This window comes from Scyliorhinus torazame, chromosome 21, assembly GCF_047496885.1.
Source record: "Scyliorhinus torazame isolate Kashiwa2021f chromosome 21, sScyTor2.1, whole genome shotgun sequence".
Classification (NCBI taxonomy): Eukaryota; Metazoa; Chordata; class Chondrichthyes; order Carcharhiniformes; family Scyliorhinidae; genus Scyliorhinus; species Scyliorhinus torazame.
The window spans coordinates 7,554,338-7,612,876 of NC_092727.1; the positions used below are offsets into that span (position 1 = coordinate 7,554,338).

Below are 58,539 nucleotides of genomic sequence, written 5' to 3' on the forward strand. Positions count from 1 at the left end.
TAATGTAGGACAGGAGGAGCCTATTCAGCCCCTCAAACATGTTCTTTTTAAAAAATTTGTTCCTGGGATATGGGCATCGCTGGCTAGGTCAGCATTTATTGCTCATCCCTATTTACCCCTGAGACGGTGCTGGTGAGCTGCCCTCTGCATTCCGAGTCAGGGTGGTCAGTGACCTGGAGCAGAACCTGCAGCTGGTGGTGTTCCCAGGTATCTGCTGCCTTTGTCCTTCTGGGTGGTCGACGTCGCGTGTTTGGAAGGTGCTGCCTAAGGAGCCTTGGTGAGTTCCTGCAGTGCAGCTTTTAGATTGTACACACGGCTGACCCCATGTGCCAATTGTGGAGGGAGTATTTGTTTAAAATAGTGGGTGTGATGCCAATCAAGCAGGGCTGCTTTGTCCTGGATGGTGTTGAGCTTCTTGACTATTGTTGGAGCTGCACTCATCCAGGCAAATGGAGAGAATTCCATCACACTCCTGACTTGTAGATGCTGGACAAGGCTTTGGGGCGTCAGGAGGCGAGTTGCTCGTGGAGAATTTCCAACCTCTGACCTATTCTTGTAGCCACAGTATTTAGATGGCTGGACCAGCCCAGTTTCTGGTCAATAGTAATACTGGAGGATTCAGGGCGGCATGTCGCGCAGTGGATAGCACTGGGACTGCGGCGCTGAGGTCCCGGGTTCAAATCCCGGCCCTGGGTCACTGTCCGTGTGGAGTTTGCACATTCTCCCCGTGTCTGCGTGGGTTTCACCCCCACAATCCAAAGATGTGCAGGGTAGGTGGATTGGCCACGCTAAATTGCCCCTTAATTGGAAACAAAATGAATCGGGTACTCTAAATTTATTTTAAAATGATATTGGAGGATTCAGCAATGGTAATGCCACTGAACGTCAAGGGGCGATTCCCTCTCTGTTGGGGATGGTCATTGCCTGTTACCGATGTAACGTGAATGTTATTATTACCAGTCCAAGGTCTTGCTGCATTTAGACCAGGGACTGCTTCAGTATCTGAGGAGCGGTGAATGGGGTTGAACATTGTGCAGTCATCATCGCATATCCCATTTCTGACCTTACGATGGAGTGAAAGTCATTGCACGGCGGCACAGTGGTTAGCACTGTGGCCTCACATCACTAGGGACCCGGGTTCAATTCTAGCCTTGGGTGACCGTCTGTGTGGAGTTTGCACTTTGCGTGGCTTTCCTCTGGATGCTCCGGTTTCCTCCCACAGTCGAAAGATGTGCGGTTGAGGTGGATTAGCCATGCTAAATTGCCCCTTAGTGTCCAAAGATGTGCAGGTTAGTTGGGGCTACAGAGATAGGGTGGATTGCTGGGCATTAATGGGATGCTCTTTTAGAGTGTTGGTGCAGATGGGCTGAATGGTCTCCTTCTACACTAGGAATTCTGTGGCTGTATGGATGAAGGAGCTGAAAACGGTTAGGCCTAGGACACCACCATGAGGAGCTCCTGCAGTGATGCCTTTCCATTGGACTATGGCAGACGTGCATCGTAACTCCCCCGGGGAACCATGGTTCTGTCACCTTTAATGCTCAACAAAAATCCATCAACCTCAGTTTGTAAATTTGCAACTCGCCCCCAGCCTGAGCAACGTTTTGGGGGAAGAGGGTTCCAGATTTCCATGACCCTTTGTGTGAAGATGTGCTTCCCAACATCATTCCTGAACGGCTGTAATTTTCAGGATCTACCCCTTTGTTCTGGACTCCCCAAAGGGGATTGTTTCTCTCTGTTCCATCAAATCCTTTCATCATCTGAAACATCTCTATTAGATCACTCTTAATTCTTCCAAACCCGCGGGAATTGAACTCTTGTCTGTGCAACCTGCCCGCTCGGTCAGGAGGTTGTCCCCCTGTGTCGATTGCAACAAGACCCCTAGAATACCCTGTTATTGTCAACGCAGTTTCACACCGTATCCTGTTTTTTTTTTCCCCCCCTTTTGGGAACAGAGGGAGAAATGGTGGGCGCGATGCCAATCACAGATTCTGGTTCAGTGCTTGAGGCCCTACCCACGGCGCCACACAGCCTCCTGCCGAAATCCCCAGGATTCAGGTTCACAATGCACTTCCATGGCCACACACAATGCAATGTGCATCACCAACTGGGTGTCACAGTTGGGGTGAGTACAGCAGACTTGGAGCCAGAGTCACATCCAATGCAGAGGGGTGTTGTCCAGTCTATTTGCGTGAAGCTCAGCGTGGGGATCACCTTAATGTGGGATGGGGAGCCCTCTGGTGGCAGCACATAGTAAGGACTTGAAAGAGGAAAACAACGGTTCACTGCCCATCAAGTTCATCCTCAATTGATCAAAACTACCCCCACCCTTTCCACCCTCTCACCATATCCGGAGTAAATGGCGACCTTTGTGGCAGTGACCTTGGTAAACTATCCCTCTCTTTATCCACATGTCTGTAGTCTTTGGCCACAAAATCTTCTCCAAAGCCTCTCTCTGGCCAGCTGGGTGGGATATCCTCACCGTATCCCAGAATCTCCGGCATTGGCTTCTCTTCCTGCTCCCATACTCTCACTTCACCACAAACCTTGGCTACTTTAAAAAAAATTGTTATTGGAATGTGGGTATCACTGGCTAGACTATTCCTAATTGTCCTTGGGGAAAGTGGTGGTGAGCTGCCTTCTAGAACCGCTGCTGACCTTGAGGTGTAGGTACACCCACTGTGCTGTTAGGGAGGGAGTTGCAGGATGTCGCCCCAGCGACAGTGAAGGAACGGCCGATATATTTCCAAGTCAGGGTGGTGAGTGACTTGGAGGGGAACCTCTAGGTGGTGGGGTTCCCAGGGATCTCTCGTCCTTCTAGATGGTAGTGGTTGTGGGCTCAGAAGGTGTGGAGTTACTGCAGCGCATCTTGCAGATGGTAAACACGGCTGCCGCTGTGTATTAGTGGCAGAGTTTAATTTTTGGGACGGGGTGCCAAAATGAAGTGGTCCTGGATGGTGTCAAGCTTCTTGGGTGTTCATGGAGCCGCACTCGAGTGGAGATATCCATCACATTCTTGACTTGTGCCTTGTAGATGGTAGACAGGCTTTGGGGAATCAGGAGGTGAGTTACTTGCAGCTTCTTAACTGCTCTTGTAACCATAATATTTATATGGCTGAGTCCAGTTTAATTTCTGACCCATGGTAACCTCCAGGATATGAAATGAAAATGAAAATCGCTTATTGTCACAAGTAGGCTTCAAATGAAGTTACTGTGAAAAAAGACTGTGAAAATTGATTTTTTAATTAAAAATTTTCCCCTCAAATTTAAAGTGCCCAATTCTTATTTTTTCCAATTAAGAGGCAATTTAGCGTGGCCAATCCACCTACCCTGCACATCTTTGGGTTGTGGGGGTGAGACCCACGCAGACACGGGGAGAATGTGCAAACTCCACACGGACAGTGACCTGGGGCCGGGATCGAACCCGAGTCCTCGGCGGCATGCGGCAGCAGTGCTAACCACTGCGCCACGGGGTTGATAGTAGAGGATTCAGCAATGGTAATCATATTCTACACAGCAAGATCCCGCAAACAGCAATGTGATAATGGCCAAATAATCTGTTTGAGTGATAATGATTGAGGTATAAATATTGGCGAGGGGAACTCCGCTGCTCTCATCTCAAATCGTGTCCTGGGACCCTTTTAGATCTATCTGCGAGGCCAATGGGACAGCGGTTTAACATTTTCACCAAAAGTTGGCATCTCTGACAGTGTAGCGCTCCCTCTCTCCTACCCCGGGAGTGTCAGCCTGGAGTTGGTGGCTGGATCAGTTCTTCGGGGTGGGACTTGATGTTTGAGATGTGAGTGCTACCCCCTGAGGCACAGCAGACACAATGTCAGAGTCCTGACACTATTGCCACACATGGGGCTGATGGACACGTGTGATGTGCCAGCAACACGCACAGTGCATGAGCCGGCCTTGTGGAGGGAAAAGTCCATCCGTTTCCGACCAGGCTACAGAACCGTTTCCAGCTGCTCACCCGCCTGCAGTCTGAAAATCAAAGTTAACTGAATTTTGGGACCTGGAATGTGTGAACCCTCATGGATAACGAGCAAAACAGTTACCCCGAGCGGAGAACTGCCCTGGTTACTCGTGAACTCAGGCACGTCAACATCTGCCCTGCCAGAGACCCGAAGAGCGGGTGAAGGACAGCTGAGGGAAGAAGGCAGTGGTTACACCATCTTCTGGAGAGCAATGTTGTGTTCTGCTGCTTCCTGTAACATGCGCTGCTTCCTTGATGTAGGCTTTGACAAAGGAAGCTTCAGACTATGAAATGAGTTCAACGTGTTTATTGAACAGTTCTTAAATGAGTTTGACTCTCTGCTAATCTAACTGTAGTAACTCAGTCTATCTTTACCAGCCTGCTCTAAGCCACGTGCTGGGTGTGATGCTGTTGATCGACCCTGATGTACTCTCTAGATGTCTGTCTGTGGAAAGAGGCAGAGCATGTGTGCCCTGTCCTTTTCTATGGGTTGTGAAGTGCCCCCTTGTGGTAATGCCACCTCTGGGTGTCCTGATTATCCATTGGTTGTGTACTTTTGTAATGACCCATTGGCTGTATGTCTGCATGTCATGACATCTCTGGTGCTCCCTCTAGTGGTTACTTGTGTATATACAGTGATGCATATCACCACAAGCAAGACCCGAAAATCAGCCCAGGATACATGGAATTGGACTCACCATCAAAAACAAATTCATCAACCAACTCTCAGCGCTCCCGGAACACCTTGTGACCTTCTGTCTACAACTTGCCAAGAAACATCAGGCAATGGTCGTGTGTGCCCACGCCCCAACCCTTGATTCCAATGATGAGCCCAAAGAAGGCTTCTTCTCCACCCTGGACACCATAGTCCAACATTCCTAAGGGAAATAACATTTTCCTCTTTGGGGACTTCAATGCCAGGAACTCCCAACTCTGGAAAGGAACCATGGGAAAGGAATGAGTTGGAAATGGCAACTCCAGCGGGAGTTCTCCTGCTCACTAAATGCACAGAACACCAGCTTGTCATCACTAACACACTGTTCTGCCATAAAGACAAGTTCAAGACTTCCTGGAGACGTCCACAATCAAAGCACTGGCACATGATCGACTACGTAATTGTCCGACCCCGAGATCAAAAGGATGCCCTCATCACCAAAGCGATGACTAGTGCAGATGATCACTGGAGGAGAAGAATGAGGGAGAAGTCCCCAGGCTGGCACTGAAAATAATTGATCATAGTTTCAGTGGGGGTACAGGGGGTGAGTGGGTGGAGGGGGTTGGGGGGGGGGGGGGGGGGTGGTGAAGTCTGGTGTGGACTCTAGCCACACACATAAGAACATAGGGCTTAGGAGCAGGTGGAGGCCATTCAGCCCATCAAGCTTGTTTTGTCATTCAATGAGAGATCATGGCTGATCTGGTCTCAGCTACACTTTGACATCTGTGCCCCAGAACCCTTGACTCTCTTGTCCATCAAAAATCTGTCTATCGTTGCTTGACCGGCCTCCATTGTTCTCGCGGGAAGAGAATTCCACAGATTAATGATCCTCAGTGAGAAAAACAAATCTCCTCATCTCTGTCATAAACTGTCTCCCAAAAGTGGAAACCCCCTCTGGCAAACACCCTTAGTATCTGATATGTTTCAATAAGATCACCTCTCATTATTCTAAACTCCAGTGGCTGTAGGCCAACATGTTCAACATTTCCTCACAAGATAAGGCCCTCATCCCTTGCAACACCCTGATTTGTAAATATATTGTCGTTCCGTCACGGCCTCCAGATCAAAATCCTGGAACTGCCCTCCCTAACAGCACGGTGGGTGTACCTATGCCACACGGACGGCGGAGGCAGCTCGCCACCACCTTCTCAACGGCAATTAGGAATGGGAAATAAATGCTGGTCTTGCCGGCGATAATCACGTTCCTGCAATGAATAACCTGAAAGCCCAATTAATTTAGCTCTCTGTAACCGGGACTGTGCCATTCCTCAGCTGTCCAGCAGATGGCGCTCAGGCCATTCCTGGGACCTCTGGGTGGGCCAAAGGGTTCCTGAGCAGAGGTATTCTCTGTGGTTGATGATTCACCCACCAATGGCATTTCACTCCTGCCAATGTTTCCGTGTTTCCGTCACTGGGTGTGGGCGTGGGGGGGAACCTGGGGAAAGGCGACGAGGGAGACTGCAGAAGCTTCGAGCAGCAGCTGTTCAGTGGAAGATCAGCATTATCGATCTGTCTGTGCAGAGAGAGGTTAGTGCTTATAGTTTGGGGGGGATTGTCTGATGTGCACCGAGAGCTAAATTGGGAGTCAGGAGGTTTACACAGAGAGCTGGCAAGATCTGGAAGGCGCTGCCTGAAAGGGCGTTGGAAGCAGATTCAACAGCAACTCTCAGAAGGAAATTAGATAAAAGGTTGAAGGGGAAAATGTTGCAGTTTTATGGGGGAAAGATCTGTACTGAGATGGTTAGCCTCTTTCTAAAGGGCTGGCAGAGGCCTGATGAGTTAATGGCTCCTCCCATTGATGTGCAATTCTATGAATTCCATTTGGAGTGTATTGTAAGGGCCACGAAGAATCCAGCCCGAGTTTTAAGGATACAAAGTAATAACATTTATTTACTATAACATATATACATAACAGTAGCAGTAACTTCCCTTGCTACATACTCCTTCCTCCTGGTTCCTGAGCTGGCCAGCTTATTTATACTAGGAGTTTACTAGTGGTTTCTCCGCCCCCCTCATTGGGGAAGCTCATACTCCCACAGGATTGTGGGATAGTCATTAGTCCCCAGCCAATGGTAAGTAGGCAGGTTATAACATCCCTCCCCCCCCAAAGTCCAAGGAATCCACCGAAGACCCTGGCGAAGGAGGGCGTCGGACTCGTTTGGCCGCAGGCCGGACGCCATTTGCACGCGGCGCTGGATCAGGCGGCGTGCAACGAGATGGAGACCGGCGCTTCCGTGATGAACGGTGCGGTTGTACATCCACGGCCTGTGGACCCGAGGATTCCCCCTCTGATGCATCCTGTGTCTCCATCTCGGAGTCAGAGTCTGCTGCCTCCGTCATGTCAGCGTCTCTATCTCCATTCGGTCCCGTAACGACCTGTGCAGGCTTCGAGTGAGGCACCAGTGGAAGATTGTGAGGACTACCTTCCCTTGTCTCTGGTCTCTGCGGCTGGAGAAATGAGCTCCGGGGGCGGGGAATCTTTTGAGGGGATGATCTTCTGGATCGAACGTGGTCTACATGTTTTCACTGGAGACGACCCTGGGCTTGCACTTGGTAAGATATAGGGCCCGTTTGGTGAAAGATTACACCAGGAACCCATTGGGCGCCACCAGCAAAATTCCGAACGAATACTGGGTCACCGGGCGCAAACTGCCGAATCGGACGATGCCGAGAAAATCCCTGTCCCTGCCGTTCTTGTGTGCGGCGTACTTTTGCGCCAATGTCCGGGAAAACCATACTAAGGCGGGTGCGAAGTCTCCGGCCCATTAGGAGTTCTGCGGGAGCTATCCCAGTCACTGCATGGGGGGTGGTCCTGTACGTAAACAAAAAGCGAGCCAGTCTCGTGTCCATTGATCCGGAAGACTGCTTCTTTAGGCCTCTTTTGAATGTCTGCACTGCGCGCTCTGCCAACCCATTTGAAGCCGGGTGGTAAGGGGCAGTGCGGATATGGCGGATGCCGTTCATCTTTGTGAACCTAGCAAACTCCTCACTCGTGAATGGAGTGCCATTATCCATGACCAGCACCTCGGGGAGGCCATGCGTACTAAACGATAAACGCATCTTTTCAATTGTTGCGCAGGACGTTGTCCCCTGCATCTTATGCACCTATAGCCATTTGGACTGGGCGTCAATTAGTAGAAGGAACATGGATCCTTGAAAAGGGCCTGCGAAATCTGCATGCAAGCGTGCCCAAGGCCGCCCTGGCCATTCCCAGTGATGTAGGGGCGCGGCCGGCGGAAGCTTCTGATGCTCCTGGCAAATGGAGCAGTTTTGGGCCACCTTCTCAATGTCGGTGTCGAGGCCTGGCCACCAGACATAACTCCGGGCCAACATTTTCATTTTGGTCACGCCTGGATGCCCATTGTGCAAGTCTGATAGTATCAGCTCCTGGCCTTTTTCCGGGACAATCACACGTGTCCCCCACAAGAGGATGCCGTCTTCCACGCTGAATTCTGACAGCTTGGAGGAAAATGCCCGCAACTCGCCTGGGAACTGTCTATGCTGCCCACCATACAGGACTATGTGCCGAACCTTTGACAGGACTGGCTCCGTCTGGGTCCACTCACGGATCTGTGATGCCGTGACAGGCAAGGTGTCCATAAAATTTAGGGTTGCAACCGCCTCACCGGTCGTGGGGGTCGACATGGGGCCGGTCGATAAAGGCAATCGGCTCAGTGCGTTGGCATTTGCTATCTGCGTACCTGGTTTGTGCTCCAGAGAATACTCGTATGCAGCAAGCAACAAAGCCCAGCGCTGGATCCGTGCAGAAGCAATGGGCGGTATTGGCTTATCCTCTCTGAAAAGTCCCAGCAGGGGCTTATGATCAGTCACGATAGTGAAATGGCGGCCATACACGTACTGGTGGAAACGTTTCACCGCAAAAACCACTGCCAGGCCCTCCTTCTCGAGCTGCTCGTACTTTTTCTCCGCTGCAGTCAATGTGCGGGAGGCGAAAGCTATCGGTCGCTCGGTCCCGTTCTCCATCTTGTGGGACAGGACGGCCCCAATACCATACGGGGATGCATCACATGTGACGAGCAAAGGCTTTTCAGGATCATAGTGGGTTAGTAACCCAGACGACGACAATTGTTGCTTTACCCGCCGGAAAGCGGTTTCTTGCGGCTGACCCCAAACCCAGGTGTGATTTTTCTTTAGCAGCAGGTGCAACGGGGCCAGCGTAGTTGCCAGATTGGGGAGGAACTTCCCGTAATAGTTTACGAGACCGAGAAAAGAACGAAGATGCGAAGTGTCAGTTGGGGCGGGGGCATGTTGAATTGCACGCACCTTCTCTGCGACGGGGTGCAGACCCTCGCGGTCCACCCGATAACTTAGGTAGACTACTTCCTTTGCCTGAAATACGCACGTTGTGCGACATAAACGGACTCCAGCCTCCGAAAGGCGTCTAAGGACAGCCTCCAGATTTTCCAAATGTTCCTGCTCCGACGTCCCTGTAATCAAAACGTCATCTAGGTAGACAGCCACACGTGGTAAACCTCTCCAAATGCCCTCCATAACACGTTGAAAAATTGCGCAGGCAGAGGATACTGTGTATATTCATACAGGCCCCGGTGTGTATTAATCGTTACATATGGTCGGGAGGCAGGGTTCAGCTCCAACTGCAGGTAGGCGTGACTCATATCTAATTTTGTGAACGAGAGTCCACCTGCAAGTTTCGCGTAGAGATCCTCTATGCGAGGCATTGGATATCGGTCGAGTCGGGAAACCGTATTCACTGTAAGTTTATAGTCGCCACACAAGCGAACTGTGGCATCTGGCTTCATTACAGGTACAATTTGTGCTGCCCAGTCAGCAAAACGGACGGGCCTGATAATACCCAAAGTCTCCAAACGAGTGAGCTCCCCTTCTACCTTCTCGAGCAAGGCGTAAGGCACTGGGCTCGCCCGGAAATAGCGCGGCGTGGCTCCTGGTTCAACTTGGATACGGGCTACGGCCCCTTTTATTTTCCCCAAACCAGGCTGGAATACATCTGGGTATCGTCCTAGCACCTCAGTCAACCCTTCAGAAACTGTTTGGAGGATGTGCTGCCATTGCAACCGCAAATGGCGCAACCAGTCCCGACCCAACAGGCTGGGCCCAAGGCCGCGCACCACGATAAGTGGGAAACGCCCCTCCTGGCGTCCATAGACAACAGGGGTCATTGTAGTTCCTGCAATGACCAGTGGTTCCCCCGTGTAGGTGGCCAACCTGGCCTGTGACTCGGTTAATGTAAGGGTCTGTATACCCTGCTTGATGCGGTCGAATGTCCTCTGGGCGATCACGGAGACCGCTGCGCCAGTGTCCAACTCCATCTCAAGCGGGTGGCCATTGACCCGTACTGTCACCTTAATGGGGGCCACACGGGGAGCTGCCACACAATGCAGCTGCAGGCAGTCGTCCTCCGTCTCCACGTCCTCAGGAGCAGTCGCCGCAGGTTCATCCACATGGAAGGTACAGCCTCTGGGCTGGTCCCAGTTATGGCCCCTGGGCTGGTCCCAGTTTCGGTCGGAACGTCGGCACCTCTGCGCCCCCAGGACCGCCGTCCGCGACGAGGTCGGCGCCTACAAGTCTGACACGGACATGGCTCCTCATCCATTGGCTCTGGAGAAGGCTCCCTTCAGGGAGGAATGTCCGATGGCCACTGGCGTCGGTTCGGACGTTGCCTCGCCCAAGGTACCGCAGGAGTGCGGGGGGACGTTTTCGGACGGAAGGGGTTGCGCCCCAAGGCATGCACTTCCATTCCCTGTAGCTCCTGTACTCCTTGCTCTGCGCTCTCTCGGGACAATACTATTTGAATGGCCTGTTGAAAAGTCAATGTTGGCTCCGCTAACAACTTTCTCTGGGTGGCCGCATTGTTAATACCGCAAACCAAACGGTCGCGTAACATTTCTGACAAGGTCTCACCATAGTCACAGTACTCCACAATCCTGCGTAGCCTGGATAGAAAATCGGCAAGGGATTCTCCTGGGGTCCTCTCAGCGGTATTAAACCGGTAACGTTGGACTATCGTGGACGGGGTTGGGTTAAAATGTTGCCCCACTATATTCACAAGTTCATCAAACGTTTTGGTGTCCGGCGCAGCTGGGTACGTAAGGCTCCTAATCACCCCAAACGTATGCGGGCCGCAGGCGGTGAGCAATATGACCACCTGGCGCTCGTTTTCAGTGATATTGTTTGCCCGGAAATAGGAACGCATCCGTTGTGTGTACTGGTTCCAGCTTTCCAGCACAGCATCAAAAACATCCAAACGTCCGTACAGAGGCATGGTATAATAGAAAACAACTTCCAACCTGTATCCAACAAAAATCCAGGGAGGTGGCTTCAGCAGTGTAGACGGCTATTCACTTTAACCTTCGTCGCCAGTTTTGTAAGGGCCACGAAGAATCCAGCACGAGTTTTAAGGATACAAAGTAATAACATTTATTTACTATAACATATATACATAACAGTAGCAGTAACTTCCCTTGCTACATACTCCTTCCTCCTGGTTCCTGAACTGGCCAGCTTATTTATACTAGGAGTTTACTAGTGGTTTCTCCGCCCCCCTCATTGGGGAAGCTCATACTCCCACAGGATTGTGGGATAGTCATTAGTCCCCAGCCAATGGTAAGTAGGCAGGTTATAACAGGATGTATCGCCCATCTTTTTTTAGAAATATTTTTATTGAAAACGTTTTCATTTGAACAAAATAGGACAACAATATAATACAAAACAGGTGCTTCAAGTTACAATGTAAAATTAACACAATCAACAATCAAGAACATATCCAAACCTACCCCTCCCCCACTTTAAACTAAAAAAAAAAACCCTGAACAACTGATGGTGACTAACTCCTGACAAACAGAACTGAATGGCTGCCTTCTACTGACCCCCTAACGGTGTACTTGACCGCGGAGTAGGAGATCTCCACCCAAACAGAACTCGCCTCCAGGCTTTTAACGAGGCAAAGGTGAGGACATCGCCTTCACCCCCGTCTGTAGCACCAGTGAGTCCGAGACCCCCAAAATGGCCATCGGCGGACAAGGCTCCAGCTCGACATAAAGAATCTCTGACATGGTGTTAAAGAAAGAGACCCAAAAGCTGAACAACTTGGGACATAGAACATAGAGCATTACAGCACAGTACAGGCCCTTCGGCCCTCGATGTTGCGCCGACCTGAACATGTGAGTATGATTAGCTGGCCCACGAGAACACCGCTCGCACCTGTTGTCCACCCCCCGGAAAAGAAACACTCATCCTTTCCTTGGTCAGGTGAGCCCTGTGCACCACCTTGACGTGGATCAAACTACGTCGAACACAGGAGGATGTGGAGTTGACCCTATGAAGAGCCTCGCTCCACACCTCCTCACCCAGAATAGGACCCAGTTCACCCTCCCACTTTATCTTCACCTCATCCAATGGAGCCGACTCCGCTGTTACGATCTGACCAGAAACCTCAAAATACTCCCCCCACCAGACCCGGCCAAAGATAAAATCATCTTCAACAGGGAGGACGGCGGTGCCAGGAGAAAAGAGGAAATAGTCTTACATTAAAAAATCACGGATCTGGAAGAATCTGAACAAATTGGTCGCAGGGAGAAGACATTTTTCCAACAGCTCCTCAAAACTGCTCAACCTTCCCTTCACCAACAAGCCGCCAAATCTTTCCAGAGCCTTCCCCTCCCATGTCTTAAACGTCAAGTCCAAGGTCACCGGCACAAAGAGATGATTACTGCAGATCGGGGACAACATCGACATGGAGCTACATTTAAAATGTTGCCTGAACACTTCCTGATTCTCAGGGTGGACACCGCCACCGGATTCGGAGAAACTCTCGGAGGAGAGAACGGAGGCGAGGCAGATACTAAAGCGCCCAAACTAGAGCCCCGACAAGAACTCGTCTCCGTTTGTCCCCAAATGGACCTGGGGTCACTCAGCCACCCCAGCACTTTCTCAATATTGGCTGCCCAAGAATAAAATAACAAATTGGGTAAAGTTAAACCAGCTGACTGTCTATTCCTCTGGAAGAAGGAATGCACACAGATTATCCCCTTCCACTTACTGGAGGATCTGAACGCTATGGCTAGTGCTTCAATTGCTAAAGCAAATAGAAGTGGGGCCAGTCAAGGACAGTAGTGGGAAGTTGTGCGTGGAGTCCGAGGAGATAGGAGAGGTGCTAAATGAATATTTTTTGTCAGTATTCACACAGGAAAAAGACAATATTGTCGAGGAGAACACTGAGATACAGGTTACTAGACTAGAAGGGCTTGAGGTTCATAAGGAGGGGGTGTTAACAATTCTGGAAAGGGTGAAAATAGATAAGTCCCCTGGGCCGGATGGGATTTATCCTAGGATTCTCTGGTAAGCTAGGGAGGAGATTGCTGAGCCTTTGGCTTTGATCTTTAAGTCATCTTTGCCTACAGGAATAGTGCCAGAAGACTGGAGGATAGCAAATGTTGTCCCCTTGTTCATGAAGGAGAGTAGAGACAACCCTGGTAACTGTAGACCAGTGAGCCTTACTTCTGTTGTGGGCAAAATCTTGGAAAGGTTTATAAGAGATAGGATGTATAATCATCTGGAAAGGAATAATTTGATTAGAGATAGTCAACACGGTTTTGTGAAGGGTAGGTCGTGCCTCACAAACCTTATTGAGTTCTTTGAGAAGGTGACCAAACAGGTGGATGAGGGTAAAGCAGTTGATGTGGTGTATATGGATTTCAGTAAAGCATTTGATAAGGTTCCCCACGGTAGGCTACTGCGGAAAATACAGAGGCATGGGATTCAGGGTGATTTAGCTGTTTGGATCAGAAATTGGCTAGCTGGAAGAAGACAAAGGGTGGTGGTTGATGGGAAATGTTCAGACTGAAGTCCAGTTACTGGTGGTGTACCACAAGGATCTGTTTTGGGGCCACTGCTGTTTGTCATTTTTATAAATGACCTGGAGGAGGGCGTAGAAGGATGGGTGAGTAAATTTGCAGATGACACTAAAGTCGGTGGAGTTGTGGACAGTGCGGAAGGATGTTACAAGTTACAGAGGGACATAGATAAGCTGCAGCGCTGGGCTGAGAGGTGGCAAATGGAGTTTTATGCAGAAAAGTGTGAGGTGATTCATTTTGGAAGGAATAACAGGAAGACAGAGTACTGGGCTAATGGTAAGATTCTTGGCAGTGTGGATGAGCAGAGAGATCTCGGTGTCCATGTACATAGATCCCTGAAAGTTGCCACCCAGGTTGAGAGGGCTGTTAAGAAGGCGTACGGTGTGTCAGCTTTTATTGGTAGAGGGACTGAGTTTCGGAGCCATGAGGTCATGTTGCAGCTGTACAAAACTCTGGTGCGGCCGCATTTGGAGTATTGCGTGCAATTCTGGTCGCCGCATTATAGGAAGGATGTGGAAGCATTGGAAAGGGTGCAGAGGAGATTTACCAGAATGTTGCCTGGTATGGAGGGAAGATCTTATGAGGAAAGGCTGAGGGACTTGAGGCTGTTTTCATTAGAGAGAAGAAGGTTAAGAGGTGACTTAATTGAGGCATACAAGATGATCAGAGGATTGGGTAGGGTGGACAGTGAGAGCCTTTTTCCTCGGATGGTGATGTCTAGCATGAGGGGACATAGCTTTAAATTGAGGGGAGATAGATATAGGACAGATGTCAGAGGTAGGTTCTTTACTCACCATAAGGGCGTGGAATGCCCTGCCTGCAACAGTAGTGGACTCGCCAACACTAAGGGCATTCAAATGGTCATTGGATAGACATTTGGACGATAAGGGAATAGTGTAGATGGGCTTTAGGATGGTTTCACAGGTCGGCGCAACATCGAGGGCCGAAGGGCCTGTACTGCGCTGTAATGTTCTAATGGATATTCCTGCCTCGTACCCCAATTCAGTGGGAAATATCCCAACCTCAATGCATTAGTGCAGGCAATAGCAGCAGTGACCTACACAGTAACTGAATCCAACATATGAAAATGAAATGAAAATGAAAATCGCTTATTGTCACAAGTAGGCTTCAAATGAAGTTACTGTGAAAAGCCCCTAGTCACCACATTCCGGCGCCTGTTCGGGGAGGCTGGTACGTGAATTGAACCGTGCGGCAGGCCTGCCTTGGTCTGCTTTCAAAGCCAGCGATTCAAAAGTGATAAAGACAGTGAAAGAGCGCGAGGAGAGCGGCGGAGACGCAGGATAAAAGAGCGCGAGGAGAGCGGCGGGGACACAGTGAAAGAGAGCGAGAAGAGTGGCGGAGACACAGGATAAAAGAGCGCGAGGAGAGCGGCGGAGATACAGGATAAAAGAGCGCGAGGAGAGCGGTGGGGACACAGTGAAAGAGTGCGAGGAGAGCAGCGGGGACACAGGATAAAAGAGCGCGAGGAGAGCGGCGGAGACTCAGTGAAAGAGCGCGAGGAGAGCGGCGGAGATACAGGATAAAAGAGCACCAGGAGAGCGGCAGAGACAAAGTGAAAGAGTGTGAGGACAGCGGCGGGGACACAGAGAAACGCGAGGAGAGCGGCGGGGACACAGTGAAAGAGCACGAGGAGAGCGGTGGGGACACAGTGAAAGAGCGCGAGGAGAGCGGTGGGGACACAAGAAAAAGGGCGCGAGGAGAGCGGCGGGGACACAGTGAAAGAGCATGACGAGAGCGGCGGGGACACAGTGAAAGAGCGCGAGGAGAGTGGCGGAGACACAGTGAAAGAGTGTGAGGAGAGCAGCAGGGACACAGTGAAAGAGCGCGAGGAGAGCGGTGGGGACACAGTGAAAGAGCGCGAGGAGAGCGGCGGGGACACAGTGAAAGAGCGTGAGGAGAGCGGCAGAGATACAGATTAAAAGAGCGCGAGGAGAGCGGCGGGGACAAAGTGAAAGAGCGCGAGGAGAGCGGTGGGGACACAGTGAAAGAGTGCGAGGAGAGCGGTGGAGACACAGTGAAAAAGTGCGAGGAGAGCGGCGGGGTCACAGTGAAAGAGCGCGAGGAGAGTGGCGGGGACACAGTGAAAGAGCGCGAGGAGAGCGGTGGAGACACAGGATAAAAGAGCGCGAGGTGAGTGGCGGGGACACGGTGAAAGAGCGCGAGGAGAGCGGCGGAGACACAGTGAAAGAGCGCGAGGAGAGCGGCGATGACACAGTGAAAGAGCGCGAGGAGAGCGGCGGGGACACAGTGAAAGAACGTGAGGAGAGCGACAGAGACACAGGATAAAAGAGTGCGAGGAGAGCGGTGGGGACACAGTGAAAGAGCGCGAGGAGAGCGCTGGGGACACAGTGAAAGAGCGCGAGGAGAGCGGCGGAGAGACAGTGAAAGAGCGCGAGGAGAGCGGCGGAGACACAGGATAAAGGAGCGCGAGAAGAGCGGAGGGGTCACAGGATAAAGGAGCGCGAGGAGAGCGGTGGGGACACAGTGAAAGAGTGCGAGAAGAGCGGCGGTGACACAGTGAAAGCGTGCTATGAGAGCGGCGGGGACACAGTGAAAGAGCGCGAGGAGAGCGGCGGAGAGACAGGATAAAAGAGCGCGAGGAGAGCGGCGGGGGCACAGTGAAAGAGCGCGAGGAGAGCGGCGGGGACACAGTGAAAGAGCACGAGGAGAGCGGTGGGGACACAGTGAAAGAGCGCGAGGAGAGCAGTGGGGACACAGTGAAAGAGCGCGAGGAGAGCGGCGGAGAGACAGGATAAAAGAGCGCGAGGAGAGCGGCGGGGACACAGTGAAAGAGCGCGAGGAGAGCGGCGGGGACACAGTGAAAGAGCGCGAGGAGAGCGGCGGGGACACAGTGAAAGAGCGCGAGGAGAGCGGCGGGGACACAGTGAAAGAGCGCGAGGAGAGCGGCGGGGACACAGTGAAAGAGCGCGAGGAGAGCAGTGGGGACACAGTGAAAGAGCGCGAGGAGAGCGGCGGAGAGACAGGATAAAAGAGCGCGAGGAGAGCGGCGGGGACACAGTGAAAGAGCGCGAGAAGAGTGGCGGAGACACAGGATAAAAGAGCACGAGGAGAGCGGCGGAGATACAGGATAAAAGAGCGCGAGGAGAGCGGTGGGGACACAGTGAAAGAGTGCGAGGAGAGCGGCGGAGACACAGGATAAAAGAGCGCGAGGAGAGCGGCGGAGACTCAGTGAAAGAGCGCGAGGAGAGCGGCGGAGATACAGGATAAAAGAGCACCAGGAGAGCGGAGAGACAAAGTGAAAGAGTGTGAGGACAGCGGCGGGGACACAGAGAAACGCGAGGAGAGCGGCGGGGACACAGTGAAAGAGCACGAGGAGAGCGGTGGGGACACAGTGAAAGAGCGCGAGGAGAGCGGTGGGGACACAAGAAAAAGGGCGCGAGGAGAGCGGCGGGGACACAGTGAAAGAGCATGACGAGAGCGGCGGGGACACAGTGAAAGAGCGCGAGGAGAGTGGCGGAGACACAGTGAAAGAGTGTGAGGAGAGCAGCAGGGACACAGTGAAAGAGCGCGAGGAGAGCGGTGGGGACACAGTGAAAGAGCGCGAGGAGAGCGGCGGGGACACAGTGAAAGAGCGTGAGGAGAGCGGCAGAGATACAGATTAAAAGAGCGCGAGGAGAGCGGCGGGGACAAAGTGAAAGAGCGCGAGGAGAGCGGTGGGGACACAGTGAAAGAGTGCGAGGAGAGCGGTGGAGACACAGTGAAAAAGTGCGAGGAGAGCGGCGGGGTCACAGTGAAAGAGCGCGAGGAGAGTGGCGGGGACACAGTGAAAGAGCGCGAGGAGAGCGGTGGAGACACAGGATAAAAGAGCGCGAGGTGAGTGGCGGGGACACGGTGAAAGAGCGCGAGGAGAGCGGCGGAGACACAGTGAAAGAGCGCGAGGAGAGCGGCGATGACACAGTGAAAGAGCGCGAGGAGAGCGGCGGGGACACAGTGAAAGAACGTGAGGAGAGCGACAGAGACACAGGATAAAAGAGTGCGAGGAGAGCGGTGGGGACACAGTGAAAGAGCGCGAGGAGAGCGCTGGGGACACAGTGAAAGAGCGCGAGGAGAGCGGCGGAGAGACAGTGAAAGAGCGCGAGGAGAGCGGCGGAGACACAGGATAAAGGAGCGCGAGAAGAGCGGAGGGGTCACAGGATAAAGGAGCGCGAGGAGAGCGGTGGGGACACAGTGAAAGAGTGCGAGAAGAGCGGCGGTGACACAGTGAAAGCGTGCTATGAGAGCGGCGGGGACACAGTGAAAGAGCGCGAGGAGAGCGGCGGAGAGACAGGATAAAAGAGCGCGAGGAGAGCGGCGGGGGCACAGTGAAAGAGCGCGAGGAGAGCGGCGGGGACACAGTGAAAGAGCACGAGGAGAGCGGTGGGGACACAGTGAAAGAGCGCGAGGAGAGCAGTGGGGACACAGTGAAAGAGCGCGAGGAGAGCGGCGGAGAGACAGGATAAAAGAGCGCGAGGAGAGCGGCGGGGACACAGTGAAAGAGCGCGAGGAGAGCGGCGGGGACACAGTGAAAGAGCGCGAGGAGAGCGGCGGGGACACAGTGAAAGAGCGCGAGGAGAGCGGCGGGGACACAGTGAAAGAGCGCGAGGAGAGCGGCGGGGACACAGTGAAAGAGCGCGAGGAGAGCAGTGGGGACACAGTGAAAGAGCGCGAGGAGAGCGGCGGAGAGACAGGATAAAAGAGCGCGAGGAGAGCGGCGGGGACACAGTGAAAGAGCGCGAGGAGAGCGGTGGGGACACAGTGAAAGAGCGCGTGGAGAGCGGTGGGGACACAGTGAAAGAGCGCGAGGAGAGCGGCGGAGACACAGTGAAAGAGCGCGTGGAGAGCGGTGGGGACACAGTGAAAGAGCGTGAGGAGAGCGGCGGAGACACAGGATAAAAGAGCGCGAGGAGAGCGGCAGAGACACAGGATAAAAGAGCGCGAGGAGAGCGGCAGAGACACAGGATAAAGGAGCGCGAGGAGAGCGGCGGGGTCACAGGATAAAGGAGCGCGAGGAGAGCGGTGGGGACACAGTGAAAGAGCGCGAGGAGAGCGACGGAGATACAGGATGAAAGAGCGCGAGGAGAGCGGCGGAGACTCAGTGAAAGAGCGCGAGGAGAGCGGCGGAGACACAGTGAAAGAGCGCGACGAGAGCGGCGGAGATACAGGATAAAAGAGCGTGTGGAGAGCGGCGAGGACACAGTGAAAGATCACAAGGAGAGGAGCGGGGACACAGGATAAAAGAACGCGAGGAGAGCAGCGGGGACACAGGATAAAAGAGCGCGAGGAGAGCAGCGGGGACACAGGATAAAAGAGCGTGAGCAGAGCGGCGGGGACACAGGATAAAAGAGCGCAAGGAGAGCGGCGGGGACACAGCTGCTGGAGAAGGGGCCTTCAGATTTTCGGCGGGAGCAGTGGCCAGGCGTCTGTCGGGAAGGTAAGTTTATCTCTTTAAAAACTTTAAAAACTGACCTTGAAGAGTGACATTACAGCATAGCGGTGACCTGATTGGTTGGTAAGGAAAGTGCTCCAATTAGCAGTAGCTGGGAGAAATTTAACTGTTCGTGTGTTGGAAAGTATTGTGTGGTAAGTAAAATCTTTATTCCTTTCACTTATTCATTATTTGATATTATATTTGTAATTAGTTAAGGTAAAGTGTAAAAATGGCAGGAGATCCCAGACCCGTGTTATGCTCCTCTTGCTCAAAGTGGGAATTCAGGGACGCGGCCGGTGCCCCTGACTCCTTCATGTGCGGGAAGTGTGTCCAGCTAAAGCTCCTGTTAGAACGCTTGACGGCTCTGGAGCTGCGGATGGACTCACTTTGGAGCATCCGCGATGCTGAGGAGGTCATGGATAGCACGTTTAATGAGTTGGTCACACCGCAGATTAGGATTGGTGAGAGAGACAGGGAATGTGTGACCAAAAGGCAGAGAAAGAGCAGGAAGGCAGTGCAGGTGTCCCCTGCGGTCATCTCCCTCCAAAACAGGTACACCGTTTTGGATTTTGTTGGGGGAGATGACTCACCAGGGGAAGGCAGTAGTAGCCAGGCTCATGGCACCTTGGCTGGCTGTGCTGCACAGAAGGGCAGGAAAAAGACTGGCAGGGCTATTGTCATAGGGGATTCAATCATAAGGGGAGTAGACGGGCGTTTCTGTGGTAGAAAACGAGGCTTCCGAATGGTATGTTGCCTCCCGGGTGCAAGGGTCAGGGATGTCTCAGATCGGCTGCAGAACATACTGAAGGGGGAGGGTGAACAGCCAGTTGTCGTGGTGCATATAGGCACCAATGATATAGGTACAAAACGGGATGAGGTCCTACAATCAGAATTTAGGGAGTTAGGAGATAAGTTTAAAAAGTAGGACCTCAAAGGTAGTAATCTCAGGATTGCTACCAGTGCCACGAGACAGTCAGAGTAGAAATTCAAGAATAGTCAGAATGAATACGTGGCTTGAGAGATGGTGCAGGAGGGAGGGGTTCAGATTTTTGGGACATTGGACCCGGTTCTGGGGGCGGTGGGACCATTACAAATCGGATGGTCTGCACCTGGGCAGGACTGGAACCAATGTCCTAGGGGGTGCTTTTGCGAACACTGTTGGGGAGGTTTTAAACTAATGTGGCAGGGGGATGGGAACCAGATTAGGAAGTTAGAGGTCAGTAAAGAGGCAGCAACTAAAGCCAGTAAGGTACTAGATAATAAACTCAATGTGACTAAGGGGAAGAGTAGACAGGGAAGAGATGATGAACGCAATGGGACAGGTGGTCTGAGGCGCATTTGTTTCAATGCGAGAAGTGTAGCAGGTAAGGCAGATGAACTTAGGGCTTGGATTAGTACCCGGGAATATGATGTTATTGGTATTACTGAGACTTAGTTGAGGGAAGGGCAAGACTGGCAACTAAATATCCCAGGGTATAGATGCTTCAGGAGGGATAGAGAGGGAGGTAAAAGGGGTGGAGGAGTTGGATTACTGGTCAGAGATGATATCACAGCTGTGATTAAGGAGGGCACGATGGAGGATTCGAGCACTGAGGCAAAATGGGTAGAGCTAAGAAATAGGAAGGGTGTAGTAACATTGTTGGGACTTTACTACAGGCCTCCCAAAAGCGAGTGTGAAGTAGAGGTACAAATATGTAGACAGATTATAGAAAAATGTAGGAGCAATAGGGTGGTCGTGATGGGAGATTTTAACTTTCCCAACATTGAATGGGACTCATGTAGTGTTGGAGGCGTAGATGGAGCAGAATTTGTAAGAAGCATCCAGGAGAGTTTTTTAGAGCAGTATGTAAATAGTCCAACTCGGGAAGGGGCCATACTGGACCTGGTATTGGGGAATAATCCCGGCCAGGTGGTTAAAGTTTCAGTAGGTGATTACTTTGGGAATGGCGATCACAATTCCGTAAGTTTTAGAATACTCATGGATCTAATTCAAGAGCGGACTATACAGTCAATGGAAGAGTCCTGGGGAAAATTGATGTACAGAGAGATCTGGGAGTTCAGGTCCATTGTACCCTGAAGGTGGCAATGCAGGTCGATAGAGTGGTCAAGAAGGCATACAGCATGCTTGCCTTCATTGGACGGGGTATTGAGTATAAGAGTCGGCAGGTCATGTTACAGTTGTATAGGACGTTGGTTAGGCCACATTTGGAATACTGCGTGCAGTTCTGGTCGCCACATTACCAGAAGGATGTGGATGCTTTAGAGAGGGTGCAGAGGAGGTTCACCAGGATGGTGCCTGGTATGGAGGGTGCTAGCTATGAAGAAAGGTTGAGTAGATTAGGATTGTTTTCGTTGGAAAGACGGAAGTTGAGGGGGGACCTGATTGAGGTCTACAAAATAATGAGAGGTATGGACAGGGTAGATAGCAACAAGGTTTTTCCAAGTGTGGGGGTGTCAATTACAAGGGGTCACAATTTCAAGGTGAGAGGGGGAAAGTTTAAGGGAGATGTGCGTGGAAAGTTTTTTACACAAAGGGTGGTGGGTGCCTGGAACCCTTTGCCAGCGGAGGTAGTAGAGGCGGGCACGATAGCATCATTTAAGATGCACCTAGACAGATATATGAACGGGCGGGGAACAGAGGGAAGTAGATCCTTGGGAAATAGAAGACAGGTTTAGATAAAGGATCTGGATCGGCGCAGGCTGGGAGGGCCGAAGGGCCTGTTCCTGTGCTGTAATTTTCTTTGTTCTTTGTTCTCTTTGTTCTTTGAAATGGGTCAAAATGATGCACATTCCGTATGGTCCTTGTCCTTCTTCAGGATCAGGGAAATGCCTGTGGGGTTGTGGGGGTGTTCCTCTGTGGCCGTGGGGTGATTGGGGGAACTTATTTTAAATTAAGATCGGTGCAGCCTTTAAAGATAGTGACCTAATTTCTGTAGCGCTGGCCTAGTCGGCTCTATCAGGCCCCGCGTTGCCAGAGCGATGGCATAAACCACGCCCATGGATTCTCTGTGCGCCGCCTGCCAGCAGGTCAGGTCTGAAAATTCAGCTGTGTATCTGGAGAGAAACACACCAGCGTCCAATCAGAGCACAACGCAATCTTGGCAAAAATCTGCCCATTGAGACATTGGGCCGGATTCTCTGAGCGCGTGGTTCTCAGTGGAGCGCCAATTGCTGGAGGTAGGATCTTACCCCCACCCCGCAGACGCACACACACCCCACACACATGAACCCCCTACACATACACCCCCCACACACCCACCCACACACACACCCCTGACTCACCTACTCCCGGCAGACACCCCTCCCCCCCCACCACACACACACACACAAAATGCCCAGGTTTGTGTGTGTGAGGTTTGTGTGTGTGTGTGTGGGGGGGGGGGGGGTTGGAGGTGTGTGTGGGGTGGAGGTGTGTGGGTGGAGGTGTGTGTGTGGGTGGGGGGTGGTATGTGGATGGAGGTGTGTGGGTGGAGGTGTGTGTGTGTGGGTGGGGGGGAGGTGGGGGTTGGGGGGGTGGGGTGGAGGTGTGTGGGTGGAGGGGTGTGTGTGTGGGTGGGGGGGGTGGAGGTGTTTGGGTGGAGGTGTGCGGGTGGGGGGGGGTGGAGGTGTGTGTGTGTGGGTGGGGTGGAGGTGTTTGGGTGGAGGTGTGTGTGTGTGGGTGGGGGTGTGTGTGGGGTGGAGGTGTGGGGTGGAGGTGGGGGTTTGTGTGGGGTGGAGGTGTGTGGGTGGGGGTGTGTGTCTGGGTGGGGGGTATGTGGGTGGGTGTGTGTGGGGTGGAGGTGTGTGTGTGGGTGTGTGTGTGTGTGTGTGTGTGTGTGTTGGGTGGAGGTGTGTGTGTGGGTGGAGGTGTGTGTGTGGGTGGAGGTGTGTGTGGGTGGGGGGTGTGTGGGGTGTGGGTGGGGGGGGTGGAGGTGTGGGGTGGAGGTGGGGGTTTGTGTGGGGTGGAGGTGTGTGGGTGGGGGGGTGTGTGTGGGTGGGGGGTATGTGGGTGTGTGTGTGTGGGTGGAGGTGTGTGTGTGGGTGGAGGTGTGTGGGTGGGGTGGGTGGGTGGGTGGGGTGTATGTGTGTGTGTGGGGGTGGAGGTGTGTGTGTGGGTGGGGGTGTGTGTGGGTGGGGTGGGTGGGTGGGGTGTATGTGTGTGTGTGGGGGTGGAGGTGTGTGTATGGGTGGGGGTGTGTGTGGGTGGGGGTGTGGGGTGTGCGTGTGGGGGGTTGGAGGTGTGTGTGTGGGTGGAGGTGTGGTGTGGAGGTGGGGGTTTGTGTGGGGTGGAGGTGTGTGGGTGGGGGTGTGTGTGTGGGTGGGGGGTATGTGTGTGTGTGTGTGTGTGTGGGTGGAGGTGTGTGTGTGGGTGGAGGTGTGTGTGGGTGGGGTGGGGTGGATGTGTGTGTGTGGGGGTGGAGGTGTGTGTGTGGGTGGAGGTGTGTGTGGGTGGGGGTGTGTGTGGGTGGGGGGGGTGGGGTGTGGGGGGGGGGTTGGAGGTGTGTGTGTGGGTGGAGGCGTGGGGTGGTGGTGGGGGTTTGTGTGGGGTGGAGGTGTGTGGATGGGGGAGTGTGTGTGTGTGGGGGGTGGAGGTGTGTGTGTGGGTGGAGGTGTGTGTGGGTGGGGGGGGGTGTGGGTGTGGGTGGGGTGGGGTGGAGGTGTGTGCATGGTGGGGACAGTGTAAGGGAGTGGACGAGAAAACAGGCCATTAAGAGTTGTAACTTCGGTGAAGCTTTTTCCCCCAATTTCACTGTGGCTGGGCCAAATTCCTGGAATTCCCTCCCTAACAGCACGGTAGGTGTACCTACACATGCGGCTCAAGCAGGCAGCTCACCACCAACATCTTAGAGGCAGTGAGTGATGGGAAATTAGTGTCGGCACTGCCTGAGAATTCATACAAAAATCGTAATCTATGTGGGAAAAAATGACAACAGAAAGGTCATAGAAGGAAATGAATCATTATCCAGTTGTGGGCGGATTATAAAAGCTAGACTGTGGCTTGATTCAGACAGTGCTGCATTTATCTACACAGTGCAGTGTGCGAGAATATTCACCAGATTGAGGTAGGTGACTTCTCCTGAAGAAGTAGTCTGAAGATTCATTTCCAGATCGATAGGATTGAAGGTGATACAATATGTTAAACATGTGCAGAGCCTTGGTCAGAACGTGTTTGGAATATCTTTCCATATTGCAAAAAGAATACAGTGAGTTCTACATCTGGAGTACTGTGTTCGTTATTGGTCTCCTTATTTCAGGGTGGATGTAAATGTGTTTGAAGCAGTTCAGTGAAGGTTTACCAGACTAATATCAGTAAAGGGTGGGTTGTCTTATGAGGGAATGTTGCACAGGCTTGTATCGGCTGAAGTTTAGAAGAGTTCTCGTTAAAATTTAGAGTACCCAATTCTTTTTTTTCCCAATGAAGGGGCAACTTAGCGTGGCCAATCCACCTACCCTGCACATCTTTTTGGGTTGTGGGGGTGAGACACGGGGATAATGTGCAAACTCCACACGGACAGTGACCCGGGGCTGGGATCAAACCTGGGACCTCGGCGCCCGGAGGCAGCAGTGCTAACCACTGTGCCACCGTGCCGCCCTGGAGTTTTGAAGAGTTAAGAGGAAATTTGATCGAAACATTTATGAACCTTGGGTGGGGGGTGTGGATGTGGACAGGATGTTGCATCTTGTGGACGGATCTAGAATGAGATGGTCCACTAAAAACTGAGACTTAGACACTTAAGACAGAGGTGAGAAGAAGTGGGCTGGATTCTCTCACACCGGGGCCGGGTCGGAGAATCCCTGCAGAGTGGAGAATCGGCGGCATTGGTGCTGGCGTGGTTAGCGCCGGTCAGGGGCCGCTGTATGCGCCGCCCCCCCCCCCCCCGCCCCCCCGCCAATTCTCGGCCCGAATTGGGCCGAGCGGCCGTCGTAAAAAACCCAAGTCCCACCGCCGGCGTTCACACCTGCTCTCAGCCGGTTGGACCTCGGCGCCGAAGGTTCCGGGGCCGGTCTGTGGGGGGAGGGGGGGTCTACCGCAGGGGGAGGCCTCCGCTGTGGCCTGGCCCGCGATCGGGGCCCACCGATCGGCGGGCCGGCCTCTCGGGCTGGCGACCTCCTTTCTTCCGCGCCGGCCCCTGTAGCCCTGCGCCATGTTGCGTCGGGGCCGGCGTTGCGAGGGCCATATTGCGCGGAGATGGGAGTCACTGCGCATGCGCGCCTTGGCGCCGGTGCCACAGTGCCCTTGGCGCCGGTGCCACAGTGCATGCGGACCCCGCGGCACCCAGTTTATGCCGGGATCAGCAGCTGGAGCGGCGTGGGTCGCTCCAGTGCCGTGCTGGCCCCCTGTAGGGGTCAGAATTGCTGATCCTGAGGCCGTGTTGGCGCCGTTGAGAAACACGACGGGGTTTCCGGCGGCATCAACACTTAGCCTCAGGATCACAGAATCCCGCCCAGTGTTTTCTGTCGGAGGGTGGCGAGTCTCTGGAACCCGCTTCCTGAAAAGGCGATGGAAGCAGATTCTGAACATTTTTAAGGCAGAAGTGGATGAGCCAGGGAGGGGCGAAAGGTTATCGATGTAGGCATGAATGTGGGGTTGAGGTTGTAATCAGATCAGCCATGACCTTATGACCTTATTGAATGGTGGGGCAGGCTAGAGGGGCCTTGCGGCCTGCTCCTAATTCAGTAATACGGTGGCATTGGAGAGGGTGCAGAAAATTAGATTCTCGGCCACAGAGGGGCCGAACAGGCTGGAGGCTGTTTGCCCTGGAGAGGGGACGGGGGACCTGATGGAGACCTTTAAAAGTCTGAAAGGGTTTGATAGAGTCAACACAGAAAGTACGTTTCAACCTTGTATGTACAGTAGCTACTCATAAATTCGATCAGGAATTCAAGAGAAACCTCTTAAGCCAAAGAGTGGTGAGAATGTGGAACTCGCTCCCACAGGAAGTGGCTGAATTCAGCATTGGCGAGACATTTCAGGGGAATCTGCGTTGATGCTTGAGAGGTTGATGAGTATGCTGATTATGTGAGATTGAGAGGGAGGAAGCTCAGGCAGAAAATATACATTTGCATAGATCAGTTGAGCCAAATTGCTTGTTTCTGTAAAATTTGACATAGTTATTCATAAATCATTCAAAGGTTAGACACAACACTTAGCACCTTACAGAGAGAACGGACGATAGTGAAAGTGCCCAACCACTAAGAATGGAAAGGTCTCTCTGATAGACTCAAACATTCCGAACACTGACTTCCTGCTTTTCTGACAGATTTGCTCCCGTGAGCGGCTTTGTGAATCAGAATCGCATTTTACACCACTGGTTTCAGCTCAAAGGGAATGTCAGGCAGAGTGTACGGTTTTATTCTTGTTCAACAATCGCCACTGCTGGGGTTTTAACTACTTCCCAACCACCCCCCCCCCAACTCCCCTCCAGCCCCCACCCCCACCCACCCACCCGACACCCTTTTTTCTGTGTTTGAATTTACACAGATTTTATGCGACAATTGAACTCGCACTGTAGCTCCGCGTAGCTTCGGTGTGCAATTGTTGTGGTTAAAGCGTCAAGGAAGACGATGATGGAGAGAGGGTAGCTGGAGAGGCCGGGAAGGAATTCCGGGAAGGAACAACAATGCAAGAAAGTCCGCTGTTGCTGAGTTTCACAGCACAACAATAAAAACATTGAATCAGCCTGAATAAGACGTGCTGGGTTTGGACTGTGTGCGTTGTATCTGCTCAGGCGACTGGCTGGGAACTGCTTTGTCACGTTCAGATCTCGAGATGTCCTATTAGATAGAATCATTTGTATATGTTTAGGTTTCAAGGTTTTTACACCTGTTCCAACTCTGAACAACATCCTCACTGTCGTATTTTAAAAAAAATAGATTTCGAGTCCCCAAATCTTTATTCCAATTCAGGGGCAATTTAGCGTGGCTGATTTACCCACTTGCACATCTTTTTGGGTTGTGGGGGGTGAGACCCACTCCACACCGACAGTGACCCAGGGCCGGGACTGAACCCGCCGTGAGGCAGCAGTGCTAACCATTGCGCCACCGTGCCGCCATATCCTCACTGTAGTATTAGAGACCTCTGCTCTGGAACTTGCCGTGTCTCTAGCCAAGCTCTTCCAGTACAGATACAACACTGGCATCTACCCAGCAATGTGGAAAATTACCCTTGTGTGTGCTGTCGACAAAAAGCAGGACGAATCCAACCCAGCCAACTACCAAACAATCACTCTATTCTTGATGGAAAGTGTCTTTGAAAAAGCTATCAAACAACACTTACTCTTTGGGGGTAAAGGTAGCTCCGAGTCCAGATGTGGCGATATTTGGAGTGTCCGAGGATCTGGGAGTCCAGGTGGGGAGAGATGCAGACGTCTTGGCCTCCCTGGTAGCCCGGAGACGGATTCTGTTGTGTTGGCAGGTCCTGGATTTGCCGAGGGCAGGAGTATGGGCGAGCGACTTGCCAGATCTCCTGCACGTGGGAACAATTAAGTCCGCCATTCGGTGCGGGGGCGGGGGGTTGTGTTATTTGACCAAGGGGTGAAAAGTTGGAAAAGGGAGGCGGGTGCTGAGGTGGCAAAGGGTTGAGTGGGGGGGGTGTTATGTGGGGAGTGCAGCGTGGGAAGAGTTTGTTACCTGTTGCCGCGGTTGGCCGTTGTATTTTTATGACTGTGTACACAGTACTCAGTGTGGGTTCTGCCAGGAAACCTGGCTTCTGACCTCACTACAATCATGGACATGAGAGGTAAACCTGAGAGGTGAGGTGAGATCAGGTGGCATCAAGGAGCGTGGGTAAAAATGGAGTCGATGAGAATCGGGGGAAAATCCTCGTCTGGTTGGAGTCATACCTGGCACAAAGGAAAATATTTGTGGTTGTTGGCGGTGAAACGTCTCAGATCCAGGACATCACTGCAGGAGTTCCTCAGGGTAGTGTCCTCGGCCCCAATCATCTTCAGCTGCTTCATCAATGACCTCCCTTCCATCATAAGGTCAGAAATGGGATGTTCACTGATGACTGCACAATGGTCAGCATCATTCGCAACTCCACAGATACTGAAACAGTCCGTGTCCAAATGCAGCAAGACCCGGACAATATCCAGGCTCGGGGCTGACAAGTGACAAATAACATTCGCACCACACAAGTGCCCGGCAATGACCATCTCCAACAAGACAAAATCAAACCATCACCCCATGACATTCAATGGCATTACCATCGCCGAATCCCCCACTATCAACATCCTGGAGGTTACCATTGACTAGAAGCTGAACTGGACCCAGCCACGTTAATACTGTGGCTACCAGAGCAGGTCAGAGGCTGGGAATCCTGCAGCGAGTAACTCACCTCCTGACTTCCCAAAGCCTGTCCACCATCTACAAGGCACAAGTCAGGAGTGTGATGGAATATTCTCCACTTGCCTGGATGAGCGCAGCTCCAACAACACTGAAGAAGCTCGACACCATCCAAGACAAAGCAGCCCCCTTGATTGGCACCCTATCCACCAACACTCCCACCACAGTGTCAGCCGTGAGTACCATCTACAAGATGCACTGCAGGAACTCACCAAGGCTCCTTAGAGAGCTGAGGGAGTGCTGTACCGTTGAAAGTGCATTCTTGGATGTCCTCACGGATTATGTGAAATATCTCATGGCATTTTTGAAGATGAGGATCCCCGTGACTGCCTGGGTCTCACCCCCACAACGCAAAGATGTGCAGGGTAGGTGGACTGGGCACACTAAATTGTCCCTTAATTGGAAAAAAAGAATTGGGTACTCTAAATTATTTTTTAAATGTTTGAAGAAGAGAAGGGAACTTATTCCTAGAATTCTGGTCAATCTTTTCCCCTCAATCAACATCTAAAACAATTCATCTGGTCAAAACACACATTGGCTGGAAAGAGTTTTGTGAAAGTTGCGCGATACAAGCCTTTATTTTTTCTTTTATCAGCACACATGAAAAACAACTTCTAAAACCCAGAGCCCATTACATCTGTGGATCCAAGCTCACTATTTACTGAAGTAGAGAGATACCTAAAAGAAGACAGAGGAGAGTAAGGTCCAAACAAGCACAGAATCCGGCACAACACCTTCAACAAGCAAACTAAACACTTGGATTTACAAAAGATCTCATCACATCATTAAAATGGGTAAAACAAATTTCTGTAATTACTTTTTATTGTGCAGGGACTGTTATTATGTATATATATATATAAGGGTGGCATGGTAGCACAGTGGTTAGCACAGTTGCTTCATAGCTCCAGGGTCCCAGGTTCGATTCCCGGCTCGAGTCACTGTCCGTGCGGAGTCTGCACATCCTCCCCGTGTCTGCGTGGGTTTCCTCCGGGTGCTCCGGTTTCCTCCCACAGTCCAAAGATGTGCAGGTTAGGTGGATTGGCCACGATAAATTGCCCTTAGTGTTCAAAAAAGGTTGGGTTGGGTTGGTGGGGTGGGGTTACAGGGTTATGGAAATAGGGTGGAGGCGTGGGCTTAAGTGGGGCAATATATATCATTGAACCTTATCGCAGGGAGTCAGCAGGTGATTCCTGAAATGGTCATTCCTGGACAGAGTCATGGAGTCATTTACAACGCAGGAAGAGGCCATTCGGTCCATTGAGTCTGTACCAGCTAACCGTAGAGCAAACCACTCAGTCTCCTCGATCAAATCTCACCTCAATCTCCTTCGCTCCAAGGAGAACAGCCCCAGCTTCTCCAACCCTCACCTTGGAACTAAAGACCCCCCATTAAGTACATTTAGCCTCTTTCAATCCCTTCAGGTAAAATGCATTACCTCAAACTTTACTCTTGAAAGTTCCACCAGCCACTTGCCTGCCCTTTCTGCTGACCTGTCTATGCACTGTCACTAGCAATTTGTATCATCCTCACTTTTGCCACTCCTCCAAGTTTGCTGTCATCGACAAATGTTAAAATTTTATTCCATATTCCAAGATCCAGGTTATTTATATGTAGCGAGTAAAGCAGGTGGTCCCAGCATTGACCCTTGAGGAACATCACTTTCTATCACCCTACTGTCTTGATAAAGAATCATCTATCCCAACTTACTGCTTTCTCTCCTTCAACCAATGTCTTCTCCAATTGCACATTAGTTCTCCTATTCCATAAGCCTCAATTTTGTTAACATACTTTTAATGTTGTACCTGGTTGAACACTTTCTTAAAATCCGTATGAACATCTACCGCATTCCCTTCATCAACCTTCTCTGTTACTACATCAAAAAATGTAACTGAATTTGTCAAGCACGATCTACCTTTTACAAATCCATGTTCCTTAACCAACTCGGCGCCAGCAGGGGCTGGTTTAGCACAGTGGGCTAAACAACTAGCTTGTAAAGAAGAACACGACCAGCAGCGCGGGTTCAAATCCCGTACCAGCCTCCCCGAACAGGCGCCGGAATGTGGCGACCGGGGGCATTTCACAGTAACTTCATTTGAAGCCTACTTGTGAGAATAAGCGATTTTTATTTCAACTCAAGCCTTCCAAATGCCTATTGATTTTCTTCCCTAATTAATATTTTCAAAGCTTTACCCACCACTATGTTCAATTATCTGGCCTGTAATTTCGAGGACTGTTCTTGGGCCTGTTCTGAATAAGCAGCCACATCTGCCACTTTTCAATCTTCTAGCACCACCACAGCATAAAGGGAGGATTGAAAAGTTATGGCAAACCCTTCCCACTGTCTCCAACTTCCTTCAGTAACCTGGGATGCAAGCCATCCAGACCAGGTGGCTTATCTACGCCAAGCATAGCCAGAGATTCCAGGACATGTAACTCCTGAACAGATGCAGATGATAGTTTGGGTCGGGGTGTTGGGGGTCGCGGGTGTGGTGGTGGGATTCCCAGGTGGCTGGGTTGAGGTTGTTGGGGGGGGGGATTTCTGGAGGGGGAGGGCTGTGCTGAGGGATCGGAGTGTGGCCGGGGGGCGGGGGGGGGGGGAGGTCTCAGTGTTGGGGGGGTGGGGGGGGGGGCAGGAAGCACGTCCTGGTTGGAGGGGGAAGGGGGGGGGGGCAGTGCCAGTGGTTGGGAGTTTGGGTAAAGAGCCCCGGGAGGGGTTGGGGGGTTGTTGGGTGGTGGATGTTGGTCTGGATCTCTACAATAGTTACCCAAAAGTTAGAAGCGGTTTTAATTCTTCTAATTTTTTCTCCATTGGCGTAACCCTGGTGACTTTAATCACATTTGTGGATGCCAGCACAGGGGGATTGTCCAGGGAAGGTTTGTGTTTCTGGGCGACTGCTGTGCAAGTCCTTATCTGGGATCTTCCGAGAGGGATTTCTCCAGAGCATCTTTGGAGTACACCCCAAAATCCGACAATGGGATGCTCAGATGTTACAGCCTGATGTTATATTTTAATTCCTCTTCTCATTCATACTCAACTTTTCTTCTGCCCTTTTTGTACAAGAGATGGAAAAGCAGCAAAAGCTGCGACCTGTCGAGTTAAAGGACGGCATCTTGTGGCTGGAAGGTGAGTTTTATTAAATGAATCACTGCATCCGGCTGGGAAACACACACACACGCACACACACACAGACACACACAGACACACACACACACACACACACACAGACACACACACAGACACACACATACACTCTCACACACACACACAGACACACACACAGACGCACACACACAGACACACACACACGCACACACAGACACACACACACACACAGACACACAGACACACAGACACACACAGACACACACACAGACGTACACACACACAGACACAGACACGCACACACACACAGACACACACACACAGACCCACACAGACTCACAGACACAGACACGCACACACACACACGCACACACACACGCAGACACACACACACACACACACAGACACGCACACACACATGCACACACAGACAGACACACACACTCACACACAGACACACAGGCACACCCACACACAGACACATACACACACAGACACACACACACAGACACACACACACACTCACACTCACACACAGACACACACACACTCACAGACACACACACACAGATACAGACACGCACACACACACAGACACACACACAGACACAGACACGCACACACACACACACGCACACACAGACACACACACACACTCACACACACACACAGACACACACAGACACACACAGACACGCACACACACATGCACACACAGACAGACACACACACTCACAGACACATATACAGACACAGACACACATGCACAGACACACACAGTGACACACACACAGACAGACACACACACAGAGATACCCAGTCACACACAGACACACACAGAGACATACACACACACAGACGCACACAGACACACACACAGACACACACACACATACACAGACACACACATAGACACATACACAGACACACAGACACACACACAGACACACACGCACACACACAGACACACACAAACAAACACACACAAACAAACACACACACAAAGACATCCACACAGACACACATACACAGACACATACACAGCCACACAGACACACACACAGACACACACACACATAGCCACACAGACACAGACACAGACACACAGGCACACACACACAGACACACACACACAGGCACACACACACACACACACACACACACATACACAGGCACACACACACACACAGGCACACACAGATACACAGACACACACATACAGACACATAAACAGGCACAGGCACACACACACAGGCACACACAAACACAGACACACACAGACACATAAACAGAAACACATACAGAGACACACACACACAGACAGACACATACACACACACACAAATACACACACACACACACAGACACACACACAGACACACACTGACACACACAGACACACACACAAACACACACACACAGACACAGACACACACAGACATGCACACACATAGACAGACACACCCACCCACACATAGCTGCAAACACAGAGACACACACAGGCACACACAGACACATACACATTCACACAGGCACACACACACACACAGGCACACACAGACACATACACAGGCACACAGGCACACACAGACACACACGCACAGACACACACTCAGACACACACACACACAGACACACACACACAGGCACATACAAAGACACCCAGGCACACACACAGACAGGCACACTCACACACAGACACCTACACAGGCACACACACACAGGCACACACTCACACAGACACACACACACTGACACACACACAGACACACACACATTCACAGACACACACACACTGACACACACACAGACACACTCACACACACACAGACACACACACGCACAGACACACATACACAGACACACACAGACAGACACACACACACACATACAGACACACGTACACACAGACAAACACACAGACACACAGAGACACACACACACACACACAAACACACACACAGAGACACACACACACACAAACACACACAGACACACACACAGGCACACGCACACACACACATACACAGCCACACACACAGACACACACGCACAGACACACACACACACATACAAACACACAGGCACGCACACACAGACACATACACAGGCACACATACTCACAGACACACACACACAGACACACACACACAGACACACAGACAGTCACACATACAGGCACAGGCACACACACACACACACAGACCGACACATACACAGAAACATACACACAAATACACAGACACACACAGATACACACACTCACATAGACACAAACACACCGACACACACACATACACACACCCACAGACACACACACACACACTGAAAGTAGGGCTGAACACAATATCCTGACTGTGCCTGAACCAGTATATTGTACTAGTGTAACATATCCTATTTGTTTTGGTACACTAGTTGTAAAAGTGTAAACCCACACGGATTTATCAATGCATTTGTCCATTTACAGATTTGTGGAATTAGAAATCCTCTACTTATTTTAAAGCTTTGGTTTTTTTTAGTGTTTATTTCCTCTCCTTACTCTTCTTTCCAAAATGTATCACTTCAATTAGCCGCCAAATTGAGGTCTTCAGTGAGACTGTCACTTATTGGGTAGACACAAACTAGAGACCAGAAATATAAATTAGTCACCAATGAGGAACTTGGCAGAAACATCTTTACTCAGAGAGTGGTGAGAAGGTGGAACTCACTATCACAGCGAGTAGTTGAGGTGAATTGTAGATGAATCCCGGGGAATGCTCGACAAGCACAAGAGACAGAAAGGACGAGAAGGATTCACTGATGGGATGAGATGAAGAGAGGAAGGAAGAGGCTTATCTGGACCAAAAACACTGACCTGGACCAAATCGACCAAACGCCCTTTTTCTGTGCTGTAGACTCGACGTAACTCAACGTAAACTATGTATATTTAACAGTCCACTTCACAATTAGTTGAAGTATTCAACATTAGTGCTTAATAGCACATGACATTAATTTAATTATCAGGCCTCTCAGGTGGCAACATATCAAATGCCTTCTAAAATCCACATGCGCAACATCCACTCCAATTCCAGATATGGGGTGTTCTATTAATGCCACAAATATCTCTGAGTAAAAGTGTTAAGGAGGTCTTATGGCACATTGGGTAATGTACGTACCTGTGAACAAGAAGCTCTGGGTTCAAGTTCCACCCCAGGACTTGATGGTCATAATGACGCATCCATAAACGGCCAAGCAGGCCAAATGTAAACCTGACGATTGCATGTGGTATGAGCGGTAGAGATTCCTGGTTGTGCTTGTGATAGGAAGAAAGATGGAGACTCTACCTCAACATTCACAGCCCTAGACTTCGACACGGATCCAAAACTGTATTATCAAAATCACCTGAATGTGTCATAACCACAATCATTAGGTTTGACATCAGCTGTAACCTACAGACTAAGGTAACCCACAATACTGTTGTCACGTGGGTGGCAATTGGGTTCCTTGAAACTTAACCAGAAATTAATGTTGTAATGAGATTCTCACCTTGACGAGAATACTGAAGCTCACTGGAAAGTGTTGAAATTGTATCCGCTCTGCTGATGCTCAGGGTGTGAATGTGACTCTGTCTGCAAAAGGGAAAAGACTCAAATTTTACTTTGGAAATCCCCAACTTCCAAATATATTTCAAGTACCCAATTCTTTTTGTCCAATTAAGGGGCAATTTAGCGTGGCCAATCCACCCACCCTGCACATCTTTGGGTCATGGGGGCGAAACCCACGCAAATACGCGGAGAATGTGCAAACTCCACACAGATAGTGACCCGGGGTCTGGATCGAACTCGGGTCCTCAGCGCCATGAGGCAGCAATGCTAACCACTGCGCCACCGTGCTTTCTGGTTTCCAAACATATTGACACCTGATTGAGTGTTGGGTGTGAATGGATGTCAGACAGGCTAAAGGGGCAGAGAGAGCGAGGAGGCGAGAGATAGAGGGAGGCAGAGAGAGAGCATCACGGAGAGGTAGAGAGGCAGAGAGAGAAGCAGAGTGAGAGGCACAGAGAGATAAGGGAAAGGTAGTGAGAGAGGTAGCGAGAGAGGCAGAGAGAGAGAGAGAAGCAGAGAGAGACAGACAGACAGAGAGAGGTAGAGAGAGAAACTGAGAGAGAGACAGAGAGTGGGGCAGAGAGAGAGGTAGTAAGAGGCAGGGAGAGGTAGAGGGAGGCAGAGAGAGAGGCAGAGAGCGAGACAGACAGAGAGAAGTAGCTAGAGAGGCTGAGAGAGACAGAGAGAGACAGAGTGAGGCAGAGAGAGAGGTAGAGAGAGAGAGTAGCAGGGAGAGGCAAAGGGAGGCAGAGAGAGAGGCAGCAGAAAGAGGTAGAGAGAGGCAGAGGGAAGCAGAGGGATATAGAGAGAGATGCAAAGATCTTTTTGCAGTATTTTTGAACAAAATTAAATCAAAATTGAGATGTTCACCTTGTTAATCAGACGTTTGTGGGTGATTTTGGATCTGGATTTGGATATGTTTATTGTCACGTATACTGAGGTACAGTGAAAAGTATTGTTCTGCGTAGAGTCCAGACAGATCGTTCCGTACGTACATGAAAAGAAAACATAGGACAAACATAAATACACACTGTAAATACAGAGACACGGGTTGTTTGGGCGATCCATCAGTTAGAGCTGGCAGAGGGATCAATGATCTGATTACATTTGGAAATTCTCTTGGACAATCTGCTCCTGTCCCTGGGTTCAGCCACAGGTTGAAGCCTGAACCTTTGCCCCGATTAGTTCCCAGGCCCCACCCCAAGATCTAAAGAAAAAATGTGAAGTGAAAACATACAACCACAAACGGAGCTCAGATTTACATCTTGCGTTTTGATGGTGAAATATTGATTAAGGTTGAGAATACATTGAACTTCCTTCAAAATAAAATGTTTTGTAATAGGGCAAAACCAGTGCCTTTGGTATTTGGATTGGTTCTGCTACTGACTGGTTTGAACACAATGTGGGTTAAACACCACATATAAGAACCCTCCTGCGCGCTACATCTTGCATCATGTGGGTTCTCCATTTACCAAGGAAATGAGACTTCAAATTTATATTTAGCTGCCAGCAATGGGCAGCACTCTTGTCTCAGAATCAGGAGTCATAGTTTCAAAACTCTCTCCATAAACCTGAGCACTGAAACCAGGCTGACACTCCACTGCAGTACTGAGGGAGTGCGGCACTGTCAGAGGGGCTGTACTGAGGGAGTGCGGCACTGTCAGAGGGTCAGTACTGAGGGAGTGCGGCACTGTCAGAGGGTCAGTACTGAGGGAGTGCGGCACTGTCAGAGGGTCAGTACTGAGGGAGTGCCGCACTGTCAGAGGGTCAGTACTGAGGGAGTGCTGCACTGTCAGAGGGTCAGTACTGAGGGAGTGCTGCACTGTCAGAGGGTCAGTACTGAGGGAGTGCTGCACTGTCAGAGGGTCAGTACTGAGGGAGTGCTGCACTGTCAGAGGGTCAGTACTGAGGGAGTGCGGCACTGTCAGAGGGTCAGTACTGAGGGAGTGCTGCACTGTCAGAGGGGCAGTACTGAGGGAGTGCGGCACTGTCAGAGGGTCAGTACTGAGGGAGTGCGGCACTGTCAGAGGGTCAGTACTGAGGGAGTGCTGCACTGTCAGAGGGGCAGTACTGAGGGAGTGCTGCACTGTCAAAGGGTCAGTACTGAGGGCGTGCCGCGCTGTCAGAGGGTCAGTACTGAGGGAGTGCTGCACTGTCAGAGAGGCAGTACTGAGGGAGTGCCGCACTGTCAGGGGGTTAGTACTGAGTGAGTGCTGCACTGTCAGAGGTCAGTACTGAGGGAGTGCCGCACTGTCAGAGGGTCAGTACTGAGGGAGTGCTGCACTGACAGAGGGTCAGTACTGAGGGAGTGCTGCACTGTCAGAGGGTCAGTACTGAGGGCATGCTGCACTGTCAGAGGGTCAGTACTGAGGGAGTGCTGCATTGTCAGAGGGTCAGTACTGAGGGAGAGCTGCACTGTCAGAGGGTCAGTACTGAAGGAGTGCTTGACTGTCAGAGAGTCAGTAAGAAGTCTTACAACACCAGGTTAAAGTCCAACAGGTTTGTTTCGATGTCACTAGCTTTCGGAGCGCTGCTCCTTCCTCAGGTGACCCCCTCAGAGTCAGTACTGAGGGAGTGCCACACTGTCAGAGGGTCAGTACTAAGGAGTGCTGCACTGTCAGAGGGTCAGTACTGAGGGAGTGCGGCACTGTCAGAGGTCAGTACTGAGGGCTTGCTGCACTGTCAGAGGGTCAGTACTGAGGGAGTGCTGCACTGTCAGAGGGTCAGTACTGAGGGGGTGCTGCACTGTCAGAGGGTCAGTACTGAGGGAGAGCTGCACTGTCAGAGGTCAGTACTGAGGGAGTGCTGCACTGTCAGAGGGTCAGTACTGAGGGAGTGCTGCACTGTCAGGGGGTCAGTACTGAGGGCGTGCTGCACTGTTTTTCGAATGGGATGTTCAACATTTCACAAATTTACAAAAATGTTCCAGAGCACCGTACAGTGACTTTCACTGTTGCAATGTGGGAAATGTGCACAGCAAAATCCCGCATACAGTAATGAGATAAATAATCAAATGCTGTGTTTTCTGAGATGTGATGATCATGATTTGATGTGTCATCATCGATTGAAGAGTAAACACTAGACATTCACTGGAAGTAACTCTCCTGTTCTTCAAAGTACAGTGGCACTGTCAGATCTTTAATGCCCGTCTGAGAGGCAGATGGGCCTCGGTGTAACATCCCATCCGAAAGATGGCAACACCGATAGTGCCGCACTCCCTCAGTTCTGCACTGGGAGCATCTGCCTTGATAGGTAGGCTCTCTTCAGTAAGATTTTGAGCACAGGTTCTTCTGGTTAAGAGATAGGAGTGATATTCATTGAACCTCAAACTACAATGTATTGCACAGAGTTATTTTAAAATGTACTCACTGAACCAATTTTGACAGATGATGATACTGCAGTTGTTTCTGTGATCAGTCTTCCAATAATTCTTTCTTTTTCTTTCATAACTTGGGCTGAAATGTGAAGAAGTTCCAGGAGGTAAGATATGGACATTTTCAAATATTCTAAACTTCAAGGTTCTAGTTGCTCAGTTCAACCCTTTAATACAGATTAGCGAGCCAATTCCTCTTCTTGACAAGTTGACATAAAGTTCCCCTCTCTGCTATTTTAATGCAGTTGATGATCTACTTAAATTTCCTGTGTAAAGACGTGAAGGAAAAACTCGCACCTCATGTTGGTACTTCAGGAAGTCACAAAGCTTTTCACAGCTAACGAATTGCCGTACTGTGGGATAGACAGCGGCCAATGTGCAAGATCCCGCAGTGATGTGAAAATGACCGGGTCACCTGTTTTCTAATGATATTAAAACCAGAGCTCAGAATAGTAGCCATGGGATTCTTAACATTAACCAAATAGAGGGGACAGGAATCATTTGTTTAATGGCTCATCTGGAAGATGGCAGCTCACCACTCTCTGGGTGAAGAACCTTCTGCTCACCTCTGTCCTCAATTGTCTACCCGTATCCTCAGACTGTGACCCCTAGTTCTGGTCACTCCCACCATCGGGAACATCCACCTTGAATCTACCATGTCTAGTCCTGTTAGAATTTTTTGATTTCAATGAGATTCCCCCCCCCCAAGCGACTCAATCTCTCCTCACACGTCAGTCCCGCCATCCCAGGAATCGGTCTGGTAAACCTTCCCCACACCCCTTCTACAACAAGAACATCCTTCCTCAGATAAGAACTTGTGGTTCCAGAAAAGGCTGTATTGATGTTGTTGCCTGCCTGTAAACAGATTTATTTTTATTTAGATTTTGCGGAGGACTGTCTGGAATTTGCAGACCAGCGCACCGTGTTAGTGCAGGATCGGTTTCATAAACTACTGGTGTTCGCGAATAACGAAAAACATAAAACAGCAGAGTTTCGTGACATAAATAATAAAGAAAGAACTGAAGGTATATATTTTATGTTGGCAAATTTAGACAACTGTAATATTAATGTTCATTTTATCCAGTCCCAGGTCCTCGTTAAGTTTATATATTTATTTTTAAGGGTCTAGTGTTTAGCTCAGTGGGGATGAGCAATTGAAAAGTCCAATGTCCGCAATCGATGTAGAGATTTATCCTGTGCTTGTGACACAGTGATGCATCCCTACACCTTGAAACTCCAGGTTCAAGTCCAACACCAGGACTAGTTCGCCACCGAAGGAGCCTTTGTTACATGGTTTGATGGGCAGGTAATCAGCTCGGGAATCCTTTCCCACTATTCCTTAAAGGGAGAAACTGTGTGTCTGTGAAGGTACGCTTCAAAACAAAACCCTGTATGTGATGAGCGGTTACTGTAACACTGTACCCTTGTCATCATGTAAGGTGATGTCCCCTTTAAGACCGGGCTTGGAACCCTGGGGGACTCCGCCTCCGGCTCCGCCCATCTGGGAGCCGTATATAAGGGGTCGCCTTGTGGGCGGTACCTCTGTTAGCACACGTCTCGGCACCAGGCTAGTTCTTAGCTTATTAAAGCCTTCTTTACCGTTTACTCTCTAAGTGTCGTTATTGAGGGCACAACACTGTATCTCTCGGGTTCAGAGTGTGGGGCTCCCGTAGCCTAACTGGGTCAACTTACAAAGAATCATAGGTTGGTTACAGCACAGAAGGAGAGTATTTGGCCCATCATGCCTCTGCCAGTTTTCTGCAAGAACAATTCTCCGAGTGCCACTCCACCACCATTTCCCTGCAGCCCTGCAAATGTTTCCTCTCCAGATAATGATCCAATTTTGTTTTGAATATCCTGATTGAATCTGCCTCTGCCACCCTCTCAGGCAGTGCATTCCCAAGTTACTATTGCTCCTTTCTCCAACTACCTTAAATCTGTGCCCTCTGGTTCTTGATCTCTTTTACAATCTTTATTAATGTCACAAGTAGGCTCACATTAAGTTACTGTGAAAAGCCCCTAGTCGCCACATTCCGACGCCTGTTTGGGTACACGGAGGGAGAATTCAGAATGAACAATTCACCTAACAGCACGCCTTATGGGACTTGTGGAACCGGAGCACCCGGAGGAAACCCACGCAGACACGGGCAGAACGTGCAGGCTCCGCACAGACAGTGGCCCAAGCCGGGAATTGAACCCGGGTCCCTATCGCTGTGAAGCCACAGTGCTAACCACTGTGCTGCCGTGCTGCCCGTACCACCACTGGGAACAGTTTCTGCCTCTCCACTCTGCCCAGACCCCTCATGATCCTGAACACCTCAATCAAACCTCCTCCCAACTCCTCTTCTCCAACCTCTACACAACGAAAGGTCCACATCCCACAAAACATTCTTGTATTTCTGAACCCTCTCTAATGCTTTCAGGCCTTTCCTAAAGTTTGGTGCCCAGAATTGGTCATTTGCTAAATTCGCCAATCCAGATAACTTTAAGTATCTGGAGCTGTTTAGCACAGGACTAAATCGCTGGCTTTGAAAGCAGACAAGGCAGGCCAGCAATTCCCGTACCAGCCTCCCCGAACAGGCGCCGGAATGTGGCGACTAGGGGCTTTTCACAGTAACTTCGTTGAAGCCTACTCGTGACAATAGGCGATTTTCATTTCATTTCATTTCAAGTAACCTATGCCTCACTGTCCATTTCCCTGCCCTTGTCAACAAAGCAGGGTGTACAATTAATGTCGGCTAGTCAGGCAACTGACTAGACAAGACCCAGTAGGGAACAACTGCAGTTGCGTGTCTGGTTAACTTTATTAAATTAAATAATTTTTGTTTCTTGACGACTCCAGGTGAACTCCTTCCATTGCCCCTTGCAGAAATATCCTTCATTGACACTGGGTCAAAATTCCTGGAACTCCCTCCCTAACAGCACTGTGGGTGCACCTACATGGACTGCAGAGGGTCAGGAAGGCAGCTCACTGCCACCCTCTGAAGGGTAATTAGGAATGGACAATAAATGCTGGTCCAGCCAGCAATGCCCACACCTCAAGAACAAATTTTTAAAATCTTGAATTTGCTATTACGAAATTCTCGCTGTAAAACCCAAGAATCCATTTTTGTCTGGCCTGATCCATTTCAGGTGTTGTTTTTAATGACTTTTGCCCCGAGCTCCCAACTCCTTTTGCCTTTCCGCCTCATCCAGCCGGCGCCGCCCCCGCAAAAAAAAAAAATTAGTTAATTATTAGTTAATTAAGGGGTGATGTGACCATGTAGAAGCTCTCTGCTGATTCTCAATTCAGTCGCTAATCTGAGTTTTTTTTTATTCTTCTTGTGACTAGCGATGAGACCCAACAACTTAGTAAACGGTAAGTTATTGAATTGTTCGCTCCTGAATATTCCTGACAAATTACAATTAGTTGCTCCACAGCACTTGCTTCAATTCTCCAAACAAATGGTTTCTTGCAACATTGGAGGATTTCTATTGTCACCTAACCCACCAGGCAGGTACAGGACGGGTGTTTGGGGAGAGGAATAGACTGGCGGCCATTTTAAAAGACTAATCACGGAAGCCAAAAAGAAGGTAAATCGGAGTGGGGTGCGAAATGAGCATCTGATGTCACGCGCCAAGTGGGCTGGATTAAAATAAACTTGCTCATTTAGAGGCAGCAGCACTAACCGCTGCACCACCGTGCCGCACATCAGCCTCAGTCATAAGTGTGGGAAGACAATTCGACCGCCGGAGGCCTCACAGTCCAGCCACATCTTAATCCACGTTCACCTCTAGGAGGTGGTGTTCGTGTGTGGAGACGGAATTGTTGCAGATTGTGCACAATGCAGAGTGGAAGCAAATTCTTAAAAAGCTGAAATATTAAGTTTGAACAATTAGAACATAGAACCTCCAGTGCAGAAGGAGGCCATTCGGCCCATCGAGTCTGCACAGACCCACTTAAGCCCTCACCTCCACCCTATCCCCATAACCCCTCCTAACCTTTTTGGTTTCCTCCCACAGTCCAAAGATGTGCAGGTTAGGTGGATTGGCCATGATAAATTTCCCTTAGTGGTGGGTGGGGTTACTGGGTTATGGGGATAGGGTGGAGGTGTTGACCTTGACTCTTTCCAAGAGCCGGTGCAGACTCGATGGGCCGAATGGTCTCCTTCTGCACTGTAAATTCTATGAAATTCTATGACACTAAGGGCAATTTAGCACGGCCAATCCACCTAACCTGCACGTCTTTGGACTGTGGGAGGAAACCGGAGCACCTGGAGGAAACCCACGCAGACACGGGGAGAGCGTGCAGACTCCGCACAGACAGTGTCCCAGCGGGGAATCGAACCTGGGACCCTGGCGCTGTGAAGCCACAGTGCTAGCCACATGTGCTGCCCACAATTCTCCATTCTTTGGAGTGCACTCGACTATACTTGGATCGATTTGCCTAATTTGTGGTGACCGTTAAAACTTAAAAGATTTCTCCCTACTTAAGCTGTCGAACCTCCCGATACTTTTGAACATCTCGGTTAAACCTGCTCCTAACTTCCTTTGCTCTAAGGAGGAACAATCCAGTTCCTCCGCATCAGCTCAGCGGTTTCACCGTGTCCTATCCCACCAGGAAGGAACAGACTGGGCTGAAGCCGCTCATTCCCGGAACCGTTCTACTAAATCTCACCCCACTGAGACACTGACGTCTTCCTGAAGCGCGGTGCCCAGGATTGGACACAGTACGCTCGCTCGGGCCTCACCAGTGTTTTATAAAGGTTCCACACAAGCTTCCAAAGAGCTTTTACTGAACGGCCTAATCAGCTTCACCTTGCCAGCTTCGTAGTCGTGTACACCCCCAGGTTCCCTGGGACCTCAGTTACCTATCACTCGTGATTTCAGAGATGCTTTGCTCACGTTTTTGATCTTTTCCCAGGCATCGAATTTGATATAATTTTCTACGAGTCAACAAAGTGCACTCAGGATTGTAAATTTCGGAAGTTTTCATTTCCCGTTTCCTTCGTGGTGCAGTGCAACTCAAAGAAATATCAAATGTCATGCAGCAAATCCATAGGCATTGAGTTTCAGGTGAGTGTAACCCTGAAGTTATTACACAAACCTCCCCGAGTGCTCTCGGAGCTCGATTTTCCAGCACTTATCTTGAGGGAAAACACTGTTGAGAAATGGAACATCTTCCCCTTCTCCCACTCACTATAATCAGAAAGTCACAAAGCTGCACAAGAATATTTCAGTTTCAATGTGCCGCTGTGTAAGATAGAGGTGCTACAATTCCTCTTAATGCACCTGGAGTCAGTAGTCAGCTTTGCCTCTCACCCCTGAGTCAGATACAGAGAGTGATGAGGACATGCAGATTCCCACTCCATGTGGTAACGGGTTCCATCTCTACACCTTCACCAACATGTCCTAGAATTATTTTGTGGGCCGTGAGCATTCCTAGCGATAAAGTAGAGGGAGCCACCTTCTTGAACTGCAGCAGTCTTCGAAGTTATAGATTCCCTGCAGTGCAGAAGGAGGCCATTTGGCCCATCGAGTCTCCACTGACCCTCTGAAAGAGCATCCTACCTAGGCCCACTCCCCCGCCCTATCTCTGTAACCCCGTAACCCCACCTAACTGTTGGACTCTAAAGGGTAATTTATCATGCCCAATCCACCTAACCTGCACATCTTTGGACTGTGGGAGGAAACCGGAGCACCCAGAGGAAACCCACGCAGACACGGGGAGAAAGTGTAAACTCCACACAGTCACCCAAGGCCGGAATCGAACCCTGAGGCTGAGAGGCAACAGTGCTGATCGCTGTGCCTCCACGCCACCCTTGCGCATATGGTGTAGGTACATCCACGGTCCCGTTAGGAAGAGTATTCCAGGATTTTGATCTGTGGGACAGCTCTCTCAATATTGACACATGCCCCCATGTGCTCGTAAGGAAGGCTTTGCCAGGATGACTGGGTAGGGTGTGCCATTGTCATATCCAGTGCCTAGCGTGATGCTCTGTGTTCTGTCAGCTTCTATTCCTGTTCAATTCTTCTATAGCTGTTTGGTACAACTGAGTGGCTAGCTAGGCTATTTCAGAGTCAACTGCATTGTGTGGCGGTCCACAGTCACATGCAGGCCAGACTGGATAAGACTGGCAGATTTCCTGCCTCAAAGCACATTAGTGAACTAAATTGGCTTTTACTGAAATCCGCCATGTTCAATGGTCTTCTATTTTTTTAAAATTTAGTGTACCCAATTAATTTTTTCTAATTAAGGGGCAATTTAGCGTGGCCAATCCACCTACCCTGCACACCTTTGGGTTGTGGGGGCGAAACCCACGCAAACACGGGGAGAATGTGCAAACTCCACACGGACAGTGATCCGGGGCCGGGATCGAACCTGGGACCTCGGTGCCGTGAGGCAGCAGTGCTAACCACTGCACCACCGTGCTGCCTTTTCAATGGTCGTCTTTACTGAGATCAGCTTTTAAATCCAGATGCCATGGTGAGATTTAAACCCATGTCCCCAGAACATCTGTCGAGGCCTCTGGATTACTCATCCACTGCACTAGCACACTACCACCTCCCACATATTTCCCCTAAATCCATTATTTGGCCTGTTATTCACCGTCTTGTATTTATAGTCCCTTGTACTGGACACAAGCATACACAAAGATGAAGAAAGCCAGCTCCTCCACCTCCATCCATTGCATCATTTTGAAGACCACTGTCAGGCCTCTGCTTTGCATTCTCAAAAGAAAATTAGCCCAAGCCTGTTCAATCTTTCCTGATTGTTGCATCTCTAATTCTTTGTAAATCAGTGCTTCAATACACCCGTCATAGTACAGAGGTCAGAACTGTACACTGTACTCCAAATGTGCTTGAACCAAGGTTCTGTTTAAATGTAACATTTCCTCCCTTTTTCGATATTCAAGGCCAATCCACCTCCCCTGTGCATCTTTGGGTTGTGGGGGTGAGACCCAAGCAGACATGGGGAGAATGGGCAAACTCCACACGGACTGTGACCCGGGGCCGGGATCGAACCCGGGTCCTCAGCGCTGTGAGGCAGCAGTGCTAACCACTGCGCCACCGTGCCGCCCGGCTGTTTAGTTTCTTAATGGAAAAGTTGCTGTATGGACGTAGACTGAGTTTTCCTGGATGTACTGTGACAAATTCGATTTTTTGTTTAAATACAGGAGCTGAGTACCCCCCCAGAGAAAGAAACAGTCGATTTCCGTGAACGCAACATCATATTTTACATGAAAAGTCTGGGACAATTCTCAGTGTTCGAATCCGACTTAGTACGTGATCACTGCCTGTGTGCAGAGCCGGAAAATGGACTTTATAAATTAGCGTTAAAGAAGGTGACAAAGTCCATCGATGAAGAAACACACCTGGAGCTGGTAACATAACTGGAAAAGGAGAGTATTGGCAAGTGCAGATAAACCAAACTCCTAAAAACAAGCTGACACTGCCACTAAAATACTGGCAACCCTTAAGAATAAGCTAATGATGTGTGACAGTAGGAAGTCTGTTACCTGTGCGTTCTAACTTAAGCTGTAATTATATCAGGCATTTTATCATAATTTTTGGACTATAAATACTAAATTATTGGTGAGTTTGAATAATGTAAACCTTGATCAGTCGCTGATCCTGGGGAAACTGGAGGGTATCAAATATTAAGAATTACTAAGCTGTTAACCTGTCATTTTTCTCGTAAAAGGTGGTTTAAAAAAGTACGTTGTTCTATGTGGAGTAGGAACAAGTTAATATTTTAATTGGAAGCTCTTTCTCAGAAACTGGAAATTAGATTGTACTGAGCTATTCTGTCAATTATGCTTAAATGTTGAATGCAGGAACTATACTTGTAAAGTTACTCAACTATAATATATTATATTTATAATTATATTTCCCCACTTCTTGGGCGTCATTCTCCGACCCCCCGCCGGGTTGGAGAATCGCCGGGGGCTGCTGTGAATCCCGCCCCCGCCGGTTGCCGAAGTCTCGGCACCGGATATTCGGCGGGGGCGGGAATCGGGCCGCGCCGGTTGGCGGGCCCCCCCCCCGCTCGATTCTCCGGCCCGAATGGGCTGAAGTCCCGCCGATAAATTGCCTGTCCCGCCGGCGTGGATTAAACCACCTTTTGAACGGCGGGACAAGGCGGCGCGGGCGGGCTCCGGGGTCCTGGGGGGGGCGCGGGGCGATCTGACCCCGGGGGGTGCCCCCACGGTGGCCTGGCCCGCGATCGGGGCCCACCGATCCGCGGGCGGGCCTGTGCCGTGGGGGCACTCTTTCCCTTCCGCCTCCGCCACGGTCTCCACCATGGCGGAGGCGGAAGAAACTCCATCCACTGCGCATGCGCGGGAAACTGTCAGCGGCCACTGACGCTCCCGCGCATGCGCCGCCCGGGGATGTCATTCCCGCACCAGCTGGCGGGGCAACAAAGGCTGTTTCCGCCAGCTGGCGGGGCGGAAATTCCTCCGGCGTCGGCCTAGCCCCTCAATGTTGGGGCTCGGCCCCCAAAGATGCGGAGCATTCCGCACCTTTGGGGCGGCGCGATGCCCGTCTGATTGGCGCCGTTTTGGGCGCCAGTCGGCGGACATCGCGCCGTTTCGGGAGAATTTCGCCCCTTATCCTTGTATAAACATTTGCAGATAATTTTAAAGCCATTATGGGTTTGTTCAAAATTAAAATTATTTCAAATTTGAACTGTGGGGAAGGATGGAGGGATTCTACAATTCATGGGCGTTATTCATTATGTGCTTTCAAGAATTGGGTTACATCGAACATTGGGGGGAGCTGGGAGGGTTGGGGGGAGGGGGCTGTGTGTGTTAATGGTGACTATGGATGATTCCTGGTTCCTTTTTGTCATTTGTTTATGTTAACATGCGGGCTGATGTCTGGGGTTTGGTGGGAGGATGGGAATGTTGTTATTGATATGGGGATTGACATTACATTGTTACTGATTATTGTTGGGTGTAAATTTGGGGGGAAATGTGAAAAAGGAGAATAAAAGTATATTTAAAAAAAAAATTAAAACTATTTCAAAAAAGAAAGTTTATTGCAAAAGTGATTTGCAGGGCTTAATTATACCGGTATCATTGTCAGTTATGTGGTGAATATTTCTGTGGCGTGTGTTTTCTCACTTTCTGTTGCTTGCTGCCAGATTTATTCTCAATGCTATTGGAATAGTTGTCAGGATCATTTGACCTCTCAGATCATTTCTTTGCACCTTAGTGAGGAAAACCACTTGATATTTCTATAGTCTTAATACACTGCTGAAAGATCACCTGGAAATCATTCACTAACAATGGACTATTTTGAACTGTGGTCACTGGTGTTACTGTAGCAGCAAAATAACAAAGAACAGAAATGAGGAGAATCACAAGTTGACTTATCCTGGTTGAAATGACTGAATATATATTTCCCTTACCGAGGAGCTCCGGATCCAGCAATGCCTAACTTCTCAATTTTTTTACTGCAATTGTATAGGGCATGGGTGAGGTTCTATGTGGAGTTTGCACTTCCTCCCCGTGTCTTTGTGGGTTTCCTCCGGGTGCTCCGGTTTCCTCCCACAGTCCAAAGATGTGCAGGTTCGGTGGATTGGCCATGCTAAATTACCCTTAGTGTCCAAAAGGTTAGGTGGGGTTGCTGGGTTACGAGGATAGGATGGAGGTGTGGGCTAAAGTAGGGTGCTCTTTCCAAGGGCCTGTGCAGACTCGATTGGCCGAATGCCCCCCTTCTGCACTGTAATTCTATGCTTCTAGGACACCTGGAGTATTGTGTGCAGTTTTGGTGTCCTTATCTGAGGAAGGATGTTCTTGCTATGGAGGGAGTGCAGCGAAGGTTTACCAAGCTGAGATGGCGGGACTGTCATATGAGGAGAGTCTAAATTGGCTCCGATTATATTCATTGGAGTTTAGAGAGGGGAACTCATAAAAACTTCCAACAAGACTAGATAGGGTAGATTCATAAAGAATGGTCCAGATGGTGGGGTGTCCAGAACTAGGGGCCATAGTTTGAGGATAAGGGGTAAACCTTTTAGGACTGAGGTGAGGAGAAATTTCTTCACCCAGAGAGCGGTGAATCTGTGGAATTCATTATCACGGAAAGTAGTTGAGGCCAAAACGTGGTGAAATTTCAAGAAGGAATTAGATATAGAGATCCAGGGATATGGGGGGAAGGCGGGATCAGGGTATTGAAATTGAGGATCAGCCATGATCATAATGAATGGCGGAGCAGGCTCAAAGGGCCGAATGGCCTCCTCCTGCTTCTATTTTCTATGTTTCTAAATTATTACCTTTGTTCGCATATTCATCCATGGCCTTGTGCCCTCCCCTCTCTAAACTACTCCAACCCCACAACCCTCCGAGATCTCTACACTCCTCTAATTCTGGTCTCCTGTGCATCCCTGAATTGAATCAATCCACCATTGGTGCTCGCACCTTTAGCTGCCTAGTTCCGAAGCTCTGGAATTCCTTCCCAAAATCACTCTGCCTCTCTAACTTGCCCTGTTCCTTTAAGATGCTTCTTAGAACCTACCGCGTTGACCAGAATTTGTTCATTTGTTCTGAAAGCTTCTTCTTTAGCTCAGTGGCAAATTCTAATTGGCGGGGCAGCACAATGGTGCAGTGGTTAGCACTGCAGCCTCACGGCGCCAAGGTCCCAGGTTCGAATCCCGGCTCTGGGTCACTGTCCGTGTGGAGTTTGCACATTCTCCCGTGTCTGCGTGGGTTTTGCCCCCACAACCCAAAGATGTGCAGGGTAGGTGGATTGGCCACACTAAATTGCCCCTTAATTGAAGAAAATGAATTGGGTTCTCGAACAAAAAATCTAATTGGCAGAACACTTGTGAAGCACCTTGGAACATTTTGCCAAGTAAGAGGTGCAAGTTGTTGTTGTGTTTATCAGTAACATTTACACCACCACAGCAATTAGCAAGTACCATCATTGTCCATTACCCATTCCCACCATTATCCATTCCCACCATTATCCATTACCCATTCCCACCCCCACCATTCCCCATTCCCACCATTCCCCATTCCCACCATTCCCCACTCCCACCATTCCCCATTCCCACCATTACCCATTCCCACCATTATCCATTCCCACCATTATCCATTACCCATTCCCACCCCCACCATTCCCCATTCCCACCATTCCCCATTCCCACCATTCCCCACTCCCACCATTCCCCATTCCCACCATTCCCCACTCCCACCATTACCCATTCTCACCATTATCCATTCCCCATTCCCCACTCCCACCATTCCCCATTCCCACCATTACCCATTCCCACCATTATCCATTCCCCATTCCCACCATTCCCCACTCCCACCATTCCCCATTCCCACCATTCCCCATTCCCATTACCCATTCCCACCATTCCCCATTCCCACCATTATCCATTCCCACCATTACCCATTCCCACCATTATCCATTCCCCATTCCCACCATTCCCCACTCCCACCATTCCCCATTCCCACCATTCCCCATTCCCACCATTCCCCACTCCCACCACTCCCCATTCCCACCATTATCCATTCCCACCATTACCCATTCCCACCATTATCCATTTCCCATTCCCACCATTCCCCACTCCCACCATTCCCCATTCCCACCATTCCCCATTCCCACCATTCCCCACTCCCACCACTCCCCATTCCCACCATTATCCATTCCCACCATTACCCATTCCCACCATTATCCATTTCCCATTCCCACCATTCCCCACTCCCACCATTCCCCATTCCCACCATTCCCCATTCCCACCATTACCCATTCCCACCATTATCCATTTCCCATTCCCACCATTCCCCACTCCCACCACTCCCCATTCCCACCATTCCCCATTCCCACCATTACCCATTCCCACCATTATCCATTTCCCATTCCCACCATTACCCACTCCCACCATTACCCACTCCCACCATTACCCATTCCCACCATTAAGGGACCTGAGGAATGTCGGATCAGCTGCGATCCTATTGAATGGCGGAGCAGGCTCGAGGAGTCGAACGGCCTACTCCTGTTCCAATTCCTTATGGTTTGACATCTGGCCAAAACCACTAATAAGCTCAAACAAGAGAGAGTTAAAGCACTCTGATTCATATTTAAAGAATGCAGTTGGTGGAATATAACGGACTTGGCCAAATGGTGTTTTAACAATTTAATTGCTTTTTATAAATAAGCATACCCTGCAGAGCAATATTTGGAACCCTGTCCTCAATGCTGTACACCAGCCAAAGTTAGATAAAGGCTTGAAGAAAGATTCCTTTTTTGTATGATCTTCCTGTCCATGTTGCTGCTGGGTCAGACCCTCCAAAGAGAACTGAACCTTCAACGAGTTTTAAACTTCATTGAGCTCCTGTCCTGTTTCCAACATTGCCTGTCTGCACCAATCTATAATTTCTGATTGTTGTAATGCACTAATGCAGTCTGGTTTGTGAAGGCAGTAAAGCTTAACTTTGTTATCTCTGCTCAAGAGAAAGGACAATGCCTTTATAACCATTTCCAGGCTCACCAGTTCAATGGGCAGGGCTATGTACTGCTTTGTTGTCCCCCGTGTTTTCTGAAAGGAGTCGGATGAAAAATTGGACTCTTTTAAACAGTAGGTCTCATTGTACGTAATGTAAATTATTAACTCTTGCCAACATTTTACACTGTGAATAATTTATAAATAAATCTGAATACGTTTATCTTGTACAAAGTGATAATGTGTGTGTTTTTCCCACTTCGTTTCGCAATGTATGGTAGGTGTGTAGCCATTTTGATCGCATCTTCAATGGCCATCGAATATCCCAAGGTGCTTTACAGCTATGAAGTGCATTTTAAGTTGGTCACTATTGTTACATCAGTGGACCCAAACAACAATTTGTGCACAGCAAGATTCTACAGGCCAACAGAATATTAACAGTATTGCTCGTTTCTTAGCTTGGTGATGGCAGAGCTGGTCAACCTGCAATCTCCTCCAGCCCCGCAAGCTTCCAAGGTCTTTGCAATCATCTAATTATAGCCTTATGCATTCCTGATTTTCATCGTTCCACCATTGATATCTGTGCCTTCAGCTTCCTGGCCCTAGGTTCTGGAAGCCCCTTTGCCTCTGAATTTCTTGTCCTTTAAGATGCTCCTTAAACCTACTTGTTTTGACCAATCTTTTGGTCACCCGTCCTAATAGCTTCACCACTCAAATGGTTCAATGTCAAACGACATTCAACAATCATTCCTGTGAAGCACCTTGGGGATGGTTCACAATGTTAAAGGCGCTATATAAATTCATGTTGGTGTCACTTCAACATGAGATCACTGACTGGAACTGACAGTTGAAGAACTAAAAGATAAAATCACTAATAAGCTCAGAAATATGAGTGAGTAGTTTTTAAAAATAAATTTAGAGTACCCAATTATCTTTTTCCAATTAAGGGGCAACTTAGCATGGCCAATGCACCTACTCTGCACATCTTTTGAGTTGTGGGGGTGAAACCCACGCAGACAGGGGAGAATGTGCAAACTCCACACGGACAGTGACCTGGGGCCAGGATCGAACCCGGGTCCTCGGCACAGTAGGCAGCAGTGCTAACCACTGCGCTGCCCTAAAACATTCTGATTCATATATTAAAAATGCAGTTGGTGGAATATAAAAGACATTGGCCAATTAATGATTTAAAAATTTAATTGATTTTTATAAGCTTTCCCTGTATAACAATACTTGGAGCCCTTTCCTCAATGCACAACACCAACAATGGTGTGGTAAAGACTTCAAGGAAGATTTTTGTATCATTTTAAAAATTCTCTTCCTGCCCAATTCTTCTGCAGGATCAGACACTCCAATACAAACTGAACGTTCAACAAGTTTTAAAATTCATTCATGTCCTAAATTTACGTACTATTTTTGTGGGAAACCAGTGTGAATAAGTAATAAGTTCCCCCACAGGCATTACTGAAATAGACCATGTCCAGATTCTGGAAGGTACAGGGATATCGATGCCGGATGGCATGCATATTTAAAAGTTTGTGGATGTTTCTGTCAAGGCCAGCATTTTTTGCTCATCATATACTTCCCGAGAAGATAGCTGGGGGCCATCTTCTCGAACAGCTGCTATCTGTGAGGAAACTCCAACGGCATTAGCTAAAGCAGGGACGAAAGCCTCATCGATGTCCAAGATTATGATGGGTTTTTGATGGAGCAAGACGGGAGAAATTATCCGAGGGTTATTCAGATTAGAAAGGCACTACTTTAAAAAGTGTTAGATGAGTGCAATATCTCAACACGTTACAGGACTGGAAGGCCAGGTTATGGAAGGATTTGGAAACGAGGATGAGAATTTTAAGCCAAAGAGAAAATGCTGGAAAATCTCAGCAGGTCTGGCAGCATCTGTAGGGAGAGAAAAGAGCTAACGTTTCGAGTTTGACAAAGCTTTGACAAAGGGTCGTCTGGACTCGAAACATTAGTTCTTTTCTCTCCCTACTGATGCTGCCAGACCTGCTGAGATTTTCCAGCATTTTCTCTTTGGTTTCAGATTCCAGCATCCGCAGTAATTTGCTTTTATTTATGAGAATTTTAAAATTGAGGTGTTGCCTAACCAGGAGTCGACTTCCGGGTGCGGCGATGACCAGCTAAGTCGCACGTTTCGGCAGCTCCCGGTGGAACGGACTTTTGGGCTCTTAATAGGAGCCCCATCGGCAATTTTAACGGCAAATAACACTGTGCGGTAATCCAGAAGGGAATCCCCCCCGGACACAGATGGAAAAAAGAGAGGAAAGTAGCCGGATTGCGGTGGATCCTCAAGAGCAGCGGCCAGGAAGGCAGGCACAAAGCAAGATGGCGTCAGAAGAAGGCAGTTTAATATGGAGCCTTGACCAACAAGAGTTCCTGCGGCGTTGCGTAGATGAACTCAAAAAGGAGATGAAGAAGGAGCTGTTGGCCTCGATATTACAAGCGATTGAGGGGCTAAAGGAGGAGCAAAAGACCCAGGAACAGGAGCTTCGGGTCGTGAAGGCAAAGGCTGCTGAGAATGAGGACGACATACAGGGCCTGGTGGTGAAAACGGAGATCCACGAGCCACAACACAAAAGATATGTGGAAAGGCTGGAGGTGCTGGAGAACAATGCGAGGAGGAAGAACTTAAGGATTCTTGGTCTTCCCGAAGGTGCAGAGGGGGCGGACGTCGGGGCATATGTGAGCACGATGCTGCATTCGTTAATGGGATCGGAGGCCCCGACGGGTCCACTGGAGGTGGAGGGAGCCTATCGAGTTATGGCGCGAAGACCGAGGGCTGGAGAAACTCGAGCAATAGTTGTGAGATTTCTCCGATACAAGGACAGAGAGATGGTCCTCAGATGGGCCAAGAAAACTCGGAACAGTAGGTAGGAGAATGCGGTGATCCGCGTGTATCAAGATTGGAGTGCGGAGGTGGCGAGAAGGAGGGCAAGCTTTAATCGGGCCAAGGCGGCGTTGCATAAAAGGGAGGTCAAATTCGGAATGTTGCAGCCGGCGAGACTGTGGGTCACACATCTAGGGAAACACCACTATTTCGAAACGGCAGACGAAGCGTGGACATTTATTGTCGAGGAGAAGCTGGAGTGAGCGGGCCAGAAGAAAAAGAACGTTTGGGATAAAAGGGTGTGTGTGAATTTGTGGGATGAAGGGGGGAAAAGGGGGAAGAGAAGACTTCCCAGATTGTTAAACCTGCGACCCTGTAACTTCTCTCTCTTCCCCATGTCGTGCGGGAGGGGGTGAGGGAGGATGAGGAGCTGTGGGCGCCGGCCATTGAGGGCGGGGCCAAAAGGGGAAGCGCGGGCTTTGTTCCCGCGCTATGGTAATCATGGCGGGAACAGGGAAGCAGGAAGGAGGGGGCCTCGCACAGTGTGAGCCGAGGTCACGGGGGGAAGCCGAGGTCGGCCAGAGTTTGCTGACTTCTGGGAGCAACATGGGGGGTGCAATTACGCTAGCTTGGGATCTAGCGGGGGGGGGGGGGTTAACTGGGTTGCTGCTGCTGGGGAGAAGGGGGAGCTGGTATGGGAGGGGGGGGGCGGGGCGGGGGTACAGCTACGTGGGAACCGGGTGAGTAGCTGGATTGAAAAAGGAAATGGCTAGTCGTCAGGGGGGGGGGGGGGGGGGGGGGGGTAAAGAGCCCCCCAACCCGGTTGATCACGTGGAATGTGAGAGGGCTGAACGGGCCGATTAAGAGGGCACGGGTACTCGCACATCTAAAGAAACTTAAGGCAGATGTGGTTATGCTTCAGGAGACGCATCTGAAGCTGACAGACCAGGTTAGACTTCGCAAAGGATGGGTGGGGCAGGTGTTTCATTCGGGGCTGGATGCAAAAAACAAGGGGGTGGCCATACTAGTGGGGAAGTGGGTAATGTTTGAGGCAAAGACTATAGTGGCAGATAGTTGGGGCAGATACGTGATGGTGAGTGGCAAACTGCAAGGGGAGGCGGTGGTATTGGTGAACGTGTATGCCCCGAACTGGGATGATGCCAATTTTATGAGGCGTATGTTAGGACGCATCCCGGACCTAGAGGCGGGAAAGTTGGTAATGGGTGGAGACTTTAATACGGTGCTGGACCCAGGGCTGGACAGATCGAGGTCCAGGACCGGAAGGAGGCCGGCTGCAGCTAGGGTGCTTAAGGATTTTATGGTGCAGATGGGAGGAGTAGATCCCTGGAGATTTAGTAGACCTAGGAGTAAGGAGTTTTCGTTTTTCTCCTATGTACATAAAGTATTTTCACGAATAGATTTTTTTGTTTTGGGAAGGGCACTGATCCCAAAGGTGACGGGAACGGAGTACACGGCTATAGCCATCTCGGATCATGCTCCACACTGGGTGGACCTGGAGATAGGGGAAGAAAAACAACAGCTTGCACCCTGGAGAATGGACATGGGATTATTGGCAGGTGAGGGGGTGTGTTTAAGGGGGAGGGGGTGTATTGAAAGGTACTTGGAAATTAATGATAATGGGGAGGTACAGGTGGGAGTGGTCTGGGAGGCTCTGAAGGCAGTGGTTAGAGGGGAGCTGATATCTATTAGGGCACATAAAGGAAAGCAGGAGGGTAGGGAAAGGGAGCGGTTGTTGAAAGAACTGTTGAGGGTGGACAGACAATACGCGGAGGCACCGGAGGAGGGACTATACAGGGAAAGGCAAAGGCTACATATAGAGTTTGACTTGTTGACTACGGGTAAGGCAGAGGCACAATGGAGGAAGGCACAGGGTGTACAGTACGAATATGGGGAGAAGGCGAGTAGGTTGTTGGCCCACCAACTGAGGAAAAGGGGAGCAGCGAGGGAGATGGGGGGGTGAGAGATGAGGAGGGGGAGATGGAGCGGGGAGCGGAAAGAGTGAATGGAGTGTTCAAGGCATTTTATGAAAGATTATATGAAGCGCAGCCCCCGGACGGGAAGGAGAGAATGATGTGCTTTCTGGATCAGCTGGAATTTCCTAAGGTGGAGGAACAGGAGAGAGTGGGGCTGGGAGCACAGATTGAGACGGAGGTAGTGAAAGGGATTGGAAGCATGCAGGCGGGGAAGGCCCCGGGACCAGACGGATTCCCAGTTGAATTCTATAAGAAATATTTGGACTTGGAGTGGGATTATTTGTGGGAGGTGCTGAGGAGATTTGGCTTTGGGGACGGGTATATCAGGTGGGTAGTTGCTGTGTAGGGCCCCGATGGCGAGCGTGGTCACGAATGGACGGGGGTCTGACTATTTTCGGCTCCATAGAGGGACGAGGCAGGGATGTCCTCTGTCCCCGTTATTGTTTGCACTGGCGATTGAACCCCTGGCCATGGCACTGAGGGGTTCCAGGAAGTGGAGGGGAGTACTTAGGGGTGGGAGAAGAACACCGGGTATCTCTATATGCGAACGATTTGTTGCTATATGTGGCAGACCCGGCGGAGGGGATGCCAGAGATAATGCGGATACTTGGGGAGTTTTCAGGGTATAAACTGAACATGGGTAAAAGTGAGTTATTTGGGGTGCACCTGGGGGAGCAGAGCAGAGAGATAGAGGATTTACCGTTGAGGAAGGTAACAAGGGACTTCCGGTACCTGGGGATCCAGATAGCCAAGAATTGGGGTACATTACATAGGCTTAATTTAACACGGTTGGTGGAACAGATGGAGGAGGATTTCAAGAGATGGGACATGGTGTCCTTGTCATTGGCAGGTAGGGTGCAGGCGGTTAAAATGGTGGTCCTCCCGAGATTCCTTTTTGTGTTCCAGTGCCTCCCGGTGGTGATCACGAAGGCTTTTTTCAAAAGAATTGAGAAGAGCATTATGAGTTTTGTGTGGGCTGGGAAGACCCCGAGAGTGAGGCGGGGATTCTTGCAGCGTAGTAGGGACAGGGGGGGGGGCTGGCACTACCGAGCCTAAGTGAGTACTACTGGGCCGCCAATGTTTCAATGGTGTGTAAGTGGATGGGAGAAGGGGAGGGAGCGGCGTGGAAGAGAATGGAGAGGGCGTCCTGCAAGGGGACTAGCCTGCAAGCAATGGTGACGGCGCCGTTGCCGTTCTCACCAAAGAAATACACCACAAGCCCGGTGGTGGTGGCTACATTGAGAATTTGGGTGCAGTGGAGACGGCATAGGGGAGGGACGGGAGCTTCAGTGCGGTCCCCGATAAGAAACAATCATAGGTTAGTTCCGGGGAGAATGGATGGGGAATTTGGAGCATGACAAAGAGCTGGGGTAGTACAATTAAGAGATCTATTTGTAGATGGGACGTTTGCGAGTTTGGGAGCGCTGACGGAGAAATATGGGTTGCCCCAAGGGAATGCATTTCAGTATATGCAATTGAGGGCTTTTGTGAGGCAACAGGTGAGGGAATTCCCGCAGCTCCCGACGCAGGAAGTGCAGGATAGAGTGATCTCAGAGACATGGGTGGGGGACGGTAAGGTAGCGGACATATACAGGGAGATGAGGGACGAGGGGGAGATCATGGTAGATGAGCTGAAAGGGAAATGGGAAGAACTGGGGGAGGAGATTGAGGAGGGGCTGTGGGCGGATGTCCTACATAGGGTAAACTCATCGTCCTCGTGTGCCAGGCTAAGCCTGATGCAATTTAAGGTGCTACACAGGGCGCATATGACTGGAGCACGGCTTAGTAAATTTTTGGGGGTAGAGGATAGGTGTGCGAGATGCTCGAGAGGCCCAGCGAATCACACCCACATGTTCTGGTCATGCCCGGTACTACAGGGGTTCTGGGTGGGGGTGGCAAAGGTGCTTTCGAAGGTGGTGGGGTTCCGGGTCGAACCAAGCTGGGGGTTGGCTATATTTGGGGTTGCAGAAGAGCCGGTAGTGCAGGAGGCGAGAGAGGCTGACGTGTTGGCCTTTGCGTCCCTTGTAGCCCGGCGCAGGATATTGTTAATGTGGAAGGAAGCTAAGCCCCCGGGGGTGGAGACCTGGATAAACGATATGGCAGGGTTCATAAAGTTAGAACGGATTAAGTTCGTGTTAAGGGGTTCGGCTCAGGGGTTCACCAGGCGGTGGCAACCGTTCGTCGACTACCTCACAGAAAGATAGAGGGAATGGAAAAGAAGTAGATAACAGCAGCAGCCCGGGGGGGGGGGGGAAGGAATCGGACGGACTCTCAGGGATGTTATTGTACATGTATAGGTATTTGGTATATGTAATTGTATATTGGACTGTTGGACTGTAATTTTGGAGAGTATTTATTTTGGACAAGGCAGTTGCCATTTAGTTTTGTTTTTCTTTTGATTTTGTTTATATATATTATTTATTTATTTGTTTAAAACTGGCCACGGCTATTTATATTGCTTTATTGTTGTGTAAAAGAACCACTACGTATTGTTATGTTTGGCCAAAAAACTCGAATAAAATATATTTTAAAAAAACCAGGAGTCAGGGAAGGTCAGTGGGTACAAGGGTGGACAGGGTTTAACGCCAGTTAGGACATGGGTGACCAAGGTTTTTGGGATGACGTCAAGATGACAGGCGTTAGGTCTTTTGGAATGTTCAAGTCTGGCAGTTAAAAACAACACATTGTTGAGGTTTTCGGCAGAAGAGTTGCGTAGGGAAATAATTTGGTGACATTATGGAGGTGGAAATAGGCAATCTTAGTGATGGCATGGATAAGTGTGGTTCAAAGATCATCCCAGAGGCAACCATGACACCAAGTCATTGAACAATCCAATTTTGCCTTCACTGATACTTTCCCTTTAGATTTGGGTTCAAAAC

General features: G+C 50.2%; 2 long non-coding RNA genes across 2 annotated transcripts; one reads left to right on the forward strand and one right to left on the reverse strand.

Moving 5' to 3' along the window:
* Nucleotides 1-6,098: 6,098 nt before the first annotated feature.
* On the forward strand, nt 6,099-31,447 carry LOC140398129 (uncharacterized). The gene is made up of 3 exons (XR_011937420.1): nt 6,099-6,224; nt 28,918-29,116; nt 31,384-31,447. It is a non-coding gene; the product is annotated as an uncharacterized lncRNA (long non-coding RNA).
* Nucleotides 28,871-38,465, reverse strand: LOC140398130 (uncharacterized). Its single transcript, XR_011937421.1, has 4 exons — nt 38,379-38,465; nt 35,880-35,969; nt 34,951-35,033; nt 28,871-29,000 (listed from the first exon to the last, which is right to left on the reverse strand). It is a non-coding gene; the product is annotated as an uncharacterized lncRNA (long non-coding RNA).
* Nucleotides 38,466-58,539: the final 20,074 nt, after the last annotated feature.